The sequence below is a fragment of the Oncorhynchus tshawytscha genome, linkage group LG14 (genome assembly GCF_018296145.1).
Source record: "Oncorhynchus tshawytscha isolate Ot180627B linkage group LG14, Otsh_v2.0, whole genome shotgun sequence".
NCBI lineage: Eukaryota > Metazoa > Chordata > Actinopteri > Salmoniformes > Salmonidae > Oncorhynchus > Oncorhynchus tshawytscha.
In genome coordinates this window covers 20,636,709-20,708,797 of record NC_056442.1, presented here as the reverse complement: position 1 = coordinate 20,708,797, position 72,089 = coordinate 20,636,709, and the positions used below count along the sequence as shown (strand labels likewise).

The 72,089-nt window shown below is 44.2% G+C and overlaps 3 protein-coding genes across 7 annotated transcripts in view; 1 reads left to right on the top strand and 2 right to left on the bottom strand.

Annotated features, from left to right (window-relative positions):
• Positions 1-19,283: 19,283 nt before the first annotated feature.
• On the top strand, positions 19,284-23,881 carry si:dkey-202l22.3 (7 transmembrane receptor domain-containing protein). The gene is made up of 3 exons (XM_024444375.2): positions 19,284-19,436; positions 21,495-22,336; positions 22,572-23,881. The coding sequence occupies exons 2-3, from the start codon at positions 21,512-21,514 to the stop codon at positions 22,896-22,898; spliced, it is 1,152 nt and encodes a 383-aa protein (XP_024300143.1). The 5' UTR covers positions 19,284-19,436; positions 21,495-21,511; the 3' UTR covers positions 22,899-23,881.
• Positions 23,882-35,922: 12,041 nt separating this feature from the next.
• On the bottom strand, positions 35,923-45,753 carry LOC112266686 (G-protein coupled receptor 4). Of its 4 annotated transcripts, XM_024444374.2 has the most exons (4): positions 45,388-45,753; positions 42,453-42,545; positions 41,856-42,014; positions 35,923-37,969 (listed from the first exon to the last, which is right to left on the bottom strand). In XM_024444374.2, the coding sequence occupies exon 4, from the start codon at positions 37,926-37,928 to the stop codon at positions 36,936-36,938; it is 993 nt and encodes a 330-aa protein (XP_024300142.1). In that variant the 5' UTR covers positions 37,929-37,969; positions 41,856-42,014; positions 42,453-42,545; positions 45,388-45,753; the 3' UTR covers positions 35,923-36,935. The 4 variants fall into 4 exon arrangements, with proteins under 4 accessions (XP_024300142.1, XP_024300140.1, XP_024300139.1 ...); XM_024444372.2 differs by lacking the exon at positions 41,856-42,014; XM_024444371.2 differs by lacking the exons at positions 41,856-42,014; positions 42,453-42,545 and having other exon boundaries at positions 45,388-45,752.
• An 8,033-nt stretch (positions 45,754-53,786) lies between these two features.
• The window catches only part of LOC112266685 (serine/threonine-protein kinase D2-like), a 54,855-nt gene continuing 36,552 nt past the window's right edge, over positions 53,787-72,089 (bottom strand). For both annotated transcript variants that reach the window (XM_042297122.1, XM_042297123.1), the window contains 16 exons: positions 71,909-72,040; positions 69,949-70,250; positions 69,466-69,649; positions 69,281-69,352; positions 68,566-68,728; positions 68,372-68,483; positions 67,035-67,112; positions 66,201-66,522; positions 65,761-65,813; positions 65,533-65,605; positions 65,337-65,443; positions 63,149-63,310; positions 56,962-57,060; positions 55,832-56,099; positions 55,602-55,687; positions 53,787-55,368 (listed from right to left, as the gene is read on the bottom strand). In XM_042297122.1, coding sequence (XP_042153056.1) covers positions 55,156-55,368; positions 55,602-55,687; positions 55,832-56,099; positions 56,962-57,060; positions 63,149-63,310; positions 65,337-65,443; positions 65,533-65,605; positions 65,761-65,813; positions 66,201-66,522; positions 67,035-67,112; positions 68,372-68,483; positions 68,566-68,728; positions 69,281-69,352; positions 69,466-69,649; positions 69,949-70,250; positions 71,909-72,040 — 2,426 coding nt within the window. In that variant the 3' untranslated portion in view covers positions 53,787-55,155. The remainder of the gene's footprint in view (positions 55,369-55,601; positions 55,688-55,831; positions 56,100-56,961; positions 57,061-63,148; positions 63,311-65,336; positions 65,444-65,532; positions 65,606-65,760; positions 65,814-66,200; positions 66,523-67,034; positions 67,113-68,371; positions 68,484-68,565; positions 68,729-69,280; positions 69,353-69,465; positions 69,650-69,948; positions 70,251-71,908; positions 72,041-72,089) is intronic.

The following is a 72,089-nucleotide window of genomic DNA, read 5'->3' as shown; positions in this document are numbered from 1 at the left end:
ATCTACCTTGAGGATCTGTTTTGTAATAATGTGGCTGTGAGTTGGAAGCAGGTGCAGGTGAAACGTTTTAATAAAACAACAAAACCAAGAAACCAACACTTAACTTTATAAGGCAGTACGCCGATACACAAGAACACCAACTGGTGAGTGAACATGGGACAGTGACATATAAAGGGGAGGAAATGATGAAGGTAATGGAGCACAGGTGTGAATCATAAAGATTCGCAGGTGCGTGTAATGATGAGTGCCAGGTGTGCGTAGTGATGAATCCCAGGACCGGTGGTTAGTACTCTGTCGACGTTGTACGCCGGAGGGGAGGAGCAGGAGCAGGAGCAGACGTGACAGTACCCCCTGACTTCCCTGACTTGTGGCTCCAGCTGCAGGATGACGCCGACCAGGGGAGTCAGTTAGAGGACCAGGAACCTCTGGGCAGTGGTAGTGACTGGGTAATTGTAACCTGTATGTCACCTCATTGACCCTCCGGAGAACCTTGATCAGGAGGAATGTTGATAGATCAGGTGAGTCCTCTCTTCCCTACTATGCAATCAGGCAGGGCCTCTTGTATTGGGTAGTGCAACGAAGGAGGGGAAACAGGAATTATTACTAATGGTACCTAGACCTTACAGGGATACAAATGATTTGATTTTGATTTGATTTGATTTGATTTGATTTGATTTGATTTGATACTGTCCTACAGCTGGCCCATTCCCACATCCTAGGAGGACACCTGGCATGGGACAAAACGATCAACAGAATCATGCAGAGGTTCTATTGGCCCAGTGTCACCCGAGATGTGGTCAGGTATTGTAGGACGGGTGATCAATGTCAGCGTACAGCCCCATGGCCACACCTGCATAATCCTTTGATTCCTCTCCCCATTATAGAGACTCCCTTCTAACGCATAGCTATGGACCTCATGGAACCCCTTCCAAAATCCGCCAGAGGACACGAGTACATCCTGGTGGTCATAGATTATGCTACCAAGTTCCCAGAGGCCATACACCTTCGCAACATGTCGTCAAAGGGAATCGCCAAGGAATTGTTCGAGTTTTTCTCCCGGGTGGGCCTTCCCAAGATGATCCTAACTGACCAGGGAACCCCGTCCATGTCCCGGTTGATGAAGGACTTGTCGGTTATACCAGGTTCAACACATATGCACAGTCATATTCCACCCGCAGACAGACGGTTTGTGCGAACGCTTGAACAAAATGATTAAAAGCATGTTGAGAAGAGTGGTGTCCAGAGACGGAAAAAACTGGGACATACTTCTGCCCCACTTAATGTTTGTCCTGTGAGAAGTACCCCAGGCATCCACTGGGTTCTCCCCGTTCGAATTGCTCTACTGCAGGCCATGTCGAGGGATCCTTGACTTAGACAAGGAGACCTGGGAGGCCTAACCATGCCAGTTCCAGTCAACGATAGAACATGTTACCCTGATGAGAGACCGCCTGTTGGCAGTCTGGCCCATAAAAGGCGCAATGGACTCAATGCCAGGCCTACAATAAGTCAGTGACACCCAGGGAGTTCACAGTGGGAGAGAAAGTGATGGTACTCGTGCCCACGGCCAAACACCGCTTGCTGGCACAGTGGATGGGGCTCTACGAGGTAACGAAAGGGCCTCACTGTTCAATTACCTCATCAAGTAACCGGACAGGAGGAAGAAGGTACAACTCTATTATATCAACCTGCTGAAGAAGTACCGTGGGATAGAGGAGGATGTGGCTTTGATGGCCGTGGAGGGCAAGGAAAAGGAGGAGGCCCTGCTACAGAGCAGTCGAGACAGCTAGACAAGCTGATTATGCAATTTGGCAGGGTATTCTCGCCCTTCCCAGGACAAACAGATGTACTGTTTCATCATATCCACACTGAACCCGGCAAGAAGGTGCATATCTGGCCTTACAGGATTCCTGAGGCCCGCCCAAGTCATCGCAAAGTACGAGATAAGGGAGATGCTGAGGATGAGGGTGATCGAGCCATCCATAGTTCTGGTCCCCAAACCCGACGGTAGTATGAGGCTCTGCAACGAATTTAGGGGTGTAAACAACATCTCTACATTCGACGCGTATCCAATGTCCCATGTGGATGACCTCCTGGAACGCTTAGGAAAGGCCAAGTTCATCACCACTCTGGATTTGACGAAGGGATATTGGCAAGTGGCTCCTGAGGACCGCCCAAAGACTGCCTTCGCCACACCAGAGGGGCTTTTTCAGTATGTGAAGACGGCCTTCGGACTGCATGGGGCTGCGGCAACTTTCCAACGCCTCATCGATGCCATTCTACAGCCCCATCAAGAGTACGCAGCGGCGTACATAGACAATGTGGTCATCCACAGCGAGGACTGGGATAGCCACCTCCTGCAACTATGGGCAGGGTACGTGAGCCTGGAGGCTATAGGGCTGACGGCCAATCCAAAATGGGATTCACCATGGGGAACAGAAAAATATGCCAACAGGCAGAAAAGACCAGGGCCATTCGGGACTGGCCTCAGCCCCAGACGAAGCGGGACGTCCGGGCCTACTTGGGGATAACGGGTTATTATCGCCCTTTCATCCCTGGATATGCAACCATTGCCAACCCCCTCACAAACCTCATCAAGAAAAACCAAACCGTGTAGCGTGGAAGGACGAGACGGAAGACGCCTTCCAGTTGCTAAAAGATAGCCTGTGCTCTGATCCCATCCTGCAGGCTCCTGACTTCTCCCAAGAGTTCATTGTGCAGGTAGAAGCCTCAGATACAGGGCTCGGAGCCATCCTAGCTCAGGGTGAAGGCGAAGCAGAGAGGCCTATTCTCTTTATAAATAGGAAGCTCAGTGATCGGGAACAGAGATATGCTACCGCAGAGAAAGAGGCCCTAGCCATGAAGTGGGCCCTCAATTATCTCTGGTACTACCTACTCGGGCGTAGGTTTGCCCTCGTTACTGACCATGCTCCCCTCACGTGGATGGCCGGTAAGAGAAACAACATCAGAATAGCCAGATGGTTTCTCACTTTACAACCGTTCTCTTTCCATGTCATCCACATGGCTGGAACGGGAATGCGGATGCGCTGTCCCGACGCGACCAAGACAGTGCGTCTGACGCCCGGCCCTCCGTCCGGTCCTGAGGGGGGAAGTATGTGGAAGGACCACCAGAGGGCAGGCTGCTCCCACGGACAGTAGCCCAGCCCGGCATGTGAGTCAAGGTGATCAGAGGCAATTAAGCACAGCTGACGGTACTAATGAGCTACTCTCTTTCCCCTACAAGAGAGAGGAGGGAACCGGCAGAGAAGGAGGAAAGAAAAGAGTGTTTGCTTCTCCAAAGGAGAGGATGTACCTTTCGGAAGGGAGAAGAAGGGGACAAACTACCTCTGGGGAATGGCCACCATGGATCCGGACCACCACCCGAAGGGACCTCTCCACGGACGGAGCGTCAAGGCAGCGACACACCCGTGATTTATGTTAGTTAGTTTAAAGATACTCTCCATTATGTTCATTGTTCTTGTAAAGAAGATTTGTGTTTCAAGATAACCCTCGATTGTGTTGGAGTGTTTAAGAAGAAAGAAATTCCTCAGTAGAGAACTTTGTTCAATTCAGAAAACCTGCTCCTGACTCGTTTATCCACCTTTCCGCTTTAGAGCAAACTCAAAGTACTTGGTCTGCTCACATATTACATATAGCTACTAAAAATATATGTAAAAAATACTGCTTATCTTAATTTCCATACTTAATTTGTAATAATTGTAATTGTAATAATGCAGGTAGTGTATGGAAAGGATTGTTACCTCATACCAGTATTGACATTACAAAAAATACATTTTGGCAAACAATTATTATTTTAGCAAACAATTATTGTGATTCATCCTGTTCCTAACATCTTTACTCCCTTGCAACAGTTGTGAGATACACACACACACACACACACACACACTCAACCCCTTTCCCCCACAAACAATCATACACTCAGATGGTCAACAGTTGTTCCAACCCAGAGCCCAACTCAAGAAAGGCCTTGATTTGCAAATGTATAAACAGTTGCAGCTGTATGCATAAGCATGCAAAATTGAGCAAAAATTGGCAAAAATTGTGAGATTTGATTAACCATTGTCACGTCCTAGGTGATGGAGATCAGATATACCCCCTTCCCCTGAAACACCCAAACACTGTCCCCTGTTGTGATCATATTCCCAAGCATCTCTGTGCAGTCAGACCTTTGATGATTCTGTGCCACCAGGGCAACAATAATATGCCCCTTCTCTGAATGTCCGAGTGTGTGTCGTCCCCCCTCCCCCTCCCCATGGGATACTGCCGCTAGTGTTGTCAGCACTGCCACTGCCTGGGTGGGGGCACCCCACCGGAATCCCCACCGGCTAGGTACAAGGTCGATAAGATTCTCATTAGCAGCTTTGACAATTTCCTTTGGCTTTGTAGGACCAACCCTGTCAGGCAGGGTCAGAATCATGAGGGAGCGGTGCTGCTTTAGCAGGTTTCTGACCACATTCATCTTTCTGATTTGGCTACTTACAGTAGGCCCATAAAACAGATGACTTCTCCTTAGTGTATGGGTCTCTCAGGCAGGTGTATAGGGTTGGGGACCATTCCATCATGATAGGACAGTGAATAAATAAATATGAATAATTTATTTTAAAATGTAAATCCCATATCTGCACTCTTGTAACCCCTGCTCACAAACACACATGGTGTCACGTCCTGACCTTAGTTCCTTTTTTATGTCTGTGTTTGGCCTGGTATGGTTGTTGTCTCTGATTGAGAACCATACTTAGGTAGCCTGTTCCCACCTGTGTTTGTGGGTAGTTGTTTTCTGAAGAAATTCGGCTTGTCACCAAAAGCACTCACAAACTTCTACAGATGCACAATCGAGAGCATCCTGGCGGGCTGTATCACCGCCTGGTATGGCAACTGCACCGCCCTCAACCGTAAGGCTCTCCAGAGGGTAGTGAGGTCTGCACAACGCATCACCGAGGGCAAACTACCTGCCCTCCAGGACACCTACACCACCCGATGCTACAGGAAGGCCATAAAGATCATCAAGGACATCAACCACCCGAGCCACTGCCTGTTCACCCCGCTGTCATCCAGAAGGCGAGGTCAGTACAGGTGCATCAAAGCTGGGACCGAGAGACTGAAAAACAGCTTCTATCTCAAGGCCATCAGACTGTTAAACAGCCACCACTAACATTGAGTGGCTACTGCCAACACACTGTCAATGACACTGACTCTACTCCAGCCACTTTAATCATGGGAATTGATGGGAAATGATGTAACTATATCACTAGCCACTTTAAACAATGCTACCTTATATAATGTTACTTACCCTACATTATTCATCTCATATGCATACGTTGATACTGTACTCTATATCATCGACTGCATCCTTATGTAATACATGTATCACTAGCCACTTTAACTATGCCACTTGGTTTACATACTTATCTCATATGTATATACTGTACTCGATATCATCTACTGTATCTTGCCTATGCTGCTCTGTACCATCACTCATTTATATATCCTTATGTACATATTCTTTATCCCCTTACACTGTGTTATAAGACAGTAGTTTTTTTGGAATTGTTAGTTAGATTACTTGTTCGTTATTACTGCATTGTCGGAACTAGAAGCACAAGCATTTCGCTACACTCGCATTAACATCTGCTAACCATGTGTATGTGACAAATAAAATTTGATTTGATTTGATTTGATGTTCTGTTTTCCGTGTCTGTGTTTTCACCATACAGAACTGTTTCGATTTTCGTTGTTTCACGTTTGTTATTTTGTGTTCAGTTGTAATAGATTTAACATGGACACGTACCACTCTGCATATTGGTCTGATCCTTCCTACTCCTCCTCAGAAGAGGAGGACAATCATTACACATGGGCTCTGGGATTTGCAACCCGTATCCTTTTTCACTCACTTATAACCTCCACACTTTTCCAAACACAAAAACACACACCCCACCTTCCGTGACAATAGATGCACGCATACCCACATACTGTGCCTTCTATGTCCTCTGTGTTGAATCTCTACCATGTTGATTCAGTACTTTTGCGTTCTAGTTCATTGTATATAAAGATGTATCCTTCTAATGCTGTCTTGTCAATTTATGAAATACTATAAATGGAAAGTCTCATTTTCCAACAATTCCTATCTAGTAAGGTGTAGTTGTAGTTTATTTGTTGTATTTTATTGCTTTTTTCTATATTTCTTTCTTCCCATGTCTAGTATTGTGTGTTCCACTATTCGACTCCTCTATGGGAACTGTGTAATATTTAGAATAGCCATTGAGTAGTCTTTGTGTCTCTGAATATTTGGTTATCAATGTACAGTTTATTGACTATAAGAGCTACACGTTTCCCTTTCAATCTATTTTCCTTGAAGATTGGATACAGAACTTTGCGCCGTTGTGCAATTTCCTTCGGGAACTGATCATTCATACCTATTTTCGTTTCAGCAAGTCTTTTACCCAGGCTTTTAACCATTATTTTATCTTTAAAGGAAGCTAATTTGGCAATGATTGGGCGATCATATCGCTGCCCTCTCTGTCTGAAACGGTGTACACGTTCGTTCGTACACGTTCGAGTTGGATTTTATCGGCAGCTTCCCGTGGGATCTGAAGAGCTGTAAGGAGGAACTCCCTAACTACATATTCAGGAACTTCTCCTCCTTTCTCTTGGATACCAGTAAGTACCAGATTCTCTCTCATGGATCTAGTCTGTATGTCAAGTAAGCCTACTCTCAGAACGGTGTTCTCCATTTTAAGTTCATTAAACATCGGTTTCAATCCCTTTTAGCTTGTTTGTCTTTCTCCAATGTCGCAGCGTTTTGGTCACTCATCTCGAGGCCTTCAACTCTTCTATATCCTAACTGACTAGTACAAGTATGCCCGGTTTGTCATTTGTTGATTTTAACAGATCGGTTTCCACACTTACCATTCCCGGTGATGAAAATATTAAATTGTCTTTGTCTGTCGAAGAGGCGCGTTTTCTTTTCAGGATTGGTTCCCCTGTTTAACTCACCGTCGTGTTTGGGTGTAGCTTGTTTTCGTAATATTTGTCGCTAATTTCTCCAGCCTTATGATTTGTTTTGGTTTTAACCCATCAGTTTGTGAAGTGCTAATATTTAGTTTAATTTACTGATATTGAATATTATGTTTTTATCTTGAGTTGATCTCCACTGATGTGTTCAGTCAGCCATCTTTACTATCCTTCTTCTTCTATGAGATTTAACAGCGGTTGGCATCTAATTTGTTGCATTTACCGCCACCTACTAGACTGGAGTACAACTCCCTTATACTTTGGTTGAAAAATACAAATGTACTAAATGAATACCCTACCATCTAACACTACACTCACTAATTTCAAAAGTATATAAAATCAAATTAGCACCACCCTGCTCCGCTAATTAAATGTATTTATTCCTACCTCATGCCATCATCCTGAAAGGATGGGACATAACCACTTAACACACCCTGTAACTCTTCTGATGTCAAGTCTCGTACACCCAAATACCTCTCTGCAGCTGCCACCACCACCTCAATTTTCTGCGACTTCCGTTCCATCCCTGCAGTACAGTTAATAGCCATTGTTATAAATGCTAAAAATCCAATCTTACTGAAACGTATCACTTTTTGGCCAATCCCTCTATACTGGTATGTCTCTACTACTCTCATCACCTCTTAACCCATCTTCCTCTACTTTCTCCACTGCCTCAGCATATGACAACTTCTGTACTACTCTAACCCTGGAAACCTCAACCTGAATCTCTCGCACGGGACGTTTCTGATCCCCAGCTCTGCAAACTCATTCAATGGAGAGACTAGTGTCTGTGTTTTTTCTTTTTTTCTTTTAAATTACAACTTAAACAATCGGGTAAGGGGAGTTATTTACTAATTAGTGACCTTAATTCATCAATCAAGCACAAGGGAAGAGCAGACACTCAGGCCCCTGGAATGAGTTTGACACATGTGCAAACAAAGTCAAAGTCGATGTTCTGTGTCTGCGTGTACTCTATATGAAAGTGTTCAACTTCAAATCTAGCTATATAAAAACAATATCTGAATTTGTACATTGTACTAATCACAGAAAGTGAAATTATGATAATAATGGTCCACATATTGGTCAGGGATGAGAAACTCCAGTCCTTAGGGGCCTAATTGGTGGCACACTTTTGCCCCAGTCTTAGCTCACACACACCTGACTCCAATAATCAGCTAATCATGGTATTCTGTTTAGAATACAATTAGTTTAATCTGGTGTGTTAGCTAGGGCTGGGAAAAATCAGTCCCCCTCTGACTGGATTTGCCCATCCCTGATATAGATGATCAATTAGTTAATTGATGACAATTAATTGACAACAATCCCAGGGCTCTGATGAAAACCTTGACCGGTCACCCATGAGCCTGGGCTTCCAAACCCGCCCACCCAGGGCAGGTCCCAGAAGGCTTCTTGATCTGCCCTACCTCTGAAGTTGCTGGAGATGGCCATTTCACAACTGGAACCTACCCCACGCCTCTGGAGGCCCCCCTCCTCCTGCATGCTCGGCAAGGCAGGGAAGTGTGATGCAACCACTTCCCACATAGACAGGACCACATAGCCAGCCCCCCTCCCTCCCTCCTTGGTATTGATGCCGTTGGCCAAAGAGTGAGCTAAGACCTTACAGAGGAACCATCACAGCCTGGGCCCCAACTGACTTGACCAGACCAGAGCTGAAGGTCAGAAAAAAAGCACCAGCATGAACAAATCACTTCATAATGACTTTGAGATAAAGGATGAGATCTCTTTGACAGGTTTACTCTGAAGTTCCCCGTAAAGTCAATATCTGTGTTTCCTATCTGGCCTCATAACCTTGGTGTGTATTGATGGTACAGGGTACTGCACTGGTAGAATTAGTATTCTGAGCCTGTCGTTGAATCCTCAGACTTGGGACATGGGACCAGGGAGAAGCAGCAGGGATGGAGCTTATCAAATGAACCATGTAGCAGAGCCGGTGAGAAGCCAGTCATCCCTGATATACAGGTAAGAGGTCCAATCACCTTCACACACACACACACACACAGAGAGAGAGAGAGATGTCAAATGGCACTCCGGGACACTTATTATATATTTCTCACCATCTCCTGCAGTCAAGAGGCAAATCCAAGTGGAGACGACGACAAAGTTAAACAAACAGCTCCATCCCCTGACCACCTCAGATGTTTTTTTTTGTTTTTTTAACACTATGAATAAATGTCATCAAAATGATTGCATTCAAACTGTTAAATGGTAGTGTGTACTCATTCATTTTAATCCACTCATAAGTTGACTATATCTCTTCTCACTGTCTGTATATCCTCCATGAACAAAGCCTATTGGGCCTACGGACTATTCAAACTTCGCATTATAAATGTGAATTAGTCAGTTAGTGGCTAGACAAAGACTGCCTGCAAGTCATTTTCATAATCTGGAGTATTAATAGACCGGGTATATTCATGACCGGAGATATAGAGAGAGAGAGACAGAGAGAGAGAGAGAGAGGTAAATATGCAGGGATGATGAAACAGGGTAGACTGTTTTCAATTAGCCAAACAGAAATTACATTCAATGATTTTAATTAGTCGCCTCTCTGAGACACCGAGCACAATAGTGGTTTGACAGGTTACAATATAATAACCTACAGAGAGATGACAGGAAAGTATCATCGCAGCTTAATGTCAGTAACTTAGACATATGGAAGCAATAACCCGTTTCTATCGGCATGTATTTCATTTTCTTCTCAATTATATTATATCTCACTTCACACTGACGTGAGTTTGCACAGACGTATTTGTGCCTGAGTGATATATTGGGTTGTATGTGGGAGGTTAACTTGAGTGTGCCGGCCTGTCCTCTATAGGCGTAGATGAGGGGTTTTGGCACCATCGAATGAAACAATGACAGGCTGAGTGTAAGTGCTCTCTGTCTCCCTCTGTCTCGGTCTCTGTCTGGCCCTCTATCTTTCTCATCACTTCTACCATCCGTTTTCCATCATTCAAACAACAACCCAACATTCCAGCCAGAGAGCGAGTGATGAGGGAGGGATGAAGGCAGGTGACCGGTGGGACGGTGACCCTTGTCCTTCACTCATAACCTCCCTCTCTCTCTCTCTCTTCATTTATTTCCTCTTCCCTGGCCACACACAAAAGCAGCAACCTCACCTCTCAATAGATGTTTCCTTTATATAATGTGCAGATTTTTTTCCCAAAGTACAATCCACATTACTACTAAAAAAGCCAACTTACCGTCATTTGTTAGAAGTATAGTTTAGTTTTCCAAATGTTTAAAGGTAGACAGTGTTAGGACGTAGCTGCAGAAAGTAAACAGCGGGTCAATTAAATAGTAAATAGTGAGTCAATTTCCACGACAACTAAGAGCATTTGAAGCAAGTTGATTGACAAAGTCATGAACAATTGGAAGAATTGAAGGAACCACAATTGGGCTATGATTAAAAAAATATATACAGTGCCTTGCGAAAGTATTCGGCCCCCTTGAACTTTGCGACCTTTTGCCACATTTCAGGCTTCAAACATAAAGATATAAAACTGTATTATTTTGTGAAGAATCAACAACAAGTGGGACACAATCATGAAGTGGAACGACATTTATTGGATATTTCAAACTTTTTTAACAAATCAAAAACTGAAAAATTGGGCGTGCAAAATTATTCAGCCCCTTAAGTTAATACTTTGTAGCGCCACCTTTTGCTGCGATTACAGCTGTAAGTCACTTGGGGTATGTCTCTATCAGTTTTGCACATCGAGAGACTGAAATTTTTCCCATTCCTCCTTGCAAAACAGCTCGAGCTCAGTGAGGTTGGATGGAGAGCATTTGTGAACAGCAGTTTTCAGTTCTTTCCACAGATTCTCGATTGGATTCAGGTCTGGACTTTGACTTGGCCATTCTAACACCTGGATATGTTTATTTTTGAACCATTCCATTGTAGATTTTGCTTTATGTTTTGGATCATTGTCTTGTTGGAAGACAAATCTCCGTCCCAGTCTCAGGTCTTTTGCAGACTCCATCAGGTTTTCTTCCAGAATGGTCCTGTATTTGGCTTCCCATCAATTTTAACCATCTTCCCTGTCCCTGCTGAAGAAAAGCAGGCCCAAACCATGATGCTGCCACCACCATGTTTGACAGTGGGGATGGCGTGTTCAGGGTGATGAGCTGTGTTGCTTTTACGCCAAACATAACGTTTTGCATTGTTGCCAAAAAGTTCAATTTTGGTTTCATCTGACCAGAGCACCTTCTTCCACATGTTTGGTGTGTCTCCCAGGTGGCTTGTGGCAAACTTTAAACAACACTTTTTATGGTTATCTTTAAGAAATGGCTTTCTTCTTGCCACTCTTCCATAAAGGCCAGATTTGTGCAATATACGACTGATTGTTGTCCTATGGACAGAGTCTCCCACCTCAGCTGTAGATCTCCGCAGTTCATCCAGAGTGATCATGGGCCTCTTGGCTGCATCTCTGATCAGTCTTCTCCTTGTATGAGCTGAAAGTTTAGAGGGACGGCCAGGTCTTGGTAGATTTGCAGTGGTCTGATACTCCTTCCATTTCAATATTATCGCTTGCACAGTGCTCCTTGGGATGTTTAAAGCTTGGGAAATCTTTTTGTATCCAAATCCGGCTTTAAACTTCTTCACAACAGTATCTCGGACCTGCCTGGTGTGTTCCTTGTTCTTCATGATGCTCTCTGCGCTTTTAACGGACCTCTGAGACTATCACAGTGCAGGTGCATTTATACGGAGACTTGATTACACACAGGTGGATTGTATTTATCATCATTAGTCATTTAGGTCAACATTGGATCATTCAGAGATCCTCACTGAACTTCTGGAGAGAGTTTGCTGCACTGAAAGTAAAGGGGCTGAATAATTTTGCACGCTCAATTTTTCAGTTTTTGATTTGTTAAAAAAGTTTGAAATATCCAATAAATGTCGTTCCACTTCATGATTGTGTCCCACTTGTTGTTGATTCTTCACAAAAAAATACAGTTTTATATCTTTATGTTTGAAGCCTGAAATGTGGCAAAAGGTCGCAAAGTTCAAGGGGGCCGAATACTTTCGCAAGGCACTGTATATGCCTCTTGGGTCAAAATGATAGCTTGAGTGTTAAGTCTCAAAACAGGTTCCATTCCACCCTTCCTTCAGTTCCTCGTGGGTCTATATACCATTCTGTCGTGGCTGCCTTCTTTATGCTGAGACTAGTTGCTCCACTGGGTTCAGGGTCATGGCTGTTCAGGGGTCAGACCTGAGGTAGTGCTAGTAACTGGTCCCAGGGTAAAGCCAGGGTTAAAGTGATCTGTCTTGATTGTGTTGGACTAGTGGCATGGCCCCTGGCCAATGCCACTAACAACCCAGGCTAAGACATTTACCAAGACAGACAGGCTCACAATTCACCTTTCAAATCTTCCCAGTTCACCTGTATAATCATAGCCATTATAGCTAGCTGTATCGTAGGGCATCATTCAAGGAGACGGGAACACAATCACATCTGAAGTTTAAAAAAACAACTTTTTATACCATGTTTACTCTGTCAACGTTGACATTGGTGGGCTGTAAATATGGCTCCTGCAATTTACATTCTAAAACTCTTTCGACAACAAGCCAAAGCATAAATGCTATGCCCATACAATATGTTAAAACATTTCCAAATATGCAGTTTTGCGTGTATTATCGTCAGCAAGCAACATGATGGTTATAACACATAGATTCAATCAGATCCGGCGTTAACCGGCGATAGCTGACACCGGCACAGCTGATGTTTTGGCGTTGTCGGAGGTGTCACTACATTGGAGCTGTCAAATCGGTGCGCAGCTGCTCTTGAGATCATTGTCATGAAGCCACACCTGTCCCGCCCGTATTAGAAATTCAGAACGAGAAGACGGAGCCCATATAGAAATAGTGATGCTCAATCTGAAAATCATTAAACAAGGTAATGAGGATTTCTATCAGCTGAATCGAAGTGTAGATCGCATCTCGCGTTCCAGGGTTCAAACTTGTAAACAAGACTGCATGGGGTTTCTCTGAAGGTGTGTCCGTGCAGCCAATGGCAAAGTCCACTTTAGGTGCAATGCCAGGAGCCGCTTGTGAATTTGACAGCTCTAATACATTTTCACCACCGGCACCGCCAAAACAACCACTATGCGGATGTCGGCAAAAGCAGATCTGATTGAACCGAGACCTACATTTTTTTTCTTAAATCACTTACTCTTGTGCCCAAAGGACTGTGCCCTGTATCGTCTCTAAGGGGCAAAACAGGAGATGGTGAAGTTGGACTGCTCTTCTCGTTGATCTTTGTGTCGCTCTTGTTAAGGTGTGAATCATGAAAGAAGCTTGTGGGACCTTGTTCTCGCCTGTTGTGTTCTGTTGTTGTGTTGCCTTCTGTTGTTGTGTTGTGTACCTTTCGGACACCTTCTGCGGTCTGACCCTCTCTGCCCTGCAGTTGACGCTGTCACGGTCAGCACACACACACAGACAGACACGCACACACACAAACACTCACTCACTCACTCACTCACACAGGCACGCACACACACAGACAGACACGCACACACACAAACACTCACTCACTCACTCACACAGGCACGCACAAGGTGCATACTACCACACACATTTAAACACATTCTGTAGCCACACAGAGCACACACAACAAACACCAACAGAATAATGTAAGCTTCAGAAAGACTACAAAAACACATGTCACTTGGACTGCATCATTTGAATTGTCACCAAAACCACACAAACACGATGGCCACTTGCACGTTGGAGAAGTGTGCTCTTCACGGATGAATCCCAGTTTCAACTGCACCGGGCAGATGGCGTGTATGGCATCATGTGGGCGAGCATTTTGCTGATGTCAATGTTGTGAACAGAGTGCTCCATGGTAGTGGTGGGCAAACAATGAACACAATTGCATGTTACCCATGGCAATTTGAATGCACGGCGATACCGTGACGAGATCCTGAGGCCCATTGTCGTGCCATTCATCTACCACCATCACCTCATGTTTCAGTAAGCAATTCTTGGAACCTGAAAATGTCCTAGTTCTTCCATGGCCCGCATACTCACCAGACATGTCACCCAATTGAGCAAGTGTGAGATGCTCTGGATCGCCGTGTACGACAGCGTGTTCCAGTTCCTGTGAATATCCAACAACTTTGCACAGCCATTGAAGAGGAGTGGGACAACATTCTACAGGCTACAATCAGCAGCCTGATCAACTCTACGCAAAGGAGATGTGTCGCGCTGCATGATGCAAATAATGGAAACACCAGATACAGACTGGTTTGCTGATCCACACCCTTACCTGTTTGTTTTTTTAGGTATCTGTGTCCAACAGCTGCATATCTGTATTCCCAGTCATGTGAAATCCATTGATCAGGGCCTAATGCATTTATTACAATTGGTTGATTTCCTTATATGAACTGTAACTCTGTAAAATCTTTGAAAATTGTTCCATGTTGTTTATCCATGACAGATTCTTTACACCATTTCCTGGAAATCTGTGACTCTATTTCGGAAGATAACTTCGGGGTCATTATTTGCAAACAGTTGTGACATCACACAACTTCACATTTCCCTTTTTTGAAAATGTGCCAGTCAAAAAAAAGTGTAGTTAAAAGAGGGAAATGACTGCGGAGAGAGTGTGGTTTTGATAATGGATGACAAGTTTCGGATAATCTATTTAAATATAGGTACGTGTTATATATATTGACATAAAACTAAAACTTAGATTTAACTGAGATGGTAAATGCCAGTGTTCCTGAATTTGGCCTGGCTCTATGATGAGGCAAAAGGGGGAATTGGTGACTGGCTACAGCTGCAAAAGAAGAACCCTAGCTGGCCACTGATATTCTTCAACATCTCGGACATCTCGGCGTACAAGGCGTTTGTCATCTGGACGGCGTTGAACCCAGATTGGAAGAGAGGGAAGATCCAGAGGAGACGGCTCTTTCTAGAGGAGCTGGGCAAGGCATTGGTAAGACCTCAACTCCAGAGGAGGCAACATATCCCAAGGATCCCAGCTTCTGCAGCCATCCTGAGGAGGATTCAGGAGGAGGATGCTGCTGCCCCATCCGCCCGAACCACAGAACCAACACCTCCAATACCGGAAGTAAGTGTGAGTGATGTTGTTGCATGTGTGTGTCTGACTCTCCTACCTTGGCCTGCTGTCACTATATGTGAGTGAGATGTTAGTCAAATTCCGTGAATGAAGTGTTTTCGTCATTCTAGTTTGAAGTAACCAGAAGAAGCGCTGCAATTGTGTGTGGACCCAAGAAGGACGACAGAGTACACATGCATCAAGGAAGAAATACATTTGCAACATACACACAGTAAAACTCCTAATGTTGTGTGTAGACCGGCCTTATTTGTGTTCAATGGGGCTCATTTATCATTTCCATAAAATACTGTATGTAAAAATGTGTCCTTTCAATTTGTTCAGTTCAAAGCAATAAACATCAATAGTGATGAAAACCTTGTTTCATTTGTATTTGTTGAAGATAAACATGATTTATTCCACCCATTTTTTGATTATAAACATTTGATATAAAAAAACGAATAGCGCTTTTATTGATAAATGTGATCTAGCAGAGGTAAATGGCAAATATTAACCATGTGTGCTATCTAAACCACTTGTAATTTATATAAGTCAACATGTAAGTGTTATTAATGATATCACCCATTTACACACAATACGCCATAAGGATGAAGTGAAAACATGTTTTTAGGAACGTTTGCAAATCATCACTTTAATATTCTTTTCTGAATTCTCCAAGCTCTGTCAAATTCGTTTGACCATCGCTAGACAACCATTTTCAGGTCTTGCCATACATTTTCAAGTAGATCGAAGTCAAAACTGTAACTCGGCCACATTGACGGTCTTCTTGGTAAGCAACTCTAGTGTAGATTTGGCCTTGTGTTTTTAGGTTATTGTCCCGCTAAAAGGTGAATTCATATCCCAGTGTCTGGTGGGAAGCGGACTGTACCAGGTTTTCGTCTTGAGATTTTCCCTGTGCTTAGCTCCTTTCCCTTTCGTTTTTGTCTGTGTTCGTTTCAGCTGAGCTATCATGTCAACACAGAGATTGATCAGCTTCCATACTCATTTGCGTAGACTACCTAAATAACACAGAGTAGTTTAAATCTTACTTTTCTAACAGAAAGTAAATTCAGAGTGAGGTTTGGGTTTATGTAGTGAAAGTATTTGGTTGTAAATATACTTAAGTATCAAAAGTAAATGTAATTTCTAAAATACTTAAGTATATCCAAAGTATAAATCATTAAATGTACTGATAGCCAGGGGCACACTTCAACACTCCAACAAAATTGACAAACTAGTGTTTAGTGAGTCAGACCAGGGATCCACTCTTGATAAGTGTGTGATTTAGACCATTTCGCTATCCTGCCCTGCGAAGCACTCAAAATGTAATGAGTACTTTTGCGTGTCAGGAAAAATGTACAGAGTAAAAGTACATTATTTTCTTTTAAAATGTAGTGAAGTAAAGGTTGTCAAATATAAATAGCAAAGTACAGGTACCCCAAAACTTAAGTAGTACTTTCAAGTATAATTACACCACTGATGTCAACAATGGACCCAGGAAACAAATACCAAAATATAGTTTAGGTAGATGAACAAAAACTTAGGAGTGAGGACCAGATTTCAACGTAACCCTTAACTAGTTGCTTGAACACACCTCCTTAGCAACTCAACAAGCACCAGCTGCTAACCATTGCCAATCAGCCTCCTATTGTTTACAACACTTACCTAGTTGCCCTGAACTTTGCTCCTCAAACAAGCTCCAGCTGCCACTAACTGCTAATCAGCACACACACCCGTTCTTAATCACCATCACCAGCCTATTTAAATCCAATCAAAGAGGCATTCCTCCTCTGTTTTGTGTTGCATCCCTCCTTCTCCCATGTCATTCTCCTTTTACATAGGTTCCTTCAAGGATCTGCTGGGGGGGGGCACAGCAGCAGCCTGACCGCAGCAGCCTGACCACAGCAGCCTGACGGTGATGTCTACCTGAGACTCCAAGCAGCAGGGGTATCAAACACATTCCATGGAGGACTGAGTGTATGCTGATTTTTGTTATTTCCTTTCAATTTGTGTCCAATTAGGACCTAGACACCCAGGTGGGGGGAGTTCCTAACTAATCAGTGACCTTAACTGATCAATCAAGTACAATGGATGAGCGAAAACCCGCAGACACTCGGCGCTCCATGGAATGAGTTTGACACATATGCCCTATAGAGTCAACTTCCCTGGATCCTTCATCTGCAGCCCTTGGCTTCATCTGGCCTATTCATATTCTCAATATTTCCTCAATAAATATGCTAAACCCATTCCAATTTCTGGTCCTTACACTTCTGAATACACTTTAAGCCGATCAATTAAATTGACACATTGTAGGGTTGCAAAATTCTGGGAATGTTCAATAAATTCTGTGGTTTTCCATAAATCCTTGTTGGACGATTCTGGATTTCCTGTTTATTGCCTTCTGATTCTGGGAATCCTCTAACCAGGATTTCTGAAAAACCAGAGAATTGAATTGAAAGTTGCTGGAATTTTGCAACCCTAATGCAATGTAAAGCGGATGAATTTTGAGCAGAGAGACTAGCGATACTGCATCAGCTGACATTTAGAAAAGGTGATCTTGTACAATGGTGCATGGGGCATAAATGGCACACAGCACCTTGCTATTTTTTTATTAAGCCCCCCCCCCCAAAATAGTACCAAATCTACAGTATGTACAGCTGGTTTGACGAGTTGGAACTGCTTTACAAATCCCTATTTCTGACGATTTGTCCTATGCATGGGCTGTGTAAGGACAATGAAACTGTAAGACTGACATACTTCTCAACATGCTCACAACCTGCCATTGGATACAAAACACTTCAAGAATTGTGCATTTCAAGTTTTAGTTAAGTACAGTATAGAAAATCATAACGCAATCTACTATTCTTACCCACCAGGACTTCAAAATATAACATTTTTGAAATGTGCATCTTTTTTTTTTTTTTTGCCTTTGGATTAAATGGTAAATGGTGAGCCTATCCTCATCGGATGTATTGGTGACTAAACCAAATGTTCTCATGGTATTTCATGGAAAACTTCAATTCTGCATGAATGACTGAGGGGTGAACCATGTGTGAAACCCTGAAGCAGAGTCAAAGGTTCTGAACATAAGACAGGGACCATCTACAAGTGTTATAAGTTTGACGTTTTGTACGTAGAAAATATACCACCTACGCCTGAAAAATGTGCCAAAGTGATTGAAAGAAACTGGCATCCTATCTATAGGGCTAATTTCATAACACTAACAATATGCCTTTACCTCTGAATATATGAAGATGTGCAAACTCACAATCCTGTTCTAATTGGTTGCCTTAAAGGATCGCACACGTCGCACCAAATGTGGATCTAGTATCCGTCTACCGGTCATTCAGGCTGTGTTTCCAGGGACCACTCGCTGGAAACGTCTGCTGGAAATGTTCATGCGATTCTACATGTAAAATTGGTGCCCACTCAGTTCGAAAATAACACTCAGAAAGTACTCTCGGACAGCGAACGCTCTTGGTGTGTCTGAGCCCTTACGCTGAAATCCTCCCAAAAAATGACTCAGTGTGTGTCACAGGACGCTGCTGAGGGGAGGACGTCTCATAATAATGGCCCGGGAAACAGAGCAAATGGAATGGCATCAAAACACCTGGAAAACACCTGGAAACCACCTGGAAACCATGTGTTTTGATGTATTTGATACCGTTCCGTTGATTTTACTCCGGTCCTTACCACGAGCCCGTCCTCCCCAATTAAGGTGCCACCAACCTCCTGTGATGTATGCGTGTGCATGTGCGTTTGAGGCAGGAAGGGATGGAGGGATAGCCGACATTTAATTGCAGGTTGTCCATCTGTTGTTAGCACATCATTTGATGCAGGTTTGGATTTTGTACCTGACTGCATAAGAGAGAGAACTATATGCGTTGCATTGTGCACTTATGGAAGGAGGTTAGCAACACGTTTTGGGAGGGAAATCATTTAGAAATTCATGCAGTGTGTGGGATTGACATCTCTGGAGCGTGTGAGGGAGAAAAAAAGGGAGGGGGGAGAGGGTGAAGGAAGGATAGTGTTGGGACACCACACAATCTCTCTTTTCAATCACATGCCTATATATATGTGCTGTGAAGGATATAGCGTCTGTGGCAGCCTGCTACCCCTCATTCCCAGACTTTCTGCTGGAGCACAACCACTGGTTGGGCTCAGAGAGAGAGAGAGAGAGAGAGAGAGAGAGAGGGGCAATGCTCACATCACAGGGAGAGGGGGAAGAGAAGAGGAAGAGGAGAGAGACACAGTCACAGAAGTGAAGCGACGTGACAGAGAGAAGAGACGCGTACTGCCTCTGAGGAAAAGCAAGGCACTGTACAAGTAGGCTTCTCTCTCTTATCTTACACACAATGCACACAAATGATGCGTAAAAAAAAAAACGCACAATACACATAATTACAGCTTAAATCAATGTTGCTTGTTGTATTGTGGAATACGGAAAATGTGAACACTTGATATTCTATTTTGAAAGGTTCACTTAGCACCCCCCCAAATAGTACTAAAACTACAGTATGTACAGCTGGTTTGACGAGTTGGAAGGATGATTTCATGAGATTGTTAATGGTTCAAATGCTACCAAATGTTATCATTTGTAATGATATGTCATTTGTTCAATCACAGATAAAAACATTTTTAAAGGAATGTGTAAAAATGTTATGTGTATTATTAATTTTGCATCAGCCAGTCTATTCTTGTGCGTTTTTGTCGCCAGCCTGATCCACCAGTGTGCTCGTTCAGATGGCAGGGCAACAGATTAAACGTGTTTCAGGAGCAATTTGACTGTTACCTCTGTTTGCCATAGATTTTTAGGCTCACTTCGAAGTAAATAGGGAACCTGGTCACTTCCCTGTTGAAATAACCATCCAAAACTAGACTGCAATACCACCCAGAGTACAGGACTGTCTTTCATCTCAGTGTCTCGCTCTGCTTGGACGAGTACTTCACATATGCAGCCTATAAAGACCTGAAGACTCACTCAAATGTACTGTAGGCACTGGACATTATCGCATGAAGACACCATTCACCAACACGTTGCATTATCTACTGTTGTTTGTTATGTCACAGCGCAATGACTTAAGCTACATATTCAATCCCTCCTCCTTCCTCGCCACCTGTTGATTTACCACATTCAGAGCGACCAGATTTAAAAATCTGTATATCAATCTACCCACCTCTGTATCTCTTGCCTAAAGCATATTTGATTATGGGCAATTATAATAATATTCTTCAAATAGTAGGCTATGATTGGGGGGTCACTAATAATCTCCTTTTCCTAATCGAAGAAATCATGATAGTCTCCCACATTAACTAGAAGAAGAGGGTAAAAAAAAAAAAACATTTAAATCAATAAAGCCATCTGATTAATCCCACAGTATGCGTCAGTGCAGACGTGACACGGTTGAGTTTTGGATGAGCTGTAAAGAGCTCCTCCGTTTTGCAATCAGAGGGTTTTCAGCTCTCGTCGAGGATCAGAAATAAGTGGCTGGAAGAACTCTATCAAGTGCATTGCAACAGCATTAAAGGTGAGGCATATCCGAGGCGCTGAGACCGAGTGAGTAAAGTGAGTGCAGGCAGTAAAGTGGGCGGTCACAGTATTAAAGAGACCGGACAGGGAAAATCATGACGTTTACACAGACGCCCACATCCCGCCTCCCCAAAAAAATTAAACGACATTCAGGTTAGTACATACATAGAGGATAAGGAAGAGAGATGCCCAACTAGGTGGAAAATCTGTCCCTCACCAGCAGGTGGCGCTTTTTCGGCGTTTCGCCCACCAAGCGAGGAGTTTCTGTATGGAGGACAATGAGTGTTTCGAATTTGGTCAACAACAAAAGATGAATGGCTTATTTTGATACGTGAGGTTTGTTTGATTGAATGGAAGTTTCGTCATGCTTAAGTTGTTACAAGTGTCCTAATATAAGTAGGACACGTGACTTTTTATCTGTTGTCTTGACATGGCTTTGCATATTCATGGAATGAGGTTAGCAGCATAGCATCTCCATTGAATACGATGTCAACAACCCTCATTGAGTATTCAAAAAAGGATTACAGTAATGGGATGCATCCGCCAATCAAAGAAAGGATAGGCGGGAGCTAGACAGCCCACCGTGCCGCTTTGTGGACAACGTCTCCCATTGTTAGGGTCGGAGAGACATGTATCTTGTCAGTATATCCATAATCTTTGGTACATATTAAGATAGCAGCTAATGCAGAAAGGGCTGCTGAGGGTCATGGTTATGAACAGGTTGAACTCAGAAAATAAGTGAACTTCGAAATTGGTTCAAGCCTTCTCTTTGCTATATCATACTGTAAGTGCTGATGCTTCCCCCAGTCTTTCTTAACTGCCACAACTTAGTGACTGTCTATGTTGGGTCGTAGGGGAGCAGTGTACTGAGATGGATCCCATCCTGGAGGTCCTGAGTGGGGCCAACACTACTGGAGGCCCCTCCTTGAACCACAGCAACAACCCCCTGGACATGTTCTCTGGCATGCAGCTGCTGCTGCGCTTCAAGCCCCTCTTCCTGCCCCTCTACTGCCTCCTGGTGGCTGTGGCCGGCATAGGCAACTCCATCCTGCTGGCCTGTATCCTGGCCGATAAGAAGCTCCACAACGCCACCAACTTCTTCATCGGGAACCTGGCGGCCGGCGACCTGCTGATGTGTCTGACCTGTGTCCCTCTGACTGCCTCGTACGCCTTCGACAGCCGCGGCTGGGCCTTCGGACGCCCTCTCTGCCACCTGGTGCCGCTGCTGCAGGCCGCCACCGTCTTCGCCTCGGTGCTGTCCCTCACAGCCATCGCTGTGGACCGCTACGTGGTGGTGGCCCACCCAGTGAGGAGGAGGATCTCTGTTGGGGGCTGCGGCGCAGTGGCTCTGGGGGTGTGGGGGTTGTCTCTGGCCCTGGCTGCCCCTCCCTCCCTCCACACCCGCTACCTGGACCTGAGGCCCCGTGGGGTGGAGCTGGTGGTGTGTGAGGAGTTCTGGCCAAGCTCTGGCCAGCTCAGGCTGCTCTACTCCTGCTGTATCCTGGTAGCCTCCTACATGATCCCTCTGCTGTCAGTCAGCGTGTCCTACTGTGCCATCACAGTGCACCTGAGACGCCACACTCTGCCCGGAGAGCCCTCACACTGCCAGCAGCGCTGGAGCCAGAGGAGGAGGAAAACCTTCTCTCTCCTGGTGGCCTCTGTGCTTGCCTTTGCCCTCTGCTGGCTGCCCCTGCAGGTGAGCACACACGCATGCACCGATGCGCACACACACACACAGGCACGATGCACTTTCCTGATAGCCCATCAACTTTCCTGTCATTTTTATATAATTGAGTAGATGTCTTTGAGAAAATATGTTGAAAAAGCATTTTAGGGGCATCGCCTAGGCTGTATACAATCCCAATGTAATCCCAATGTAATCCCAATGTATGTGACCCCTGAGCATGTGTATTCCTCCTCCCTCCCTAAAGGTGCTGAACCTGCTGCTGGACCTGGACCCAGACTACCACATCGTGGACAAGCGCTATGTCAACGTGCTACAGGTGTGCTGCCACCTGGTGGCCATGAGCTCCGCTTGCTACAACCCCTTCATCTACGCCTCCCTGCACAGCAAGATATGGCTGCACCTCAAGGGCTACCTGTGCCCTTGCCGCCGCCAGGGGACCCCAGGGGGCCAGCTCCTCTCCCGCTGCACCTCCCGGAACCCGGCCACCTGCCTCAGCCTGCTCTCTGAGGTCCCCGCCCCCGGCAAGGAGACCCCGGGGGCCGCCGGCCGAGAGTCCGACAGCACCCTCTGAGAACATCAGGAACGGTTTAACAGCATGGTTTATAGATAGGGTTCAAAGGTCATATGCCATAGCAGCAGCCATTACATATATCTCATACACGCAGTTAGAGACAACGTAAGAGCAGGGAGGAGGGGGAGAATGAGGAGAGGCAGAGAGACCGTGGGACAGGGGGGGGGATCAGGCTGCTCTGGAGATCGTCACCCCTCTGGGCCGTTCATTCTATTTGCCTTGGGTGTCACTACAGCAGCCCTGCTGCCCAGGACGATGAGCAGGGTCCCGCATCTTCTGTGAGGCAGACACTGTTGGGACCTTGGGTCGGGATGCAGGTCTGGAAAGTGGCAGAGGGGGGTGATGACCTTGCTCTGAACTCCTCACTCTCCAAATGGATTACACACACAGGAAACAGAGGAGGGCAACAGGGCACAAACAGTCCGCAAAGATAGCTCACCCTTTTCTGTTGTTCCCTCGTTCTGCTGTGCCTTCGCCTGATTTTGGCATGTTTCGTACTTTCTCTCCCTCGTCTTACTCGATCCCTTTTTCCGATTCATTTCAATGCATGTAGCTTTACTTTTATTTTGATTCCTCTCTCTCTCTCTCTCTCTCTCCCCCATCTTGTCTTTCTCTCTGCCTGGGCCATATGGAGCGATTCCCCAGCTCAGTGCTAGTTAGGTGTGTTGGAGTATCTTTGAACAGGTGTTGTTTCCTGCAGGATTTCCCTGCAGTCTCAAACCCAATCAGCTCCCCGGAACTCAATTAATCCGAAGCAAAGCGCTATCTGTGCAGTCACCCACAGTGATATTATGGCTGCCATGTTGACTGACAGCCCAGGAACAGCACCCGGTCTGCCAAATGTACCTCACATTTGGATTAGTTTCTTATCTGTTGCTGAGTAGCGCAACTAGAACACAACATACACTTTTTAACCCATTGTTATGCCACTTGAGCCTAATAAAATGGATTCATTCCCAGAGGCCCTTTCTGAATTGCTGTTATGTTCTGTTAAAAACATTGTTTCCAAAGTGAGTTCCCCCCCCCCAAAAAAAACTGATGATGCACAAAGCTCCTGCCATCTGATTTCCCAGTGTGTCTCAACCCCAAATCATAACCCTGTTGTCATCTTTTGACAACACAATTTATAGCGATGGTTACACTGAGTGAAAGCGAGCTTTCTAGCCGTGGTTTCAGTGGCTGCATCAGAGGAGGAAGAGTGCGTTTCTAACAGGGTTGGGCAGCGGTATCCATGTCTGTCTAGTTCGCTGGGGTTCATGTAGCTGACATTCACAAGGCCTCTGAGCAAGCTGTCACTGACTCACTCTAGCACACCACCCACGGTGTCAAAGTCCAACAAGAACCATGGGTTTGAATGGCTTTAATTGTGATCTGTATGGATGTTTGTGTAGGACCAGATATCATCAATCTGACTTCAAAACAGACTGCCGCTGTTAAGTGTGAGCAAAATGTTGTTGTTTATTCAATCTTCATAATCAAATATAGTGGAAAAGGCACAGGGGTTTTGAATGAACCTCCTTTAAACAAAAAGATAATGTAGGTTTTGAGTAATACACCGTGTCACACATACTGTACACACATCAGAAACAATTACTTGCAGCGAATGCATGCCTGCAGTTTCACACATCCCTGTTACACACACACACGCAGTGTTTATGTTCCTACTCTGTAGAGGCACCCGTTCTACCCTGCCTCATTGTTGGCATCACCTTGGTTTCCTGTATGAGGTTCAGAGGCATCACGCACATACGGGGCACAAGGGAAGACTTTTTTTTCCCAGATGTTAAATGAATTACTGAACAAAATGTTTACCCCACATTTTCTCATAATTATTTATAAAAAGATCTGTCAGCTGTATTTTGTAGAGAGGGCACAATGACTGGACCAGGAAAACAGTACTCCCCCCTCCCCCATTCTACCTAGTAAATGGTTCCTTCCAGGGTTAAATCAAATCAAATTATATTAGTCCCATGTGCCGAATACAACAGTGAAATGCTTACTTACGAGCCCCTAACCAACAATGCAGTTAAAAAGAGTAAGAACAAGAAATAAAAGTAACAAGTAATTAAAGAGTAGCAGTAAAATAACAATAGTGAGACCATACACAGGCGGGTACCGGTACACCACAGAGTAAAGATAGGCTCGGCAGGGCGCTAAATACTGTACTCTAGTGCAGTGGTATTCAACTCTGACCCTACGAGGTCCGGACCATGCTGGTTTTCTGTTCTACCTGATAATTAATTGCACCCACCTGGTGTCCCAGGTCTAAATCAGTCCCTGATTAGAGGGGGACTATTTTTTTTAAATAATACAATTGAACTGGCTTCAAAGTCCAGAGTTGAGTTTGAGGGCTCTAGTGCATGCAGACAGTATCGTCAGTAGGAGGAGAGAGAGTGTCGAGTGACTGACACGGCAGTTGATTTGATGTTAGTGGCCGTTGATGGCCAGGACTTGCAGGAAGTATGTTTGTAAATGAATTTGATCAAGCCATGTAGACTATTGATTCCTTCTTGATAAATATATAAAAGCAAACATGTGTTGTTTCTCTGTATTACTAGCCACCTAGCAATTTTTGCCAGCTAGCTATGGTCCCAATCTCCCAACCTCATAACCAGCTACCAAGCTATTTCAGGCTATCAATCCAGTTGGAGTAGCTTGTCTAACCATCTTAGCTGGCATGCCTGCTGGCTAGGTTGTTTGACTTAAAGAAAAGCAAGCAAATGCTAAAATGTACTGAACATTCACATTCCTCTTTTACCCAGATTTTTTTTTTTGCAAAGATGCAGAAAAAGCATATTTAGTTTCTTAAATAAATTTTAAAAAAACACCGGTCAGGAACGTACTTAGTTTAAATGTGATCTGACAATTTATGATAATATCAGATTATTTGTGTATTAATTATGATGCCATGATATGTGCCTGTATTGATGATGTGTGTTATGATCCCATGTAACGTGTTGTAGTTTGGATGTAATATCCTAGGCATGTTAGTGCAGTATATTGAGGTGTGGGATTTACAACAGTCAAAATGACACCCTCATTGAAATGACAATTGAACAGGTAAAGAGGTATGCTGACTATGCAGAAAAAATATATATTTTTAGTAGGAATTAGGCATAATGATTATGGCTCTAGATTGCAGGAAGAAGATGTTTCGGGTGTTTAAAAAAAAAAAATGCAAAAAGCTCCAACGTACCATCCCCTCCATCCTCCGAAAATAATGTCTGCATGACGCACGCCCCCGATCCTGTTCCTTTGCTAATTAAAAAGACTGTGAAATCATACGTGGGAAGAAAAAATGACTGTTCTTTTTTTTTTTGTCTATTTCATTTGTCAGGTTTTCACATACACACAGACAAAACAATGAAATATACACATGCACACCCACCAATAGCAATGTGATGTAACTATTTAGACCAGTAGCAGTGACAAGTGCCACAGGAAGTGGCTCTTAACAAAGGGCAGAGGTGTGAGATGGGCCAGTGATGCCATGGTGCTAAATGTGTGTGCATGCTAATTTGTTTAATTTATCCTATCTGGCAGCCATTACAGTAATGGGATTAGAAAGCCTGGATATAGCCCGTCTTTCCCAGGACCAGCCGGGCTCAACACACAACAACAGCAGTTGCAGCTTATGGAGATAAGTGTATAGTCTACGGATGAACCCTAGGGACAGAGCTCTCTCTCGCTGGCGCCAGCTCCCCAGATAAGTCCCTTCTCCCTGTGTGTGTGTGTGCATGTGTGGCATGTAGGGAGGGACTGAGTCACGTGAGCTTTACAACACGGACATGCATTGCAAATTAGGGCCATCGAATCAAGTTAACCGCAGGATTTGCTGTGATTAATCGCACATTTGAAATGGTCTCGATTTGAGCTGTAATTTAATAAAAACATTTTATAGAAAGAGAAGTACAAGAATATTAGGCGAGTGGCCAATCCTCAAAATGAGCTTTGGTTTTTGAGATACCTCTAACCGACGGACAACCAAACACATTTTAATGCAAAAGTGGTTAAATTAATAGATATTTTGATGTACCACCTAAACTCAAAATGTGCAGAATGTTGCCTGGTTGGAGAGGGGTGGGCTACATAAACTCATGTAACCAAATTTAACAAGCGCTGATATTGCTAAATGTGAAATACAAGTAGTCAGTGGTCTTCCCTTCATACACAAACAAACAGCATTGCGAAATCTTAATTCATCTTGGAAATATATACCTGTAAACACAGAAATATAACACGTGGAAACATCAACTATGAATATTTATAATATAGGCTTGTCTTTTTGGTAGCTGAATAATAGACAACTTTCCAAGTCACATTTGCTCTCATTCAGTGCTGTATGGTCCTGCTGACAACAAAATTGTGCTCTGGGGCAGGTTTTTATCAACGATCTCTCTGTACTTGGCTCCTTTCATCTTTCCCTCGATCCTGACTAGCCTCCCAGTCCCTGCCGCTGAAAACCATCCCCACAGCATGATGCTGCCACCACCATGCTTCACTGTAGGGATGGTGCCAGGTTTTCTCCAGACTTGATGCTTGGTAAGATGGCACCGACAGACATGCCAGCTCTGTTTCTAGCTCCTAAGCAACTTTGCAGTATTTCGTTTTTTTGTGTGTTACTTCTTAAATTATAGCCCAGAATGTTTTTTTTTGTGTTATTACATGAAATAACTTTTGGATATCAAAGAGGCAGTAACTCACCAGTATTACAACTAGGAATACGACTTTCTGAATTCAATCCTTTGTTCGTACCCCGCAGGGCAATTTAACTTATCACAGAGGCTGCTCCAGTACGCCGCCAGCAGAGAAGAGTTTTTCGGAGTTGGTCAAGGTAGGAAACAAAACCTCCACTTCACTGATCCTCAACACAGGAGCCCCACAAGGGTGCGCGCTTAGTCTCCTCCTATACTCTCTATTCACCTGTGACTGCATGGCCACGCACGCCTCCAACTAGGCCTGATTACCAACACTGACCAGACAGCCTACAGGGAGGAGGTGAGGGCCCTGGGAGTGTGGTGTCAGGAAAATAACCTCTCACCCAACATCAACAAAACAAAGGAGCTGATTGTGGACTTCAGGAAACAGCAGAGGGAGCACCCCCCTATCCACATCGACAGGACTGCAGTGGAGAAAGTGGAAAGCTTCAAGTTCCTCGGCGTACACATCACTGACGATATGAAATAGTCCACCCACACAGACAGTGTGGTGAAGAAGGCGCAACAGTGCCTCTTCAACCTCAGGAGGCTGAAGAAATTTGGCTTGGCCCCTCAGACCCTCAGAGACTTTTACAGATGCTCAATTGAGAGCATCCTGTCGGGCTGTATTACCACCTGGTATGGCAATTACACCGCCCGCAACCACAGGGCTCTCCAGAGGGTGGTACAGTCTGCCCAACGCACCCCCGGGGGAACACTGTACCCTCCAGGACACCTACAGCACCCAATGTCACAGGAAGGCCAAAAAGATCATCAATTACATCAGCCACCTGAGCCACGGCCTGTTCACCCCACTATCATCCAGAAAGCCAGGTCAGTACAGGTACATCAAAGCTGGGACTGAAAAACAGTTTCTATCTCAAGGCCATCTGACTGTTAAATAGCCATCACTAGCCGGCTACCGCCCGGCTACTCATCCCTGCACCTTAGTGGCCGCTTTCCTATATACATAGACATGAAATCACTGGCCACTTTAATAACGGACCACTAGTCACTTTAATGATGTTTACATGCTGTAATCCATTACACTCCAATCCTGCTCACGGCTGGGTTTCCCGTCGCAATCCGTGGCAGTTGCAAGTCCTGCCACATTCGACGAGCATCTGTGCCAGCGCAGTAGGATTCGATCTTAGTCCGGTATTGACGCTTTGCCTGTTTAATGGCTCATCGGAGGTCGTAGTGGGATTTCTTGTAGCGTCCTTGAAAGAGACAGCTCTATTCTTTAGCCTGTAACCCATGGCTTCTGGTTGGGATATGTACGTACAGTCACTGTGGGGACGACGTTGTCGATGCACTTAATAGTGAAGCCGGTGACTAATGTGGCAAACTCCAATGCCATCAGATGAATCCCGGAATATATTCCAGTCTGTGCTAGCGAAACAGTCCTGTAGCTTAGCATCCGCTTCATCGGACCACTTCCCAATTGGGCGCGTCACTGGTACTTCCTGTTTGGAGTTTTTACTTGTAGAGAGAGCTTTGCGTGTGTTTCCTTAGGGCTGTATGAAAATCCGTATCGCCAAAGTATCTCGGAACATCGGTGTGAACATTTTAGAAGTCATTTCCGATTGAGCCGACATATGCAATGTTTACCGTGAATGCAGTCTCTGCTACCACGGGAACATAACCTTTAATTGTCAATCCTGTTACAAAACAGATCTTCAGCGCCACAGATTGAATAGAGTTGAAATCTGTAGAAGGGGAAAGAGCGCCGCTGTTCCCCCCCAGAGCCTTTGTTACCGTTTTTGTTTTGTTGATGAAATTAAAAGGGGGCATCCAGCATTGCGGTAACAGGGACACAAGAGTGTTCGATGTTTAAAGTAAACGTCTTTGTTGTTGTAATATCGAAAACAGACATGGCAGTTTCACCAAATACAAATATCATTTTCAATCGGCCTACTTTATTCTCCTTTTCTTTACACCTATACTCCAACTTTTCAATTTCCTCCCGTGTTAAAAACACTTCTAATTTTCACTATAACACACATTGGAACACCAACTGTGAGAGTGGTGTGGCAGGGAATCTGTCAGTTGTTACTAGTATGTTCATTATAGCTGCTCCATGCCACATTTAGCAGTAATGGAAGATGTGGCACTGAGAGACAATAGATTCGCTTTTAGCTTGGATCTGAAGTACTTATCTTTTGTGATATCTGTTTTCTATTTTCTACTCCTCTAAGAGCTTAGTTGTATCTCACTCTGGATTCATGTTGGGTACCATATATCAATGTTTAAGGGAGCTTGGCATTGATAGTACCAACACACACTGCAAGACCATGACGTTCTTTAGTGACAGGGTGAGGGAACGTTTTCCACATTCGTAATTGAAAGCAAATGTCTTGTTGTGCTTTCTTCCTGTAGTGTAGCAATGAGATTTCATTGTTTTTACAAGGGTTGAAAAATGAGTGGAAATGTCCACAAATGTTGCAACCCTAATATTTTACACAGATCTGTGTGAAGTGAATGGGACACTGTGTAGGCTTCAAGGAGAGCTGCGGAGATCCTCAGACGAACATGATCAACCGTGTGTATACAAGTGTGTATGCAAGCCGTAGTTGACATGAGAAGACTTGAGGATACATAAGGGGACGAGTGTCTTCAAAAGTGTCTTCAAGCATACACACGCACACACACGCAAAACATGCATATCAGGGAGATTATCATAACTGTTTGTTCCACAGAGTGCCTAGCCCTTGATATTGTTTTTCAAACTGCTCATTGGTCAAGTGTTTTCTATACATACAGCCATTTTATGTAGCATGATCATATACAAGCTTCAGCGGCCTTAATCTCTCGTGGACAGATTTAAATGGCGAGAATGTTTCAAGGCTCACGTAGAATTATGTGATTACAAGCAGTAGCTCCTGGTTTTGGGTTTTCATCATTGATTATTTGGACTAGTCGCGATTGGGTTGTACGGTCTGCACTAAGTCAAAATTGGCTATGTAGTAATAATTCATGAAAACAAACCTTTCCTTTTTTGGCCATGATAAACACAGGTTAAATTAGCAGAAGGGAGGGGTTTGTCCTATAGTTTCCATTTGCTAGGGAGGAGACTTCACTTCCTCCATTTGCACAAAGGTAATCCAAATCAAATCAAATCTTGTTTGTCACCTACACATGGATAGCAGATGTTAATGCGAGTGTAGCGGAATGCTTGTGCTTCTAGTACCGACAATGCAGTAATAACCAACGAGTAATCTAACCTAACAATCCCACAACAACTACCTCATACACACAAGTGTAAAGAATATGTACATAAAGATATATGAATGAGTGATCGTACAGAGCGGCATAGGCAAGATGCAGTAGATGGTATCGAGTACAGTATATACAGTGGGGAGGACAAGTATTTGATACACTGCCGATTTTGCAGGTTTTCCTACTTACAAAGCATGTAGAGGTCTGTAATTTTTATCATAGTTACACTTCAACTGTGAGAGACGCAATCTAAAACAAAAATCCAGAAAAATCACATTGTATGATTGAAAAAAATAAATAAATACAAATTGTAAAAAAAAATACATTGTATGTATGATTAATTAGCATTCTATTGCATGACATAAGTATTTGATCACCTACCAACCAGTAAGAATTCCAGCTCTCACAGACCTGTTTGTTTTTCTTTAAGAAGCCTGTTCTCCACTCATTACCTGTATTAACTGCACCTGTTTGAACTTGTTACCTGTATAAAAGACACCTGTCCACACACTCAAACAGACTCCAACCTCTCCACAATGGCCAGGACCAGAGAGCTGTGGAAGGACATCAGGGATAAAATTGTAGACCTGCACAAGGCTGGGATGGGCTACAGGACAATAGGCAAGCAGCTTGGTGAGAAGGCAACAACTGTTGGTGCAATTATTAGAAAAGGGAAGAAGTTCAAGATGACGGTCAATCACCCTCGGTCTGGGGCTCCATGCAAGATCTCACCTCGTGGGGCATCAATGATCATGAGGAAGGTGAGGGATCAGCCCAGAACTACACAGAAGGACCTGGTCAATGACCTGAAGAGAGCTGGGACCACAGTCTCAAAGAAAACCATTAGTAACACACTACGCCGTCATGGATTAAAATCCTGCAGTGCACGCAAGGTCCCCCTGCTCAAGCCAGCGCATGTCCAGGCCCGTCTGAAGTTTGCCAATGACCATCTGGATGATCCAGAGGAGGAATGGGAGAAGGTCATGTGGTCTGATGAGACAAAAATAGAGCTTTTTGGTCTAAACTCCACTCGCCTTGTTTGGAGGAAGAAGGATGAGTACAACCCCAAGAACACCATCCCAACCGTGAAGCATGGAGGTGGAAACATCATCTTTTCTGCAACGGGGACAAGACGACTGCACCGTATTGAGGGGAGGATGGATGGGGCCATGTATCGCGAGATCTTGGCCAACAACCTCCTTCCCTCAGTAAGAGCATTAAAGATGGGTCGTGGCTGGGTCTTCCAGCATGACAACGACCCGAAACACACAGCCAGGGCAACTAAGGAGTGGCTCCGTAAGAAGCATCTCAAGTTCCTGGAGTGGCCTAGCCAGTCTCCAGACCTGAACCTAATAGAAAATCTTTGGCGGGAGCTGAAAGTCCCTATTGCCCAGCGACAGCCCCAAAACCTGAAGGATCTGGAGAAGGTCTGTATGGAGGAGTGGGCCAAAATCCCTGCTGCAGTGTGTGCAAACTTGGTCAAGAACTACAGGAAACGTATGATCTCTGTAATTGCAAACGAAAGTTTCTGTGCCAAACATTAAGTTCTGCTTTTCTGATGTATCAAATACTTATGTCATGCAATAAAATGCAAATAAATTACTTAAAATTCATACAATGTGATTTTCTGGATTTTTGTTTTAGATTCCGTCTCTCACAGTTGAAGTGTACCTATGATAAAAATTACAGACCTCTACATGCTTTGTAAGTAGGAAAACCTGCAAAATCGGCAGTGTATCAAATACTTGTTTTCCCCACTGTACATATGAGATGTGTAATGTAGGGTATGTAAACATAAAAGTGGCATTGTTTAAAGTGGCTAGTGATACATTTTTACATCAATTTTTCCATTATTAAAGTGGCTGGAGTTGAGCATCTGTAAAAGTTCGAGTGCTTTTGGTGACGAGATGAATTTCTTCAGCCTCCGGAAGTTGAAGAGGCGCTGCTGCGCCTTCTTCACCACGCTGTCTGTGTGGGTGGGCCAATTCAGTTTGTCCGTGATGTGTACGCCGAGGAACTTAAAACTTACTACCCTCTCCGCTACTGTCCCATCGATGTGGATAGTGGGGTGCTCCCTCTGCTGTTTCCTGAAGTCCACAATCATCTCCTTTGCTTCACAATTGTTAATTGCCGCCCCCAGAAGTGAAACAGTAAATTACAAACTTTCGCAAGATCATTTTACTTCTGCGTAGCCCAGAAAGGGTTAAAGTCACATTAATTTATTAGCATCACTTTACATCTATCACAGGTTGAAAACTCCATTCATCTAGGCCATTTGTGCTTGAATGCTAGAGAGCTGCATTAATAGATTATAAAATAACATTATATTGCTACAGTTCATGCATAATTTAGCACATTGCTTTCACAAATGGTACACATGGAAGTAAGGGTTTAGGTAATCTAATATTCTTCCATAATTTGATGAGATCTATCAAGGACCCTTAGACAGAGGAAATTGGTTTTCAATGAGGCACTGCCTTTATAAAGATCCTAGATTTACATGTTGTCTTCGCAAACAAAACTCACTTTTGCAACATACATAATTCATGAGTAGTTTCCCGGGCGCAGCGTAACAAACAGAGCAAGCAGAAACCCGGACCACTCCCGTGGCTTTTAGAGAAGTAGGACCTAGTCTACCATCTTGAATTAGTTGTATTTCTGAAGAATGTTCACAGTCTCCAAAATGAGCACTGTCTGCATATCTTTCCTTGGCATCATGTTCAACAAGGCTCTGGCACTGAGACAGACCAACAGTCATTCAGTGAGGTAAAGAGAGGAAATTACAATGGAAATTACAGTTTTTTTTATAGCTATGTGAAAGTACCTTATCGTTATCTCTAAGAGAGGGGGGCTTCCTTCTGTAAACAGGCTGTCCCCAGCCCTCATGAAACCAATTCAATATGACAGATAAATCTGTGCTTTTCAGTGCGTCTCATTTCAAGAGTTTAGTCCCCGTGAGCAGCTCAGAATCAGAGCAAGCATTCACGTCGTACACAACTGGTCTCACCAGTAAAATGCCAACCACTCAGCCTGCTACAGTATCGACGGGCACAGTGGGAGCTTTATTGACAAGCAGCATGCTATCATGTGAATCATTGAACACCATTCCACACATAGCAAGATAACCTGCAATTTCAATGCTGTCCCTCTTTAACTCTCTCCACTGTCGGAGCTAAGGAAGGTCACAGAAATGCTTGCCACCGAGAAGCGATTATTGAACCCCCCTTTTGGCAACAAAGAATGTGGCGGCCGATTGTGTTCCAAAACCATTTGAGTCTGGACCGTGTCTGGAACCTGATCGTTCCTGTCAGATTTAGTTAATCATCTTCTCTTCTCAGCTCTTATCATCTGATCAGCGCTGAGCAGATAGAACAAACGTCATTTCATCCATGCAAAGACCGTTATATTGGATTGTAGTAAGTGATTCCATTACAAACTTTCCTTCTCACCGCTGGTTATTGGATTTGCTTCATGAGACATACCTATTGGCTAATGTCCGTTTTCTTCCAAATCATCAAGCAGAGCCGACATGACCTTGCTTTGGGAGCGATGTTCAAATAAACGCTCTGAAAGCAGTGGATAATTGTCCATCCCTCTCCGTAACTGCAGCAACAGAGACGTAACATCGCTGGCCGTTTTAATTATGGCCTGTGGGGCGGTCTGCTGATTATGGACTGTTTTAATTACGGCTCATTTTACGTTATGTTAGATGTCAGTGAGGCCGGATTGGCGCCGTGCTCTCTGTCAGCCATAGCGTCTCCTGAGTCTTCTGTTCAGCTTTCCTCATCAGCACCAGAGAGCTCTTATCCAGAATGTAAGGATCAAAGGGGACCGCCACTAGGATAGGAACCATGAGCCCCACAAATACCCCACCCCCCCAACCCCCACCTGGGAACAGAGGGACTACAGTAAGTCCCATCCCCACATCAATCAATCAATCAATCAAACGTATTTATAAAGCCCTTCTTACATCAGCTGATGTCAAAGTGCTGTACAGAAACCCAGTCTAAAACCCCAAACGATGCAGGTGTAGAAGCACGGTGGCTAGGAAAAACTCCCTAGAAAGGCTAAAACCTAGGAAGATACCCAGAGAGGAACCAGGCTATGAGGGGTGGCCAGTCCTTTTCTGGCTGTGCCGGGTAGAGATTGTAACAGAACATGGCCAAGATGTTCATATGTTCATAGATGACCAGCAGGGTCAAATAATAATAACCACAGTGGTTGTCAAGGGTGCAACACATCAGCACCTCAGGAGTAAATGTCAGATGGCTTTTCATAGCCGATCATTCAGAGTATCTCTACCGCTCCTGCTGTCACTAGAGAGTTGACAACAGCAGGTCTGGGACAGGTAGCACGTCCGGTGAACAGGTCAGGATTCCATAGCCGCAGGCAGAACAGTTGAAAATGGAGCAGCAGCATGGCCAGGTGGACTGGGGACAGCAAGGAGTCATCAGGCCACGTAGTCCTGACGCATGGTCCTAGGGCTCAGGCCCTCAGAGAGAGAGAAAGAAAGAGGGAAAAAGAAAGAGAGAGAATTAGAGAGAGCATACTTACATTCACCCAGGACATCAGTTAAGACAGGAGAAATACTCCAGATATAACAGGCTAACCCTAGCCCCCGACACAAACTACTGCAGCATAAATACTGGAGGCTGAGACATTAGGGGTCGGGAGACACTGTGGCCCCGTACGACGATACCCCCGGACGGGGCCAAACAGGTAGGATATAACCCCACTCACTTTGCCAAAGCACAGACCCCACACCACTAGAGGGATATCTTCAACCACCAATTTAGCATCCTGAGACAAGGCCGAGTATAGCCCACGAAGATCTCCGCCACGGCACAACCCGACGGGGTGGGCGCCAACCGACATAAATCAGCATCACACTCCGTAATTAAAGCGACGGTCTACAGTGACCTCTCATGTTCAGAGCATTTGTTAAAGAGCTGTATTGACTAAGTGTCTAAATTGATGAGGCAGTTCATTGTTTTCCAGCGCTGGATTTGTGTTTTTTTTAATATTTTACCTTGATGGACTGAGAGGGGAACTGATTTGTCCAATAATGGAATTGTACATGGAAACGTAAGAACAAATGCACATTTGGGTAGCTTCCTTTTATGTTTATTGGGTGAACATTTGTACGACATGTCTTCAATGTCCAGTACTGTATGTTCTTTGATTTCAACGCCAGTATTGTTTATGACGTAGATTTAGTTTGGGATATACAGTATATATATACTTGACAAATGTTCTTCTGATTCATGTCAGTCCACAAACAGGCAAATTAGAACAAGAAGGTTCATTTGTAAACCAAGCACATGTCAATAAAAACCCGTGGCAGGCCTGAAGAGAGTCGAGGGCCCTTCAAGCGGAGCAATCCTATAACATAAAGCCAGAACAGACAGCCTTTGAAAGGATTTTCCTTACCAATGAGGACAGGCATTAATAGAAAGCTCCAATTCAGAAACACAATACCCATCCTCATCACCAAGCGGAATGTTAAGAAAAGCTTCACAAAGGCTTTTCTTTGAACATTTTAAAAAGACAACCTGATTGACTATGAAAGTGGGTTGATATGAAAGAACATGTTATTGAAGTCACACAGAACAAACATGCCGTCCTTTTTACAATGTGCACGGAAGGGATTTACTGCAATAGACGAAGGGCGTAAATACAACACACACGCTCACAGTTACACGTCATTTGATTACAATAAAACTGTAACTGTATTCACTTACGTTACCAGCAAAGATATTCTAGCCAGATTACCGACAACATGATTACTTAGACTACTTTTAAATTCAGACACCTTATGACAACATTCTGTTTTCTCAATGACATTCAATTCAGCATTGGAAAAAGCATCAGTTTGTTCCACCTGGGTGAGTCAGAGACCACTATGATGACATACCAAATGCTTTGAATGGATCCTTTGTCTTCTTCTAATGCCTCTTAAAAGGGAAGGCAATCCAAAAGTAACTGAGAGTGAGTTTGGGTAATCCAAAAGTTACATTACTAATTACAATTTTGGACAGGCAACTAGTAACTAATGGATTACATTTAGAAAGTAACCTACCCAACCCTCCACACAAACACACAGTATGTAATCAGTATGTAATCAGATCATATGTGTGTTCCATGGTTCAGTGGAGAGGGGACTTTCTCTCTCCCTCTGACCCTGTCTGTTCCCACAGAAGCACAGTCTCATGTCCTCCCTCACCCCGTTACTGACCAGCACATACAGCACTGGGTCCACCACACTGTTCAGGCTGGACAGGGCCAGCGTGCACGAGAAAGGGAAGTGCATTTTCTGCTCAAACTGACAGTACATCTTTTCGTCCATGTGGTAGTAGGCCAGGGAGCGGGTCAGCAGGAGGAGGTGGTAGGGGGCGAAGCACACAGAGAAAATCCCGATCACCCCGAAGGACAGCAGCCGTATCTTCCTCTTAGCCTGCTCCCCCAGCCCCTCACTCTGCTTCACCTGGCCCATGATCCTCCAGTAACACAGCCCCAGCACCAGCAGGGGCAGCAGGAAGCCGATGCCCACCCGCAGCAGGTTGAACAGGGCCACGGGCTGCGGCATGGGGTAGGTCTCGTAGCAGCGGTCCTGCGTGTCATCGTGGGCGTCCTGCAGGTTGTCCTTGAACAGCACCAGGCCGTGTCCGGACATGACAGTCACGCACACGACCAGACAAAGCACCCAGGCGTAGCGCACGCTGCGGAAGGCTTTGGTCCTCAGGGGGTAGGTGACGGCCAGGCAGCGGTCCACAGAGATGCAGCACAGCAGGTAGATGCTAAGGTACATGTTGGAGTAGTAGAAGAAGCCGGCCACGCTGCAGGAGAGGCTGCCCAGGCTCCAGTGGTGGTCCCGGTGGTAGTAGTTGATCCAGAGAGGCATGGTAAAGATATAGAGTAGGTCAGACAGGGACAGGTTGAGCAGGAATACCCCCAGGGTGTTCTGGCTGCGGACCTGCTGGACGATGGGGCCAAGGGTCAATAGGTTAAAGGCCAAGCCCAGGATAAAGGCCAGGATGTAGATGCCCATCAGGAAGTCACTGATAGGGCTATTAGAGATGGTCACGCAAGTCAAGTTGAAGTTTGTTTTATCCATCTGTTTCTCTATCTTTGTTCAGGTCCAAACTGGAGTAGTTCCTGAAAACACAAACAAATCCAAATCAAATGTGCTGAATACAACAGGTGTAGACCTTACAGTGAAATGCTTACTTACGAGCCCCAACCAACAATGCAGTTTTTTAAAATATGGATAAGAATAAGAAATGAAAGTAACAATTAATTAAAGAGCAGCAGTAAAATAACAATAGCGAGGTATATACAGGGGGGGTACCGGTACTGATTCAATGTCCGGAGGCAGCGGTTAGTTGAGGTAATATGTACATGTTGGTAGAGTTATTAAAGGGACTATGCATAGATGGTAACAACAGAGATTAGCAGTGGTGTAAAAGAGGGGGGCGGGGGCAATGCAAATAGTCTGGGTAGCCATTTGATTAGGTGTCTTATGGCTTGGGGTTAGAAGCTGTTTAGAAGCCTCTTGGACCTAGACTTGATGCTCCGGTACCGCTTGACGTGTGGTAGCAGAGAGAACAGTCTATGACTAGGGCGGCTGGAGTTTTTGACCATTTTTAGGGCCTTCCTCTGACACCGCCTGGTATAGAGGTCCTGGATGGCAGGAAGCTTGGCCCCAGTGATGTACTGGGCCGTTCACATTACCCTCTGTAGTGCCTTGCGGACGGAGGCCGAGCAGTTGCCATACCAGGCAGTGATGCAACCCATCAGGATGCTCTCGATGGTGCAGCTGTAGAACCTTTTGAGGATCTGAGGACCCATGCTAAATCTTTTCAGTCTCCTGAGGGGGAATAGGTTTTGTCGTGCCCTCTTCACGACTGTCTTGGTGTGCTTGGAACATGTTAGTTTGCTGGTGATGTGGACACCAAGGAACTAGAAGCTCTCAACCTGCTCCACTGCAGCCCCGTCGATAAGAATGGGGGCATGCTCGGCCCTCTTTTTCCTGTAGTCCACAATCATCTCCTTTGTCTTGACCATTTTGAGGGAGAGGTTGTCCTGGCACCACACGGCCAGGTCTCTGACCTCCTCCCTATAGGCTGTCTCGTCGTTGTCGGTGATCAGGCCTACCACTGTTGTTTCATCTGCAAATTTAAATGATGGTGTTGGAGTCGTGCCTGACGGTGCAGTCAAGAGTGAACAGGGAGTATAGGAGGGGACTGAGCACGCACCCCTGAGAGGCCCCTGTTTTAAGGATCAGCGTGGCGGATGTGTTGTTACCTATCCTTACCACCTGGGGTGGCCGGTCCAGAAGTCCAGGATCCAGCTGCAGAGGGAGGTGTTTACTCCCAGGGTCCTTAGCTTATTTTTGAGCTTTGAGGGAACACTATGGTGTTGAACGCTAAGCTGTAGTCAATGAATAGCATTCTCACATAGGTGTTCCTTTTGTCCAGGTGGGAAAGGGCAGTGTGGAGTGGATTAGAGATTGCATCATCTGTGGATCTGTTTGGGCGGTATGCAAATTGGAGTGGGTCTAGGGTTTCTGGGATAATGGTGTTAATGTGAGCCATGATCAGCCTTTCAAAGCGCTTCATGGCTCCAGATGTGAGGACTACTGACCCGTAGCAATTTAGGCAGGTTACCTTAGTGTTCTTTGGCACAGGCACAATGTGTTTTTGATCAGAAAAGCTTGATTTTCACCTGTGTTACAAAATCAGGTTTCGGTAGTCTTTGCCATTTAAAAAACATGTATTTAACCAGGAAAGTTGTATTTCCACACAGTCTTGAGTCATAAATGAGACTAGTCTGTCTTTCCTAGATCTTCCTGTAGTCTCATTTAGTAGAAAGTTACTCACATAGGGCTCTACTCAATCCGCATTGCGGAAGTTCAGCTTTAAAGCTTGATTGAAATTTAAAATTTTGGCAGGAGACTGCATTCACAGTAAACACTGCATATGTCGGCTCAATGACCTTCACATTTCGACCGCGGAATCTGTAACACTTCAGCTTTACAGATTGAATAGAGCCCATAAAGTGTAATCACAGAGACACATCCAGTGCATTCGGACATTTTTCAGACCCCTTCACATTTTGCTATGTTACAGCCTTTTTTCCCCTTTATCAATCTGCACACAATACCACATAATGACAAAGCAAAAACTTGTATTTTTTAAATATCACATTTACAGTATTCAGAGCCTTTCTCAGTACTTTGTTGAAGCACCTTCGGCAGCGATAACAGCCTTGAGTCTTTTTTGGGTGTGACGCTACAAGCTTGGCACACCTGTATTAGGGGAGTTTCTCCTATTCTTCTCTGCAGATCTTCTCAAGCCCTGCCAGGATGGATGGGTAATATCGCAGCACAGCTATTTTCCGGTCTCGCCAGAGATGTTTGATCGAGTTCAAGTCTGGGCACTGACTGGGCCACTCAAGGACATTCAGAGACTTGTCCCAAAGCCACTCCTGCGTTGTCTTGGCTGTGTGATGAGGGTTGTTGTCCTGTTGGAAGGTGAACTTTCCCCCCAGTCTGCGATCCTGTGCGCTCGCTCCGGAGCAGGTTTTCATCAAGGATCTCTCTGTACTTTGCTCCGTTCGTCTTTCCCTCGATCCTGACTAGTCTCCCACATCCCCACAGCATGCTTTACCGTAGGGATGGTATTGGCCAGGTGATGAGCGTTGCCTGGTTTCCTCCAGGCGTCTCGCTTGGCATTCAGTCCAGAGTTCAATCTTGGTTTCATCAGACCAGAGATTCTTCTTTCTCATGGACTGAGAGCCCTTTAGGTATCTTTTGGTAAACTCCAAGCGGGCTGTCATGTGTCTTTTACTGAGGATTGGCTTCCGTCTGGCCACTCTACTATAAAGGCCTGTTTGGTGGAGTGCGGCAGAGATGGTTGTCCTTTTGGAAGGTTCTCCCATCTCCACGGAGGAACTCTGGAGCTTTGTCACAGTGGCCAACGGGTTTTTGATCACATCCCTGACCAAGGCCAGTCTCCACTGGTTGCTCAATTTGGCCAGGATGCCAACTCTATGAAGAGTCTTGGTGGTTCCAAAATTCTTCCATTTAAGAATTATGAAGGCCAATGTGTTCTTGGGGACCTTCAATGCTGCTGGTATTTTTTGATACCCTTCCCCAGATCTGTGCCTCGACACAATCCTCTAAGGACAATTCCTTAGACCTCATGGCTTGGTTTTTGCTCTGACGTGCACTGTCAACTGTGGGACCTTATATAGACAGGTGTGTGCCTTTCCAAATCATGTCCAATCAATTGAATTTACCACAAGTGGACTCCAATCAAGTTGTAGAAACATCTCAAGGATGATCAATGGACACAGAATGCAGCTAAGCTCAATTTTGACTCTCATAGCAAAGGATCTGAATACTTATGTAAGTAAGTTATTTCTGTTTCTTTTGCAAACATTTCTAAAAACCTGTTTTCACTTTGTCATTATGGGGTATTGTGTGTAGATTGATGAGGAAAAAACATGTTTAAATCAATTTTAGAATAAGTCTGTAACGTAACACAATGTGGAAAAAGTGAAGGGGTCTGAATATATAGCATATATATAGCACATATGAGTTGAACTCATCCCTCAAAAGATGGCATCCTCTTACTCACAATCGTTTTTAATATCCCAGTATCCAGCTCATCACACTTTGCTCCAACCCATTTCATTGACAAAATTGTTTGTGTGTGAAAAAGATAAAAACCCTTTGGCTATCCACTCTGACACAGTCAGAAATGTAACATACTATTTGAGCTTGATAATGGGCTCTGGATGGAAAATATGAGTGGGCCTCTGAGGTTTAGTCATGGTCTCACAAATATCGATTTGAGCCTTATTGCAGTGGAACTGGCTAACTCCAAATTGCCTGTGAAACCATCTCTCCACTTTTAAATACTTTGTTTGAAAAGCCTCACCAATTTCAAGATTTGTGACCTTCTATATTGTCTGACCCCCTCTGTGTATGATAGCAGTTACTGTCATTGGCTCCCTCCTCCTAACGGGTTTAAATTACCTCATGTTAATGCCGCTGTCCAGTAAATTGCATCAACATTTTCCATGGTTATTGTTCTGCATGGTTTCAAACTGGCTGACTATCTGCCACGGCACAGGTTGTGATTCGCGGGAGAGCATTTGCACTTCATCGTGACGTTCAATGTGCCCGAGCCAGGCCCTGGGATGGGATTAACCAGATATTTTGGAGGCAATAAGACTGACAGCAGAACAGTACGTAGCTTTAATGCTTATTTAAATACTTTAGTGAAATGCAAGGAAGGACATAGTTCTAATAAGGTCACAGGGGTGCTACGGTCATAGCGGGAAGAAAATATGTCCCGCGGCAGTAACTTTATCAATCAATTGGTGATGACATTTTCGGACTGGTACTACACACTGATAATCAGATCTACGTTTCTGTGCTCGCTTGCTCCTGAAACAGACATGCAAACAAGTCTGACGATCACATGAAACAAACATCACTGTTCCAATGTAAATCCCAATTAGGTTCTGGGAAACGTGGCAGCCATTCATAAGATGGACATCTATGTTCCTTTCGATACCACATACACCAACATGTGTTTTCAGATGATTAGTAGGGCAATCGCATAATTACCTTCTCAGCTCTCTGATGGACTAATACAAAGTCTTCTTTTGAATTATTGCACTAAAAGGTGTTGTTTGGCTCGAATTGGAGAAAAGCCAAGTTCTGAAAGATAAAACAGGAAATTGTTTAAAAATTAAAAAGATGGGGCTGAGAAGATGATGTTGCTATGTTTCCATCCTCATCCCACACTCAGGCTTTGTTGGTTGTCAGTGTGCAGAAACAGAAGGCCCTTAATGGTATAAGTGGATGATAATACATTGGCATGAATTGGCATGTGATGTAAATATGCTCTAAAGTATATAATTAGTATGTAATCCAGACTGATCAAGCACTCGTTCCTATTCCGTGGGTTAATGCTCATGATATGGATCTTAAAGGGTAATTCTATGGTTGATCCACAGATCTGTCATTAATCTAAGTTCTCACCATGTGGATGACGGCAAATAGCCTACCTAAAGTAGGCATTTTGCAGCCAATAAGAATGAGCGTTGACTATGTGACGATCTGCACATTTTCCTTTGTATTATTACCACGGTGAATTGGGCAACCTGAACACTGTACTTTGGTTTGTTGAAAGATGACGGACCATAACGTGCTAATCATTAATCAGAGCATTCTGCTATGCTGGTGCAATCTACTATCTAGTCAGGCCATTTGGCCTCCAATAATCACTGTGTAATTTAGAAACATCTTTCACTTTCAGAGACATTGATGGAATAATCTTTGCGTTAGTTGAACATTTTGCGCCCGTGACAACGTTCATCAGAAAAAGTGAAAAGGCTGAACGTAGGTGTCGGTGGCATACCGATAGCTTGAGCTGTGAGTAACCGTGGTATTCCCCTCTTACTAACAAGCCCTTCTTAGTAACAAGGAAATAAAGAACGGTCTGGTCTAGATTACTAATGTTCCGTTGACTCTTAACCAAAAATAAATTCATAACTGCTGATAAAAATCTTTCCAAATGCTGACACGGCACCACATATATAATGCTGTATCTATGTGGCCACCGTGGGTGCGTTCTTGATAACTGCGCTATTGTGTTTACCCTTTGCTCGAACAGACTCATTTCCTCTTCCTTAAAAAAACAACAACTCTGTTTATACTTTTTTTTTAAACGAATGTGCTTACAGAATAGTCGGACATTTACATACACTTAGGTTGGAGCCATTAAAACTCGTTTTTCAACCACTTGACAAATATATTTTTAACAAAGTTAAGTTTTGGCAACCCAGTTAGGACATCTATTGTGTGCATGAAGCAAGTCATTTTTCCAACAATTGTTTACAGACAGATTACTTCACTTATAATTCACTATATCACAATTCCAGTAGGTCAGAAGTTTACATACACTTGACTGTGCCTTTAAACAGCTTGGAAAGTTACATAAAATTATGTCATGGCTTTAGAAGCTTCTGATAGGCTAATTGACACCATTTGGACCAGTCAATTGGATGTGTACCTGTGGATGTATTTCAAGGCCATACCTTCAAACTCAGTGGCTCTTTGCTTGACATCATGGGAAAATCTAAAGAAAATCAGCCAAGACTTCAGAAAAACAATTGTAGACCTCCACGAGTCTGGTTCGTCCTTGGGAGCAATTTCCAAACGCCTTAAGTTACCACGTTTATCTGTACAAACAGTAGTATGCAAATATAAAGAAAGAAAATGATGTGGATATATTGAAGCAACATCTCAAGACATCAGTTAAGTTAAAGCTTGGTCGCAAATGGGTCTTCCAAATGAACAATGACCCCAAACATACTTCCAAAGTTGTGGAAAAATGGCTCAAGGACAACAAAGTTAAGGTATTGGAGTGGCCATCACAAAGCCCTGACCTCAATCCTATAGAAAATGTGTGGGCAGAACTGAAAAAGCATGTGCGGGCAAGGAGGCCCACAAACCGGACTCAGTTACACCAGCTCTGTCAGGAGGAATGGGCCGAAATTCACCCAACTTATTGCGTGAATCTTGTGGACGGCTACCCAAAATATTTGACACAAGATAAACAATTTAAAGGCAATGCTACCAAATACCAATTGACTGTATGTTAACTTCTGACCCACTGGGAATGTGATGAAAGGAATACAAGTTTAAATAAATAATTCTCTCTACTATTATTCTGACGTTTCGCATTCTTAAAATAAAGTGGTGATCCTAACTGACCTAAGACAGGATTTTTACTCTGATTAAATGTCATTAATTGTGAAAAACTGAGTTTAAATGTATTTGGCTAAGGTGTATGTAAACTTCAGACTTCAACTGTACATTCCAGTGCATTACTGGAGAACACTGTAGGTCTACTTTCCCAGGCAAGTTTTATTATCTCATGTTTGACCTGAAGAATGCACTTGTTAAGCTATCTGTCCTGTCTGATTAATAAACAGTGACAGCTAGACGAAAGATCTCCCAGGTCACAGATAGTCTCGTGTCCCAACGGTCCCAAAGCGTAACTCGTTTACATCCTTGAAAATGTCCACTTTTGTTCTCAATCAGCAGACAGTCCTCCACAGTTCTCAGAATCAACCCTCTGTTTTGCCCTTGTGGGAGCAATTTGCATGTTTTTGAACGTTGAATCAGTCACTGGCTACATTCCCAGACCTCTATAGTCTAATCATTGAGTAAGACTGACTCACACTGCTACAGGTTTCCTTTTACCACTGTCATCCTGGGGCCAGAGCAACAGGGGAAATTGTGTGTTGGGGGGGGGAGTTATTTTAGAACGGAATTCAAATGTATCTTGTCAGCGCAATGTTTAGGAAGCGTAGACGTGCATCTGTGAAGAGATTGAACTGAGACCTCAAGGACTCTCAATCAATTTGAGACAATATGTGTATGTCTTATCTTCTAAAACATACAGTGATACTCTGTGTACTAACTTCCAGAGAATGTCTGATCTCCATCCGAAAGGAAAAAGTTGACAAAAGCGCTATCATCAAGACCTCACCTGTCAGTTGTGGGACTCAGCTTGTTGTCGACAATGGTTCTCCAAAGTGGGTCAAGAACTTCTGTCTCCTTCAGTAACCCTCAGGCACAGGAGATGTCCATTCAGACAGCCTGAGGGGAGGCTTCAGAACCTTTGAGTTACTGCCAGACCAGAGTCCCACATGACGACAGGAAGAGAGCTGTGCCCACTCCGGTTAGAAGCACTCTGATGAGAGAAGACAACCGACAGACTGATGGTTTTCAACCCAGTACACGTCCTCTCCTCTGTGATGGGGAAATGCCAACCATTAGCAGTCAGTCCACTCACTGAAGTCAAGATGTCAGACAGACAGCCAATGCACGAGAGAGACACGGAGAGAGAATAAGTCAGACACGAGAGGGGAAGTGATGTTTAGGGGAGGAGGGAGTTTCCTTCAGCATACACGTGCATTTGAGAAGTAATTACTTCAGGGCGGGGGGTAGACACTTCTCACACACTAACTCCCCAGCAACCCCTAGATGGATCGTTCAGACTGAAACTTACAACTTGACAGGCAGTCAGGCTGATCACAATGGTCATTTCCTCCACAAGAGAGCAATCCGCAGCAACCGATATTATAGACACACAGGCAATGTGAGTCAATAACACAATAGAGCAAAAGTATCTTTAGATGTGACTAATGGGCTATTCCTGTTGGCGTAGAAATCTGATACACACGTCAACCTGGACTGAAACCATCAGTGAAAATTCTAAAATGATTCATCACGGGTCAGGTCGTCTCTAACGTCATCTCCATACCAGAAGTAAATCACATCCGGAGATTACATGACTTGGACGGCATCTGCCTATTAATTAACAGAGGAGGGAAATATGTGTATCACAGTCACAATTCAACTGGGAATGGGAAACGAATATCCTTTATAAACAGACCTGCCCTACACTCCGTGTTAATATTTATCATCCCATCTTTGCATTTTGTCTTGTAATAGCTCTCTCAATATGCACTCAAGGTTGAATGCTTCACAGCAGTTTCCGAAGTGATTTTTTGTTGTTGTTGTTGAATGAACGTTGCTGCAGGGAAATGTACAGGAAGGCATGAAGGTATGTGGGTAAATGAGCAGATAGTCTACAATTGTCAGTGGTGATAAGTTTCAGAGAGATTTCAGAGATTTCAGAAATTAGAATTTGGGAGTTGGAGAGGAAAATCTGTCTGGAAGTGAGGATGTGTTATACTCAACAGGGAGATGGAGAGACGAAACGAGAGACAGAGCCGCCTCTATGGGTTGGCAAAGTACGGGGGGTGACAAAGCCGGACATGGCATGGACCCCCTAGACATACCCCCCAGTTTTGTTTCCCCATAAACATAACAAATGGTTTATGAATTTTGCCAATGCAGAGTTGTCGGGCCTGCCAGTAGCACAGACCCGGGATAGAGGCTATGCTGGGTACGGGCTCATGATCTGAGGAGGGGGATGTAATAATGTAATGTTTAGTAGTTAAAATCCCAAAATGCATTGTGATTGGGCACCTAGCCATTCATTGTCATAAGGTACCATCTTCATTACCTTCATTTAGGAAACTCATTGGATTCCACCCAGGGCAGGGTAAAATTGACCGTTTTTATGGGCTAGCTAGTAGCTACTAGCTTCATTAAGTTTTGGTAGCAGTGAGCTGAATATTTATAGTTGGCTAATTAGCGTGGATTTTTGAAAATGGCTAGGCACTGCCAAGAGCATAAAAACGGAGGACCACCATGTCGATGCCAAGCTTACCGAGCAGCCCACTGGGCCTACCACCCACTGGGCCTACCACCCACTGCGCCTACCCACTGGGCCTACCCACTGGGCTGAGGTTAAGGAGCCTTGCAGCAAATGTAATACCCGTCCATCGCGCATACTGCCTGCTGACCAACAAGATGGAGGAGAGCCAGGGCCAAGCACCAGCTGCACAAGGGTAACATCATGACAAGCACCTACACCGCCGTTTCCCCAGCCACTAGTAACTTGCACCTGACGGACCTGTTTGAGCAAACCAAAACTGAACCAGTGGAAGCAGATTGTTTTGACTCTTGCAAAGTGAAATCGCAACCACAGCCAGCAACAAATGGATCCCACTCAGTGGTCTTTAAAAGATTCGTCAGGCCTTTGTCATCAATGCCGACTGTGCTGTTGGCACTGAAATATGGGTTTGGATTAACATTTGTGACATCGACAGCAGTGTGTGAAAATTCCTTCTCCACTCTAAAGAGCTTACTGAGTGATGTTACATCAACGGAAAGCCCAGCTGGCATTTGAACTAGTAGACCTGGCAAGTATATTTCGTCAGGAAGGAGAATGGAATCAGAGATTTCTCAAGAGGTTCAACACAGCATGGAGGAGGCAAAAAAAACTTGTCTAAATGATAAGCTACAACCTTTATGGCCCTATCCGCTGTGCCAGAAGGGTTATTTCATTGGTTTTCCCTCATGTAAGCCTACTGGTTGTTTGGCAGATTTTTTGTTGTTGTAATGTAACATATAGTTTAAGCCTTTGCTTTTTACTTCAATGCATACTTTAGATGCATCTGTGATTCTTAATGTCATTGCTCGCTTTTGCGGGTCTAATTGCTATTGATCGATATACAGTTTTGCATTATTCGACAGGCATGGTGACAATGACCAATGTAGCCTATTTGTTGCGCTCTGAGGTGATGCTGAAATTGGAAGTGCATTGTTTTTAAAGTCCTCCTTTCATTGCGCTGACTGGAGGTAGCCTTCTGTCCATGGTCCTGAAAAAATTGTGTTTTTTTTCAATGCCTGGTGCTTTCTTGTGTGCGACACGACAGTCAGTTGTTGTGTATATGGCTGCATTTCAAATAGGCCTACATTTTTGGTACGTGTTATATGTAGGACCCATACAGTGTGTAGCCTACTGAAACAAGTAGGCAAACTTTCACTCTGTTCTGCATTACAAAGTCATTGTGTGATGGGCTACTGTAAAAGTAGCCCAGCTACTGTAAAAGTAGCCTAGCTACTGTAAAAGTAGCCTGATACTATGAAAACGGCTTACTTTCTCGGCACCCTCCGTGCTCTCTTGCTATGGCGTGTGTGTGTGTGTGTGTGTGTGTGTGTGTATGTGTGTGTGTTGCGCTCAGAATGGGCATTTAGTCTTATTCCCGGCAGATTCAAATTAGCTACTGCCATGTAGGACATTTTACATCAGCTATGACTATAGAATATGCACTTAGCTTGATTGAGTTCCTGAAACGCTCCCACACATAAAATATTGCGCCCCTGGAGAAGTGACGGCTTGGTTACGCTCAAGAATCACAAATTCAACAGAAATGTAGCCTATAAGGGCCAGAGTGGCGCAGCAGTCTAAGGCAGTTTATCACAGTGCTGGCTGTGTCACTACAGATCCTGGTTCAATTCCAGGCTGTGTCACACCTGGCTGTGACCGGGAGACCCATTAGGCGGCGCACATTTGGCCCAGTGTCGTTAGGGGGGCGTTGGGCCGGCCGGCCAATCGTGCTCTAGCAACTGAGTGCATGCACGCTGACACAGTCGCCAGGTGTACGTGTTTCCTCCGACACATTGGTGCGGCTGGCTTCCGGGTTAACCTGGCATTGTGTCAAGAAGCAGTGCGGCTTGACCTCGACCTTCGCCTCTCCTGAGTCCATAAGGGAGTTGCAACGATGGGACAAGACCGTAAACTACCAATTGGATACGACGAAATTGGGGAGAAAAAGGAGTACAACAAAAAAAATTATGTAGCCTCTAGTTCTAATTTTTCAAGTTTAAGCTTTGAAGCCTGTAAGAATCTTTGATAAGCTCCTACACAAACAACTTTATACAAAATGTACAGTGGTGGATGTCATTGTGACATTATTCATCCATGGAACAACACACATAAACCAAGCTGACGTGAAAGTGAAATAAATAATGTCAGTGAAGGGAAAATGGATGGGGCTGAAATTCCACTTAATGCATCAAGGCCATTCTATTGATTTACCACGGCTTCCTCTTGCCGGGAATATTCTAGTCCGGCTCCTTTAAATAACTCATGAGAGATTCCAGGCTTTTCTTATATCTCAGAGAGAGACCAAAGCCAGCGCTCACCTCTGTGCACCCATCCATCTTCTCCTACAGAGTTTATAATGAATGGGCTGATATCTCCCTGTTTAGGTCCAAGGAACGTACAACCATGTTGATTAAAGACTCTTCATAACAAAATGTTTCATTTATGTTGTTGACAACTATTTTGGTAAAGCAAGTGCACTTTGTGATGGAAAGACTTCAGCTTAAGGTACTGTACTATGCAACAGTAATGTTGAAGAATAAAATTACCTGCCCATGACCATATTTCTCCAGCTCAAACAAAACATAGTATAACATGGATACATGTTATACAGTAGCAGTTGCCAGGCAATAAAAAGGTTATGTATTCGATTTAGAGAAGATTATAAACATGGGCACTTGCCCATATAATTATATCTAGTAGTGATGGATGTCATTGTGACATTATTCAACCATGGAACAATAAATATCACCAGTGATTGGTATAGTTTTTTTTTCAATATATATATATTTTTTTTTTGGGGGGGGCAAGACCACTCATGGTCTATAAAGTTACTTTTGATAGATTTAAACAAACAATATTGAATTCACCATGGTCACAACCATAAACTATCAACTCTAGAGGAAAGGAAATCACTCAAAACCTTGTCACATCATCATGACTCATCACTTTGCTTCATGAAAGTCCAATATCTTGACAACTTGACTGCTGAAATGCAAAAACATATTTTGGCACTCTATCAACGGTGGACTACTGGAAAAAAAGACCTAATTACAGTCTTGGAGTGGATTTTTCCTTTAAGATAGAACATGAATTTTGATTCAAAGCGAGCGACATTTTCAGTTTTTCATGCTGGGTAACTTAACAACACCGCAATTCCATAAAACATCAACTCCTTCAGATTTTTTTTGTCTAACGTCAACTCCGTCAGAGTGTGGAAAGTTCTGACAGAATGGTTCGATATTATTTTAGAGGCAAACATATGTCCGTTTTGAGCATATGTTGTTAACTGTCAGTGGCTTATCAACCCCGTCACTGACAGCATCCACCTTGATCTTTTTGTCAATATTCTGATTTTTTGTTGTTGTTCATCACTGTTCTGCAACATATGCTTAAACTATTGACATATTTGCTGTGCTAGATCTAAGGGATCATGTTTGCTTTACAAATGTTGTTTCATGTTCTGAATCTAGAAAAACATGCCAAAATGCTAACAAAATTTATCCCTGGAGCATGACATAGCTCTCCGTCTCTCTCTCTCTCAAACTTTGGAGACTTGTAATTACATACTTGAATTGTCCCATGTTAAAATTAAACAATCAAGGCTTTTAAACACTTAAATCAAAAAAAATGAAATGCCTTTTATGGTGTCTGACGGAGTTGACCTAAATCAGGTTAGTTGCATTTCATGAAAGAATCTAAGAATTATGAGGTTCTTCCGTTACATGGTGTGATAGCTGATGCTCTCAAAATATATATTTAAAATGTTTAATATGAAGAAAATTTGATTTGTGAAAATAAAGTTTGGGATTGTCCCATCTTTTAGGAATCACTGAGATATCAGTTTCTCCTCTGGGCTACAATGTATTAATTAAAGGCTGTATTCAACCAGATTCGCTTTAGCTGAAAATTGCATAGCGTTGTTTTGGCAGTGTCAGCATTGGAACTGCAATAGAGCTGTCAAATGCACAGGTGACTCCTGGCATTCTATCTAAAGCAGACATTGCCATTGGCTGCAGAGTCACAACAGAAATCCCATGCAGCCTTGTATACAAGTTCAAACACTAGAATGTGAGCTGTAATCTACACCTCCATGGGAATGATAGAAATCCTCATTATTTAGTCGAGTGATTTTCCTACTTGAGCGTCATTATTTCGACATAGCCTACACTTTCTCGTTCTGAACTTCCAATGTGAGTGAGGCAGGTGCGGATTCATGACAGTCGTGCAAGAGCAGCTGCTCACCGAGTTGAACGCTCCAACACAGTTCCACCTCCGACACAGCCAAAACACCAGCTATGCGGATGTCTTTCATCTCTAGGCCTTAGTAATATTTATTTAGAATGAATCTCTCTGAACACCGATAGACACACCGTTGGACGTACACGCTCACAGTTGTGCACTCGGAGCAGAGTAAGACGTCACCAGTCTTGTTCATGCCATTTCTACCCAACTGGTATTTTCCTACTTGCTAAGTACAGATCACCTTGATATTAACCGTTAAAGAACGCTACAGGAAACAGGTGTCGACATAACTGCTGTATGATGCAGTGCAGAGCTTTGGCAGACGCACGCAGCGGGAACTAACTGAGCTCAGGGGAGGAGAGCAGAGGTGGGGTACTGAGACATGCTTTACCGCAAAATGTTAAAATATTTTCCATCTCGCTCCCCATTTCCCCTCTCAGTCCTTCTCTCGGTCTTTTCCCTCTGTCTTTCTTTCCCTCTCGGCCTGGCTCCAGGATGACATACACGAGTGGGCATTTTAAATCCACAACTAGTATTGTGTCAGAGCCCTACACAAGGTAGATTGGTTCCTACCGCATGCTCAAATGTACCAGAAACGTAGCCGTGCACATCAACAACCGTCGTTTTGATAGAATAGCACATGAAAGAGTTGCGCCCAACTAGAACATGTATGAAGCTGCAGCAGGCCTACCAACATGCACAGATCAGCTCGACAGGATGAGCACCAGGATGTGCGTGTGATGACTTCCAACTGATGACCTTGTTTAGCATTGTAGCGAGACGAAAACCGTACTAGTCGAATATGTATACTCGTAGGCCTATTGTCTGTTGCCATGGCAGCTAAAAGTCTAGGCATTGTCCTATCATTGAAATACCCCCTTTCCATATCTTGACTGCTTTGTGGATCACATCACATAATTTAAAACAATCGAGTATGGGTTTCAGACCCGGGTTAAAATACTATTTAGTGTATTTCAATTACTTTCAAAGACATTTGGATATATTTAAATATGTTTTTATTATTGAAAAGACAGCTAGTTGAATATTGGAATGTATCTGGAAAAACCCTTGAAAAGTATTTGAAAATACTTAAATTACACTCACTCAAATATATCCCATGCATTTAACCCTGGTTTCTAAAGATAGCATTTGAAATAAGTACTTTGAAATAGTAGGCTATTTATAGAACATTTTCAAAATATACTTCAAATACTTCCAATAGAAGTAGTTGATTTGAGCCACATTATTTGAAAATACTCAAAACACACAGAAAATAAGTATTTAAATAACAAATACACATGTATTTGAACCCAGGTTTGATGGGTTTGTTGCTGCCACCAATAGTTTCAGAGTATGATGTCTTTTTTTACCTGCTGGGTGAGACGGCCACTTATCCTCCAACCATGCTCCCCTCTTGACCTTTCCAAGACAGTAAGAGTAACAATTGTCCCTCTGGCAGACCCAGCAGTCTAGTGAAGAGCTCTCACCATTCAGCATAATCCTGTGGCTCAGTTGGTAGAGCATTGCAATTTCAAGAGCTGTGGGTTCAATTCCCCCTGGGGCCACCTATACGAGAATGTATGCATGCGCGACTAAGTCACTTTGGATAAAAGTGCCTGCTAAATTACATATGGAAAATTGTAATTAACAAGTGGTCCTTTCTTTCAGAGCTGGCCACAAGGCTCTCATAATATGCTTGTGTAGAATAATGCAAAACGCTGGCTTTGTGTCCTGACAAGTGGCACAGGTGTCAAACTCATTTCATGGAGGGACGAGTCTCCGCGGTTTTCTCTCCGCCGTTGTCCACTATGAAACAACTAAGGTCCCTGATTAGCTGGGAACTCACCTTATCTGGTTGTTTAGGTCTTAATTGGACACAAATTGAAAGAAAATAACAAAAATCCGCAGACACTCGGCCCTCCGTGGAATGAGTTCCCCCCGCCCCCCATGTCCATCTGAAGCCCCAGTTCTCTCCCATCTGTCCATGTGTAGCATGTCATTTACACTCGTTACCTAGGAGAGCTGATTGACAGGCTGTGAAAAGGCCTTGGCAGCAGGCCACCCATGATGATGTATTAAATAGGCAGACATTTGGCCTGTCAATCAAAAAGGGGAGCAAAGCATCGTGCGAGGAAAACATCATCCATACACGCTGATTATTTATTGGACGATCACTACATATGTATCGCTCTCAATTTGTCATTCAATCCACATAGTGTATATGCTCCAGTGTGATGGAAATTCTGAGCAGGTAACGTCTGAAGAGCGGTATGCATAATCACCGTCATTATTTCCTCCTATGCGTCGCCCCCAGCCTTCCACATTTCCCCCCCCTAATCTTCCGTCTCAATGTTCAAGAGGCAACACGCCGGATAAAATGACACAGATGAACAATTGTACGTCAAGGTTTGTATCGGTGTCACATATAAATGCTGGAACCTTCCATGGGTTTACATTCTCCACCGGGCATACGTTGACTACACTACATATAGATATGGTTACACATGTACACAATATTCCTTCATGACAATGCTTTTCCTCTAGACAAAAATCGACCTCACGTGGACATCCAACGAGTTGACATGCTAGGTTCATAGTCAGCCATCGATATCGGAGCCCTCCTCCCACACTTTAGCGTTGACGCCAGAGATGGGCAGTCGGTCGTCTTTCTCCAGTAACTAGAAGAGCAATAGCATCCCCCCCCCCCCTTCATTGTAACCGTGCATGTCTACGGGTCTAGGACACCCTCGAATCACCAGGACTCGTGAATTTGCACTTCCGATGATAAGCGAGTCTTCACTAATAAAGTCGTCATCGATAATGACGCTGGGCCAACTAGGAAAGTATCAGTGGACAGTTAAAAAAAAAAAAAGGTGCAATCCTCGATTGCTACATCCACTTCCGGCTTTGTTTTCTTCTGTCGTCGTTTGAAACAGCAGATTTCCTTGGAGACCATGACAGCCCACGAGCGCCGGTCTGCTGCCTACTGTTAGAAGCCCTTTATCTACCACTTACAGGCACTAAATGACTCCTTTGTCCCCATTAAACTCTTCGAGGTCTGCAGCAAACCGTTCTGACAGTACAGGCAGGGCGCTTCCAGTCATCGCGTTCAATGATAATAAAACAGTTCATAAGGATTTGTTTATGGGTGGATGTAAGTCCCGCGTAAGTGGATTGATCCGAGTTCAAGTTTTTTTGTCTGTCTCTATCCCAGTCTCTCGTCACAATACGCAGGGGATCCCTGTGCTTCCCCAGGCTTCGGAGATAGAAAGATGCAAGTTGTGCCTCTGCCAGGAGCTTAGATTGCATTTTGAGTGTTTCACCCAAACTGACCTCTGCCATACTGCAGCTTAGACTGAATGAGCACACTGCAAGCAACAATATTCTACACATCCCCTGACCACTGGGTACAGTACAGCATGGCCTTGTGGGATACAGAAGAGCAAATATCTTACACTCAAAGAGTTCAAGGGTGGAAGAGCTAAGCTAGACCGATGAGAGAGGGGTCAAGGATGGGGTCTGGAGACTGGACAGGCTAGGGCCGGAGTGGGACACCGTTAGTAGACGGTTAGGAGCGGCATCATCTCAATAGAAGCCGCTTTATTAACAGCTAAACCTCCCAGCCTCCCCCTCCCCACTCTCCAGACCTCCATCCATCCAGCCAGCCCCTCTCTCTCTCTCTCTCTCTCTCCCTCTACTCGCTTCCCTCCTCTTCCCTGGGTCAGTCCGAGTCCCTTGGGTCCGCGTGGGTCCTGGCTCTCCAGGTTCTCAGAGTATGCTGACCCTCTCGGTGAGCCCTTGCATGTCTGCGTCCTCATCGTCGGAGCCGAGCGCAGGCAGAGGGGGCACCAGGTGGGCCGGATAGGGGAGCGTGTGTTCGCGGGAAAACATCTGCCAGCGACAGTCGTCGCTCTCGTGGGTGATGTAGCGCTCGCCCAGCTTGGTCTCCAGCTCCCTCAGATCCAACCACGTCTGGTAGTCCTGGAGAGGGCGGGAGGGATTGAGGGAGGTTAGGGATGGAGGGAGAGAGGGATGGTTGATGGGAGGATAGAGAGGAGGGGAAGAAGAGAAGAGCATGGAAGGAGGAAAGAGGATGAGATAAGAGGTTAGAGAATGGAGAGAAACATGAGAAATAAGTAAGTTAGGTGGCCTCGTGTCTCCACTGTAGGTAATGGACCTTTGTATCGCCACCATGCTTCTGTTGACTTGTGTACCTGTAGATAGGAGTGACTGAGAGACTTGTCCACGCTGTAGCGTTTCCTCATCTTCACCTGGAGCAGGTTGTTGATCAGGTCAGTGGCTGAAGAGAAACACAGACACACAGTTGAGAACAGTGTGTGAATGCCATAACGACCTGCATATTTAGATAGACTTACCCATGTTTGCGTAAGACAGTTGCATTTGTCATGCATGAGCACAAGTGTGTCTTGTGTGTGTGTCTTACCATCAGGTGAGATCTGTTTCCAGGGGTTGGGTGGGTACATGAAGGCAGCGTTGTGGATCTGGTCGTTGATGTCCTCGTCCTCGTTGAAGGGGAAGGTGCCACTGAGGCTGACGTACATGATGACTCCTACAGACCACATGTCCAGGGAGCGGTTGTAGCCCTGGTTGAGGAGCACCTCTGGGGCCAAGTAGGCCGGGGTGCCCACCACCGAACGCCTGAACGACTTCTCACCAATGATACGGGCAAAGCCAAAGTCACACAGCTTCACCTGGACACACGCGCACAGACGGAGACAGTGAGACAGACAGAGAGAGAGAAAGTGAGAGAGAACGAGAGAGAGAAAGACAGAGAGAGAAAGTGAGAGAACGAGAGAGAGAGAAAGTGAGAAAGACAGAGTGAGAGAGAGAGAAAGAGAGAGTGAGTGATCAAAACCTTAGAAAGACCCTTGACAAAGTACAGGCTCAGTGAGCACAGCCTTGCCATTGGGAAGGGAAGACACAGGAAAACCTGGCTCCCTGTAGAGGAAAGGCTGTGCAACCACTGCACAACAGCAGAACCTGAGACAGGGCTGCATTTCCTGACAAAATGTCTAAAATATAAAACAATTAGAGAGTGTCATTTCCCCAAATTTGAAACCCTTATTCAAGCAAGGTTTTAAAGACCTCTCTGATGAGAGTAGGCTACCCGTCCTGTTGGGGGAGGACGCAGAGAGCTGTGGGTTGGCAGTGCACTACATTGGTGCCTGCCATAAGATGAGGGACAGTGTCTGACAGACCAATCACCCTGCACATGTCCTCTACTGTATGCTTATTATTGTTGAATGTATGGTTATTTTGACCCTTGGTTATTGCTGTTACTGTTGTCCTGTTGACAATTTTGATTCCTATTATTTCCATATTGTAAATATCCAAAGTAAGCTTTGGCAATGTGTATATTGTTAGGTCATGCCAATAAAGCAAATCAGACAGACAGACAGACGTGTGTGAATTGCTGCTTTGGAGTGGAATAAAGTCGGGGTGAATTTGTATAATATGCATGAAGGTGCATTACATTGAGTTAAGGGCTGTCTACATTAGCTTGGATGTGTAGAGTCGTGGTGTGTGTGATAGTGCGATGACAGGTGTCTGTACCTGGGGGAAGGGCTCGGCAGAGGCCAGCAGGACATTCTCAGGTTTCAGATCACAGTGGACGATGTTCTTAAAGTGCAGGTGCCTCAGGGCTGCCAGAATCTATACACACACAGGATATGGTTTAGACTCTCTGGGCTGTAAACAGGAAACCAAAACGCACACAGAGAGTGAGAATATACCCCTAAGGAAAACATCCGCTTCAGGAAGGACGTATGTGTTACGTGGTGAGTGATCTGTGGAGTGAGTAACTACAGAACACGACCGGGAACCAACAAAACTCTGAAGTAAATTTGACACTTCGATGGTTTGACTGCAGGTTTATTTTCATGATGTGAGAAAATATGAGAAACACACACAGCGGTTGAGAAACTATACAACTGTAGGAAACGCACACAAACACACCTAGATAAGTTTATTAAAATGTGGCATAAAAAAAATAAACTATGAAACACAGTATCAAACCCATGTAGATTAAAAAACAAAGTATATTTGAAATGCATTTCAAATTTGCATCTTTACTAAAATGCATATAATGCCTGACAATATTCCAGAAATTCAGGGCCCCGACATCTAGTCTACAGGGTAGCTAGAGCGGTTACTAATTTGGCTTTTTAAATCACTATTTACATATTGATCAGTAGTTAGTTTCCATCCAACTGGCGACAGATTTTCATGCGAAATATTCTAAGATCTGCATTTTCCTACCAGAGATTTGGTTCCAATAAATAGACTATTTAAAGGCTGTCTGTGTGCACATACAAATACATTTTGGGTTTATATTCCCGTGTATCAAATAAAAAATGTAAGTAAAAAAAACAACAACAAGTAAAATGGTTTTCTCACAAAAATGTTGCGTTATATAGCGAGTGTGTCCACTCTGGTATTGGCACGTGCTCTCTAGCCAACAGCGTTATCTCTAGCCAACAGCGTTATCTCTAGCCAACAGCACTATCTGCAGAGTACATTGTGAACAGCAAACATTAGGAACACCTTCCTAAGCTCAAGCTGCCAAAGTGAGTTGCCAAATCAAGTAGATCTTATTCGGGCAATGGGCGCAGCCATCTTTGACTTGACTGATTTGCGTCTTAAAATGAATGGCATTCGGGGATTAGGGAGTTTTCGCTTGTCAAATATAAACAAACATGGCTGCCATCATAAAACAAATTAGCCGACACGTATCTCTTTTCTAAATAATGTTGCATTTCTCCTTTGTGCTCACCAGAGATGTGGTACATTGTAAACAAGTCTAGCTGTTAGGTCACTAACTTATGTTTAGTTCTTTTGTCAGTGCAACCTGTTATATAGACTGGATTATGGAATGAGTTTGGCTGTGGATGTATTCTGTGTGATGCTATTAAGTTCGCATTTATGTTTCACAATAAAAGGTGAAATTGAGGAAGAGCATTGTAAAGACCTTTATTTCCCATCAGTACAAAACATTGTTTAGATGCTTTTCAGACAACAATGCTGTTTAGAAGTTGCTACTGTTCCAATCACATATTGGCGATGGTACGCTGCAGGGACAAATATGTGATTATATGCATCAAAAGGGTTGAGCCTGAAAAAACCCCAGCAGCATTGCAGTTCTTGACACGAACCGGTGTGCCTGGAACCTACTACCATACCCCGTTCAAAGGCACTTAAATATTTTGTCTTGCACATTCACCCTCTGAATGGCACACATACACAATCCATGTCTCAATTGTGTCAAGGCTTAAAAATCCTTCTTTAACCTGTCTCCTCCCCTTCATCTACACTGATTGAAGTGGATTTAACAAGTGACATCAATAAGGGATCACAGCTTTCACCTGGATTCACCTGGTCAGTCTATGGTCATGGAAAGAGCAAGTGTTCTTAATGTTTTGTATACGCAGTGTTTAGCCTACATGAGATTATTATGGACCAAAAAGCATGATATTTCATTTTTCAAATGGCTTTTGGGTGATCCGAACCAAATTCACATAGAAATGTGAGATCTGTCATTCTCATTGAAAGCAAGTCTAAGATGCACATTAAACATCTCCAATCCAAATTAAATCTAGAATCGGCTTCCTATTTCGCAAACAAAGCATCTTTCACTCATGCTGCCAAAAATACCCTCGTAAAACTGACCATCCTACCGATCTTCGACGATGTCATTTTCAAATAGAAATTTCTGCATAGTGCACCTTGAACATGTGCTCTTTATGACACAATGTAAAAAAAAACAGTTTTCCCATCTCAAGAGGTAGAAAACAAAAATGCCTACAGTAAGTATTTATTTTATTAATCAATTAAATAATAGATCTTGGGCACTTTTTTTCTTTTTCTTAAGTTTTTGTTTTGTTTTTATCGATTCAAACAAAATCTATACGTCGTACAACCAGTGGGGACCCGTCATTCAGCGCATGTGGGGCAGAGCCACCTGTTTAGCAAAAAAAACTAACAAAAAAACTACAAACATATACAGTGGCAAGAAAAAGTATGTGAACCCTTTGGAATTACCTGGATTTCTGCATAAATTGGTCATCAAATTTGATCTGATCTTCATCTAAGTTCCAACAATAGACAAACATAGTGTGCTTAAACTAATAACACACAAATTGTTGTATTTTTCTTGTCTATATTGAATACATCATTTAAATATTCACAGTGTAGGTTGGAAAAAGTATGTGAACCCCTAGGCTAATAACTTCTCCAAAAGCTAATTGGAGTCAGGAGTCAGCTAACCTGGAGTCCAATCAAGGAGACAAGGTTGGTTAGAGCTGCCTTGCCCTATAAAAAAACTCACAAAATTTGAGTTTGCTATTCACAAGAAGCATTGCCTGATGTGAACCATGCCTCAAACAAAAGAGATCGCAGAAGTTTAAGAATAGTTGACTTGCATAAAGCTGGAAAGGGTTACAAAAGTATCTCTAAAAGCCTTGATGTTCATCAGTCCACGGTAAGACAAATTGTCTATAAATGGAGAAAGTTCAACACTGTTGCTACTCTCCCTAGGAGTGGCCGTCCTGCAAAGATGACTGCAAGAGCACAGCGCAGAATGAGGTTAAGAAGAAGCCTAGAGTGTCAGCTAAAGACTTACAGAAATCTCTGGAACATGTTAACATCTCTGTTGACGAGTCTACATTACATAAAACACTAAACAAGAATGGTGTTGATGGGAGGGCACCACGGAAGAAACCACTGCTGTCCAAAAAAAACATTGCTGCACGTCGGATGTTTGCAAAAGAGCACCTGGACGTTCCACAGCGCTACTGGCAAAATATTCTGTGGACAGATGAAACTACAGTTCAGCTGTTTGGAAGGAACACACAACACTATGTGTGGAGGAAAAAAGTCACAGCACATCAACATCAAAACCTCATCCTAACTGTAAAGTATGGTGGAGGGAGCGTCATGGTTTGGGGCTGCTTTGCTGCCTCAGGGCCTGGACAGCTTGTTATCATTAATGGAAAAATGAATTCCCAAGTTTATCAAGACATTTTTCAGGAGAATGTCAGGCTATCTGTCCGCCAATTGAAGCTCAACAGAAGTTGGGTGATGCAACAGGACAACGACCCAAAACACAGAAGTAAATCAACAACAGAATGGCTTCAACAGAAGAAAATATGCCATTACTTGTTTGATGCTAAGGCACTGTCGGAGCTAGAAGCACAAGCACTTCGCTATACCCGCAATATCATCTCCTAATCACCTGTATGTGACCAATAAAATTTGATTTGAAATTACTCCAGACCGTTGTGCAGGTCTGATACGCAACTACAGAAAACGTTTGGTTGAGGTGATTGCTGCCAAAGAAGGGTCAACCAGTTATTAAATCCAAGGGTTCACATACTTTTCCCAGCCTGCACTGTGAATGTTTACATGGTGTGTTCAATAAAGACATGAACAATTATAATTGTTTGTGCGTTATTAGTTTAAGCAGACTGTGTTTGTCTATTGGTGTGACTTTGATCATATAACATTTTATGACCAATTTATGCAGAAATCCAGGTCATTTCTTCCCACTGTGTATATATATATACACTACCGTTCAAAAGTTTGGGGTCACTTAGAAATGTCCTTGTTTTTGAAAGAAACACTTTTTTTTGTCCATTAAAATAACATCAAATGAATCAGAAATTGATAGATTGTTAATGTTGTAAATGACTGTTGTAGCTGGAAACGGCAGATTGTTTGTGGAATATCTACATAGGCGTAGAGGCTCATTATCAGCAACCATCACTCCTGTGTTCCAATGGCATGTTGTGTTAGCTAATCCACATTTATAACTTTAAGAGGCTAACTGATCATTAAAAAACCTTTTGCAATTATGTTAGCACAGCTGAAAACTGTTGTGCTGATTAAAGAAGCAATACAACTGGCCTTCTTTAGACTAGTTGAGTATCTGGAGCATCAGCATTTGTGGGTTCGATTACAGGCTCAAAATGGCCAGACACAAAGTACTTTCTTCTGAAACTCGTCAGTCTGTTCATGTTCTGAGAAATGAAGGCTATTTCATGTGAGAAATTGCCAAGAAACTGAAGATCTGGTACAACGCTGTGTACTACTCCCTTCACAGAACAGCACAAACTGTCCCTAACCAGAATAGAAAGAGGAGTGGGAGGCCCCGGTGCACAACTGAGCAAGAGGACGAGTACATTAGAGTGTCTAGTTTGAGAAACAGACGACTCACAAGTCCTCAACTGGCAGCTTCATTAAATAGTACCCGCAAAACACCAGTCTCAACGTCAGCAGTGAAGAGGCGACTCAGGGATGCTGGCCTTCTAGGCAGAGTTGAAAAGAGAAAAAAAAGCCATCTCTCAGACTGGCCAATAAAAAGAAAAGATTTAGATGAGCAAAAGAACACAGACGCTGGACACAGACACAATAAGTGGTTTGGAAGGAATTAATGGCTAACTGTAAGTGTTGCAAAGCAATCGTTGTTTTGCTTCCCCTGCCTGCTATTCGGTGGAGAGGGTGTGTGGTCCAAGTCTGGGTTTAAGGATTTAAAACATCTGTCTGAAAGTATATTTTTTTCCAAGCTTAAAAGGATAAACATTCACACGCAACAGAAAAGGTTGAATACATTGGCCGTGCTGTCAATCCAGCATGACGACTGCCACGTTCAAAACAACTGGAAACTCGGAACTGGGAAATCTCAGACTTCAGTGCGTTCAACGCGGGGGGAAAACGAGTTTGGACTGGGAAAATACATTATGAACGGTCATCCAACGCGGGGGGAAAACGAGTTTGGACTGGGAAAATACATTATGAACGGTCATCCAACACGGGGGAAAACGAGTTTGGACTGGGAAAATACATTATGAACGGTCATCCAACACGGGGACTGGGAAAATACATTATGAACGGTCATTCAACACGGGGGAAAACTGGGAAAATACATTATGAACGGTCATTCAACACGGGGGAAAACGAGTTTGGACTGGGAAAATACATTATGAACGGTCATCCAACACGGGGGAAAACGAGTTTGGACTGGGAAAATACATTATGAACGGTCATCCAACACGGGGGAAAACGAGTTTGGACTGGGAAAATACATTATGAACGGTCATTCAACACGGGGAAAACGGTTTGGAAAAATACATTATGAACGGTCATCCAACACGGGGAAAATGAGTTTGGACTGGGAAAATACATTATGAACGGTCATCCAACACGGGGGAAAACGAGTTTGGACTGGGAAAATACATTATGAACGGTCATCCAACGCAGGGGAAAACGAGTTTGGACTGGGAAAATACATTATGAACGGTCATCCAACGCAGAATTCCAAGTCGGGAACTCTTGCCTCTTTCTAGAGCGCCGACTTGAAGATCATTGGTTAACTTCTAGCTTGTTAGCTCGGTAGCTAACGTTAAATCTTCTTAGAAGTCACAGAGGGTACACAGAGGGACATGTCCAAATGCTGAATTTGATTCATTTTGAAATTTAGATTTATTGAATTCTCCATGTGCTCTATGTTAAAGGGCACTTCATTTCATATAACAGAAGATTAAAAAAATGAAATATTGATGAATAATTGCTACTTAACTTATCAAAGGGATACAAAAGGCACTCATTTCGTGGAACATTACAATTGGACAAATACATTACTTGTCTAATTGTACATATTTCACATGTATCCTAAAACATTTATAAAAATATATATATATTTTAAATGTTAGTATGGGAGTAGACACACACACACACAAACACTCACCTGTGTGATGAGGAACTTGGTGAGCCTCTCTGGGAGCCGTCCTTTTTCACTGGACAGGATCATCTCCAACATGTCTCCATGAAGCTTCTCCATCACCACAAACACCTTCTCTGGAGTCTCAAACATACACTCCAGGTTCACTATGCCCAGGTGACGTAGACTCTGGGAGATGGAGAGAGGGAAAGCATGGGGGGGGGCACGAGACAGTGTGTGAGTGAGTGAAAGAGTGAGAGTGAGAGTGAGAGAGGGCAGAAGAAGAGTTGGGAAATGGCACCCAGGGAGGGAAAGAAACAGGGAGAGGTAGAGTGGAGGGGATGGAAGATTGAGAGAGAATTAGACTGAGTATCAGTTAGAGTATAGTGCGATTGCAGTGTTTATTTGTCACTTGACCTTTATCTAACTACACCCCATAGAGATGATAATTCTGCTGCAAAACCTGCCAATGTAATTGAACGCAGTTGGCATGACAACCCTATGATTTTTAAAAAATGGACCCTCGTGGCCTGTACAGAGGTAAGATCTTAATTGGATAATTTTTTTGTTGCTGAGAATTTTCCTTGCACAGCATGTGTATTCAAGGTTTAAAAAGGCTTCTCAAGTTTGTAATTTCCACTTTAAAACTTTAAGACTTGATTTGTCCTCACGAAAAATGCCTCAAACCCTGAATTATAATCCACATAATAATTCACATTGTCTGTTGCTGCAGGATTATTTTCCTGCTGTAGCAAACTGGCTCAAATTAAGATCCTACATCTGTAGGTGGGAGCCTAACAGTTTGCGTCCCAAATGACACCTTATTACCTACACATTGCACTACTTTTGACCAGGTTAGTGCAATATGTAGGGAATACGGTGCCATTTGGGACACCTTCTTTGTGTGGCAGCAGTAAGCCACCAGCCACACATACATTATATATACAAAAGCATGTGAACACCCCTTCAAATTTGTGGACTCGACTATTTCAGCCACACCCGTTGCTGACAGGTTTATAAAATCGAGCACACCGCCATGCAATCTCCATAGACAAACAGTAGCAGTAGAATGGCTCGCATCGAAAGGCTCAGTGACTTTCAACGTGGCCCCGTCAAAGGATGCCACCTATCCAACAAGTCAGTTCTTCAAATGTTCCCGGGCAACTGTAAGTGCTGTTATTGTGAAGTGGAAACGTCTAGGAGCAACAACAACTCAGCCGCGAAGTGGTAGGCCACACAGGCTCGCCGAGAGCTGAAGTGCGTAGCACGTACAAATCGTCCATCCTCGGTTGCAACACTATCAAGTTCCAAACTGCCTCTGGAAGCAACGTCAGCACAAGAACTGTTCATCGGGAGCTTCATGAAATGGGTTTCCATGGCCGAGCAGCCGCACACAAGTCTAAGATCCCCATGTGCAATGCCAAGCGTTGTCTGGAGTGGTGTAAAGCTCGCCGCCATTGGACATTGGAGCAGTGGAAACGCGGACTCTGGAGTGATGAATTAAGCTTCACCATCTGGCCGTCTGACGGACGAATCTGGGTTTGGTGAATGCCAGGAGAACGCTACCTGTTCAAATGCATAGTGCCAAATGTATAGTTTGGTGGAGGAGGAATAATGGTCTGGTGTTGTTTTTCAAGATTCGTGCTATGCCTCTTAGTTCTAGTGAGGAGAAATCTTAATGCTACAGCATACAATGACATTCTAGATGATTCTGTGCTTCCAACTTTGTGCCAACAGTTTGGGTAAGGCCCTTGCCTGTTTCAGCATAACAATGCCCCCCGTACACAAAGTGAGGCCCATACAAAAATGGTTTGACGAAATCGGTGTGGAAGAACTTGACTGGCCTGAACAGAGCCCTGACCTGAACCCCATCGGAAAACCTTTGGGATGAATTGGAACGCTGACTGTGAGCCAGGCCAAATCTCCCAACATCAGTGGCCGACCTTACTAATGCTCTTGTGGCTGAATGGAAGCAAGTCCCTGCAGCAATGTTCTAGTGGAAACATCTAGTGGAAAGCCTTCCCAGAAGTGGAGGCTGTTATAGCAGCAAAAGGGGGGGACCAACTCCATATTAATGCCCATGATTTTGGAATGAGAAGTTTGACGACCACGTGTCCACATACTTTTGGCCATGTAGTGTAGCTGATGAACTAGACTAGTAGTGTACTGGTAGACCTGTTGAAAATGTGTATCTGTGTCTCCCCCTGGTGGTCACCTGCAGTATGGCCACCTCGTTCCTCAGCTGGCTCTCCTGCTTGGTGGGGAAGCGCAGCTTGTCAATCACCTTCACCGCCACATCACGCCCCGACTTCCTGTGCTTCCCTGATGGTGGGGGGGGTAGAAGAGAGGAAATTACAGGGGTCTGATTAACTGACTCAATACAGCGATGGTAGAAGACTGGAGACACTGACCCCCATACACCACTCCAAACTGTCCAGAACCAAGGATTTCATCTGCAAATATCTGGTACACCATGCCAATGTCCTGGAGGAGAAATTGACGAAGGCAACATAAACATCACCGTTATCGTACATTTCATTATCATCATCACTATCATCACCACAAAGTCCTTGGTAATGATTGTGAATGTGTACAATGTACGGTCGTGTATTACGACAGTATGTCAAGAGACTACTCACCACGTTCTCCTGGATCACACTGTTGGACACTGAGATGCTGACTGAAGCCTGTCCTGAGGATCAAAGTAAAAAATATTTAAAAAATGCTAACCATCCACACTAACATATACAGAACTCCCATCTGACCTTACGTGGGGTCACTACAGAGATAGAGTGTTTGTGTGTGTGGTAGGAGCTCTGAAAACAAGCTTCTGTTCCTCGACCTTTGGACTGCATACCACTCTCGTAAGCCTTTCACTGTAACCTCTCCCCCAACACCAGCCCCCCTTGCCCCAGATCACAAACAGCAGGACTGTAAATCCAGACTAAGAGCTAAACTGATATCAGATCCAGACCCTGTGATTCTGTTCTTCAGATGGCCAATTTGGCTGGAATGTTAGGAACTAAGACACTTGGGAATGAAAGTTTAGCTAAAAACGTGATGTTGTATTTTATCTTACTGTGAGGAGTGTGTCCCTCTATCGGTGGTGCATCCTGGAAGATGACTGGCATGAGGGCCTGGCGAATGGCGCCCTCCCACGCCTTGGCCACCTCTCGCCCCACGCCGCTATTGGGAACCACGTTGCTGGGGGAGGGGGGTGTGGGGGGGAAGGCCTGGGCGGCGGTGGGGGGCAGGGCGGGGACGTGGACGTTGGGGTCCTCCCCTACAAAGTAGCGCATGGCTCCCATGACGAGCTCGAAGCAGTGGGGGCTGGTGCCCGGAGGAACCAGGGTGAAGTCCCCTGAGGGGCGCACCTCCAGAATCTCAGACAGAGGGATCTCCTACAGGATGTGGGAATGTACGCAATCAAGTGAACATGTGAACACAACCGCGATCAAGACATTTCTGTTTTGATTCTAGAATTTATCTTTCACTTTGAAAATGTGGAGTAGGTTGTGTAGATATAGAGGGGGGAAAAAACCCAATGGAATCCCTTTTTAGATTCAATTTTAAGGCATCAAAATGTGAAAACCCTTCAAAGGGTTGTGTCGACTTTCACTAGGGAATGTATCAAATCAAATTGCATTTGTCACAACAGGTGTAAACTTTACCGTGAAATGCTTACTAAATAATAACAATAATAATGTCATAAACATGCATCTACATCTGTATCAGTTGCTCTTTGGGGTTTTAAGTTGGGTATCTACTGTATATAAGCACTTTGTGACCACTACTGGTGTAAAAAGGGCTCTATAAAATAAAGTTGGTTGATTAATTGAGACCCGACTCATATAGTACCTGTGAAGTTTATTGGGTTGCTAATCTAGTTGAGCGGAGCTGGAGAATACAATACCTTATAGTACTTGTTGGTGGTGTTGTTCTGGAACAAGATGATGCACTTGCAGTCCAGACGCCAGTAGTGCCGCTTTCTCTGCGGGGGGGGTGCCGGAGGAGTAGGAGGGGACAGGAGGTAAAAGGGTTCAAAGGGGTCAACCAAGGTTCACAGAGGGGTCAAAAGGTGAAGCTGTGGTCCAGGAAGGAGTGGTCAAGGAGAGGGATGGGCAAGTTGAGAGGTGGAGGAGAGGAAAAAGAAAAAGGGAGTGGGCAGGGAGAGAGAAGGAGAAGAGAGACCACAGCAGTGTCAGAAAAGCCAGGACAGGTTAGCTTTGAGAAGGCGGAAAGTGTCCCAGGTCTGAGTTCAGGTAAACAGAAACACTTTCTAAGAGGAAGGAGAGAGAGAAGAAGGAAAAAAAAAAAAAAAAAAAAAAAAAAAAAAAAAAGAGGCTGTGGATGTGAATTCAACACACGTCTCTTGAGTGCTTTAGTGCGGCAGGGAGCAGGTATTCACCATCTATCACACTCAGCCGGAGACACACAAACACACAGACGAAAAGGAAGAGCATTAACGGCGACGGAGGTAGAAGTTATAGAGGTAAGATAAACTCCAACGGGAAAACACTGAGAAGAGATGGAGGATAGGAGAGGCAGAGGGAACGATGAGCAGAGGGGGGGGGGTCAGCGTCATGGAGAACAAACACGGAGAAGAAAACGTCTCGGAAGGTTCCAGAAAAGAAGTAGAACGTAAGCGATGTAACTACTTTAAAAGGATACCTAAAATCAACCATTTCTAAGGCCTTCATATACTGTGTGTTCTATTACCTTGACATCTATGACCCAGGTACTAATTATTAGTTCAGTCTTTTTACAGTCCCTAATCTAAAGTGAGTGCTATTTATACTTTATAAATATGTTGTTTTTTTAAAAATGGGATGACCAGTGTAATTTCTCACAAATAAAGATGGGCATGCCATTGGTTAGCCGACTCAACGCCGCGATTTACGGTGGAGTTGAGCGGCAACTAGTGTAAATCGTGGAGTTGAGTTTAAATCGGCTAGCCATTGGTAGACATCCCAGCAGTACCTGGTAAAAGAGCAAGTGACGCTTAAGGGAATAGAAATGTGGGAATAACTAGCTGACTAACGTTTACAAACGTGGGAGCAACGATTCATAAACGGCGAACACACGACTTATAAATGCCTTGGAAAAAATGTTAATTAGGCGCCCTTTAAACAGAGTGGAATACGTTTTAGAAACAAAGTAGAAAGAAAGAAAAAAGAAGACTGAATCCGGTGTGGTAGAGAAAAATGTTTCACATTGCCGGCCAGTACATCAGCCAGTCAGTAGTATTACCAGTGTGTCCTTGTTGCTGTAGTGCACCATCCAGCCCTCTTTGATGGATGTGCTGGAGCGACGGGTGGTCTGCCTCATGGACTGAACCACCCTCATCAACGGGATGTTAGCGCTGAGGAACAAGCGGGACAGGGTTAGGTGGTCGGTGGGTGTGATGCGTGTGTCTGTTATTGTGCGTGAGCGTACGCGCGTACCTCTGGTCCCCGCCGACCCCATCCTGGCTACTCTCGGGGGAGAAAGAGCCAGGGATGCTGCAGGCCTCGTCTGAATCGTCCGTCAGAGAAGACTTGTCTGAGTCGGCATACTCACTGCTGTAGTCCATAGGCACCTCGTGGTCCACACTGGGACTCAACATGTCTGGAGGAGAGAGGAGGACAGAGCCAGCCACACATGACTACAAAGAGATGTAGAAAAATAGACAGAGAAAATAGCATAACACCCCCTTCCATTACAAAGCCCATTATACCAGTATGTGAGTAGGGCAGTACTTACAACTTCTGTTGTCTGAGAAAAAAAAGGTGAGAAGTACTATATAATATTAGGACTCTACATGTACTAATATTGCATATAATATTGGCAGGTATGGATGTGGGTACGCAGACCCACAAGCCACTGCGGCCCCTCATGACGAATTTGTTTTTTTTTGTGGCCCCCATCAAAGTTACTCATCTCTGCTGTAGACAATGTAAAAACATGTATTTTTTTTGTGCGCCGCCCTATGGGACTCCTAATCACAGCCGGAAGTGATACAGCCTGGATTCGAACCAGGGTCTGTAGTGACGCCTCTTGCACTGAGATGCAGTGCCTTAGACCGCTTGCGCCACTAAAGTGTGGCTGAACAAATCATGGCCAAACTTCTAACAACATGAGACAACATGATACAACAAAGATGCGTTTGGTCTTCATTACCTCCTAAGGTCTCCCCCAGACAGTCGTTGGGAACCTTGTATGCACAGCGCTTGTGGCAGTTGAACTTGCAGTCTACGACACAACACGGACAATCAACGCCATTGTTAGACAATTTATCTTCCTCCAATATGCACTCCAAATAAGTTATCCCCCTCTTGATAAACCCCTGGGGCCCCCACACTAACCTTTGCATTGCAGCCCTTGTCGGAAGAGGCCCCGGAGCAGCCTCTTGCAGTACTGGCACACGGTGGGGCGCGTGTAGGAGTGCACGGCGAACGTGTGCGGCACCTTCACTTTGCTCATCAGGATCTTGTCCAGGTGCACCGGCCGGCCCGTGTAGAACCGCCGCGCCTCGCTGGGGGTCCGCGGCTGGGGACGGGAGGAGACGGAGGAACTCAAATGATAACGCTCTACCCGTGGTATTTCCACGCATGTAAATCAGTGTTGGCTATCCAGAACTAATCACACAGAGCCAAGGTTAGAGCTCAATCCCATTTCAACTCAGTCGATTCAGGGGAAGTAAACTGACCCCACTCCAATTCTTCCGAAAAGCAACAAGTCAATTTACTTCCTGAATTGATTGAATTGAAATGGAAGTGACCTCAACGCTGCACAGAGCAGTGTCCTAACAATGACAGACACTAAGTGGAGTTGAGTGGATGAAGTACCATCGGAGTGTTGGCGCGGGCCATGGGTCTAGTGATGGAGGGGCTGGTGGACAGGCCCAGGGATGCTGACGCGGTACAGGTGGAGTTTGGGAGCGTCTGGGTGGTGTGAGAGCGGATCAGGCTGGCATCCTCCATGCAGGAGCTGACTGAGCTGGAGCCCACGCTGCTCAGAGACTCGCTGGTGGACAGACGCAGCGACTGGCTACTGTTCAGAGACGTGGTGGACAGGCGCCGCTTGCGAGCGCCGCTGCAGTTGTTGGGGATGCTGAAGGCACAGCGCTTGTGGTAGTTCAATCCACAGCCTGCAGGGGGTGGTGGTGGTGGTGGTGGGGGGGCAGAGATAAAGCGGAGGAGAGAATTTTGGTATTTTATTAGGATCATATAAATGTTGGTATTTTATTAGGATCAATACATACACACAAACTATCTAGAACAAATAGGGGAGAAGGGTTGCTTTATCTGTTTTTAAAACCAGGTTTGCTGTTTATTTGAGCAATATGAGATGGAACAAAGTTCCATGCAATAACGGCTCTATATAATACTGTACGCTTTGTTGAATTTGTTCTGGATTTGAGGACTGTGAAAAGACCCCCGGTGGCATGTCTGGTGGGGTAAGTGTGTGTGTCAGAGCTGTGTGTTTGGGATTTTCAACACATGTTTCTTATAAAAAGAAGAAGTGATGCATTCAGTCTCTCCTCAACTCTCAATGAAGTGCAAGACATGCCGCTCTGTTCTGGGCCAGCTGCAGCTTAACTAGGTCTTTCCTTGGAGCACTCGACCACATGACTGGACAATAATCAAGATAAGACAAAACTAGATTCTGCAGAACTTTGTTTTTAGAGTGTGGTGTCAAAAAATCAGAGCAACTCTTTTATTACGACAGATCTCTCCCCATCTTTGCAACCATTGAATCTATATGTTTTGACCATGACAGTTTACAATCTAAGGTAATGCCAAGTAGGTTAGTCTCCTCAAATGGTTCAACAGCCACACCATTCATTACCCGTTTCAGCTGAGGTCTAGAACTTAGGGAATTATTTGTACCAAATGCAATGCTCTTAGTTTTAGAAATGTTCAGGACAAGTTTATTACTGGCCACCCATTCCAAAACAGACTGCAACTATTTGTTAAGGGTTTCAGTGACTTCATTAGCTGTGGTTGTTGATGCGTATATGGTTGACTCATGAGCATACACGGAAACACATGCTTTGTTTAATACCAGTGTCAGGTCATTGGTAAAAAAAAATAGAAAAGAGGGCCTAGAGAGCTGCCCTGCAGTACACCATACTTCACGTTTGATATTAGAGAAGCTTCCATTAAAGAAAACCCTTTGAGTTCTATTAGATAGACAGCTCTGAATCCACGATATGGAAGAGGTTGAAAAGCCATAACATACGTATTTTGAACAACAGGTTATATGGTCAATAATATCGAGGCTGCACTGAAATCTAACAGTACAGCGCCCATAATCTTCTTATTATCAATTTATTTAAACAAATCATCAGTAATGTGTGTCAGTGCAGCACATGTTGAGTACCCTTCTCTATAAGCATGCTGAAAGTCTTGTTCATTCGTTTACAGAGAAATAGTATTGTATTTGGACAAACACAATTTTTTACAACAGTTTGCTAAGAGCTGGCAGCAAGACAAGAGAGAGAGAGACAGGGAGAGAGAGGCAGAAAGATAGATAGGCAGAGAGAGAAAGGAAGGAGAGGTGGGGGGGAAGTTGAGGGGAAATTACTTTGCTGATGGCTACTTTGAGGAAAATGCACTTACTATCACTGAGATATGTGGTTGTCCCACCTAGCTATCATAAGACGAATGCACTAACTGTAAGTCGCTCTGGATAAGAGCGTCTGCTAAATGACTACTAAAATGTCACCATGCACTTCTTTAGACAAAACGTTTATTGGGCAGGCAGAACAGCGCACCCCCCCCTCCCTCTTTCTCTCTCTCATACCATCACATTTGAGGCCCTGCCTGACCAGTCCAAACAGCATCTCTCCACAGTGGTCGCAGAAGGCCGGGGCACGGTACGAGTGGACGTTCAGGGCATGAGGCCGAATCTGGAAGTCCTCGAAGGTGGCCGCAGCTGCAGACAGACAACACAACAGAGGAACAACAGTAGTCAGTCTGGGTTT

Excerpts from the sequence above, each read along its gene's own strand:
- si:dkey-202l22.3 (XM_024444375.2), top strand. The coding sequence starts at position 21,512 with ATGGATCCCATCCTGGAGGTCCTGAGTGGGGCCAACACTACTGGAGGC. Across the intron at positions 22,337-22,571 it reads TCTGCTGGCTGCCCCTGCAG|GTGCTGAACCTGCTGCTGGA; the intron begins GTGAGCACACAC and ends CCCTCCCTAAAG.
- LOC112266686 (XM_024444374.2), bottom strand. The coding sequence starts at position 37,928 with ATGGATAAAACAAACTTCAACTTGACTTGCGTGACCATCTCTAATAGC.